Below are 62,419 nucleotides of genomic sequence, written 5' to 3'. Positions count from 1 at the left end.
CTTCAGCCCAAAAATGTTTGGGTAGATTCTTCTCATGCAACATACATCTAGTCATTTCTAGAATGTATTTATTTCTTCTTTCACTAACTGCATTTTTTTGTGGAGTGTAAGGAGTTGTTAACTGATGTTCAATGCCAGCTTCTTCACAAAATGTGTTGAAATTTTTTGATGTATACTCCTTGCCATTGTCAGACCTTAATATTTGAATTTGATTGCCACTTTGATTTTTCACATATTTTTTGAACTTCAAAAATACTCCAGCTACTTCTGATTTAAATTTTAAGAAAAAAATCCAACACATTCGAGTGAAATCATCAATGAACACAATATAATATCTACTACCTGCTAATGAGGGAGTTCTTTGAGGTCCACAAACATCTGTGTGAACTAACTGTTGCTTATGAGTGGCTCTCCATGCTTATTTTGGAAAGGACTTCCTATTTTGCTTTCCAAATTGACAAGCCTTACAGGATAGTATATGATCATCAAACTCCAGAAGCCCAATTGTCATTCCTTTTGACTTCATCTGTAATAGTCCTTGATAATGTTAATGCCCGAGTCTCTTGTGCCATATCATTGAGAGACTTTCTTTGATTAGAAAGGTTGATTGCTCCTCCTGCATTGGATTGAGTAAAATACTCCTCCCTGTCATCTTGATTTCAAACATCTTTTGGCCTGTAGCATCATCTATCACACAAGCATTCTTCATGAATATCACTTTGAATCCCTTCTCTATCAATTGACCCACACTGAGCAAGTTATGATCAATGTTTGGTACATAGAGAACATCAGTGATCAATTTGGTTCCTGAACAGCTTGCATTGGCTACTGTGCCCTTTCCTTTGACTTCAATATAATCACCGTTCCCAACTCTGACCTTCTTGGACTCGGTACTCTTTAATTCCTTAAACAACTCCCTGTCATGTGTCATATGATTAGTGCAGCCCCTATCAATAAGCTAGCTTTCACTTGTTTCACGACCCGTGAAGCAAGTTGCAACGAAAAGATGATCTTCTTCTTCTTGATCTTCCATTTTTGCTTCATCTTCTTGCTGCTGATTTTCATTCTTACAAATGACAGCTTCATGTCCCAAATGATTACACTTGCTGCACTTTGCATCTGGTCTTCTCCAACATCTAAAAGGAAGATGACCTTTTTTGCCACAATGCTGACATGGAGGAAAATCTTTCTTTACTCCAACTTTTCTTATGTTCTCAGATGTAGAACTTTGTCCATTTGTGGTTTGAGACTTCTTGTTCTTGAATTTCCAATTCTTTTTATCTTCTTGATGCTTAACTTGTAAGGCTCCTTCAACGACTCCTTCTTCCCTCATTGCACGCCTTTGCTCTTGTGCTTGCAAGGCACTTAAGAGTTTTGACAAAGTAATATTTGTCAGATCCTTTGTGTTTTCTAAGGTGGTGATGGTAGCCCCAAATCTTTCAGGCACTGTTACAAGGACTTTTTGAATAATCCTTGAATCTTCCAATGAAGAACCCAATAATTTGACTTGATTCGTTATGTTGAGTAGCTTGTCAAAGTATTCCTTTATATTTTCTGTCTCCTTCATCTTTTGCAATTCAAAGCCACGAATTAAATTCAGCACCTGCATCCCTCGAATTCATTCGTCTCCCTCATACTCAGCTTTGAGATAATCTCAGATCTCCTTTGCTATTTTTAATGACATAATTCGAGTGAAGATTGTGGAGGAAACTGCAGAAAATAGACAGGCTTTTGCCTTGGATTTCTTCATCTTACTCTTCTTTTGTTCTTTAATCTGTGCCACAGTGTGATTTTCATGAAGAGGAGGAATATCGTAGTCTTCTTCCACTGCTTCCCAGAGATCCAGGGCTTCTAGATAATTCTCCATGCGTACTGCCCAAATTTGATAGTTCTCACCGTCGAACAAGGGTTAACAATCGAGGAAAAACTGGTGTCATACTCCATAACAGTCGCACGCACACACAGGCCCCTTAAGAAATGAGCTCTGATACCAATTGAAGGTTTCTTGAACAAGAGAAAGAGGAGGAAGGAATATGAAGAAGTTTGAATGTTCTCATTCAAAAAAAACAGCAACACATTTTTTAAATTGCCGCCCAATACAAAACAGAGAAAAAAGAAAGTGCTTAATGCTCCCTAATCAACTTCCATAAAAATAGCTAAAAGAAATCAAAACTTTAAAACAAGATTTAAAGAAAATAAAACTAATTCCTTAATCCTAGGCTGTCCTAATAAAATATTCCAACAGTAATTAAATATTCTTTGCTTGATGGTCTGAACCCATTAGAATGTTTCTTCCATGCTTTATCTGGTCATGCAAATCTATTGAGTGAAGATGCTCAACTCCAGGAACTTTGAGCAGGAAACTTATGTTTTACATGCGGGACTTGTATGTTGCCTATGATGGAAGGGTGAGGAAAGTTTTATGGAGAGGAAATTGTTCAGTTTTGTTATAGTTTTCCTGAAAATAGCAAGTTTTGTAAAATCACATCTGAAAGAGAAGCTTCGAGAAGCGTTCCGGTGGTCAACCTGTTGGCTCAATGGCTTCTTGTTCCTTATCAAAAATAGCATACTGAGCCCTGGAATGCCCAGTGAATCCATTTTGTCCATCCCCATTATTGAATTTTAAGGCTTTACTAGAAAGGAGTACTGGTACAATATCTGGCGTCCATAAAACATCACTTTTTTATCAAATAAATTAAGAAGGATAAGATATGGCTTTGAGCACGCAGCCTTGGTAGTGAAGAGTCCAGCTTGGGCATGTTCTTTTTGCTGATATCGTTAGAACCATAACAATTTTTTATGCGAGGAAGGACACACAATGCTAGGTTTGAGCCCCTGGGTCATCTATTTTTATGTAGACAAAGAAAGCACGAGTAGTAGAAGATTAGAAGCACATAGTGTCAAGGATCAACTTGTTAGAAGTTACCAAAAGAAAGAAGCACTTATTGACTCACTCCCTAAGCTATTTATAGAAAGCAGTAAGCTTTCTTAATGCCTTCTTAGTAGTTATTCTTATTTTATTGTTCTGTGTTACATGTTGTTTATGCAGTTTGGTTATCATCCTACACTTCGTTTGAAAAGAGGGCAGCCCGTATTTGTTCAATGGCATACAACAAAACAATGTGAAACACATAAAACTTATGAATGTGTGAATTGTGTCCCTTTTTGTTCAATGACATACCACACAACACTGTGAAACACAAAACGTGTGAATGTGTAAATTGTGCCCTTTTTCTATTTAATGGTATGCCACCTAAAATTTTGCATTTTTGAACGATTACAATCAGTTGGACAACCTTTCGTAGTTTTTCATAATATATATGAAAAACTGTATTTTTATTTTGAAAAATATGAGACCGAACTGATCTCATATATGCAATAATTTACATGATCGAGCACAACATCACAAGTGACATACCTATCCCGAGAAATAGACACATTACTTGATTGTAAGACTTGATTAAGTAAATTAAGGAATTTATGACGTTCATTTTAGTCTGCGAAACATTTATGTTAACCGACAAGTTTTCCTGTCTAATATAAAAGATTTGACAGGGTTTACATTAAGTTGGGTTTCAAAGTTTCCTATAAGGGCAAGCTAAGGGCAAGCTCCTATAACTCCTATAATTAATTACATCTTAGACAATCGAAATCGCCTAAGAAAATTCTCGATTTAGATCAGAAGGTATTGTCTTTAAGAACTTCAAAGTTTAAAGTTTTTAAGGTCGAACTAAGGAGTATCAAATTGGAAAGATCAAATCATAATAGTTATTTATGAATCCAAAGGGATAAAATTAGAGGATGTCACGGATCCTGAGGCAATCCTTGAAGACTTCCCAAGTTATCATATAGTCTGGCTTTAATTTCAAGGAAATATTATGAGAGGTTTCATCCTGCCAATTTTATTATTTAGGGCTTACACTTGCATGACAAGGTCATATAAACAGACTGAAAGATAAGAGGGTTTATGTCATAAAGAATGATAAACTCAAAGTCTAAACTCGTTAGGGCTTATGTTACACAACATGAACATGCAAAGGTCTAAAGATAAATTTAGGATTATTGTTGTACTAGACATGCTACCTCGAAGTTCTATGGCATGTTATTTAATTATAAGGAAAGCATTGTTGTTGTAGATCTGTTTGCTCTCTCGAAGTTGTTCATCTGTACATTCTTATCATGCTTCCCACAGAGTTAGCTCCAAGCTCCTCGTCAAAGTGATAGCTCCAGGCAAGAACTTATAGGTTTGTAGTTTAAGTGACAAGTTTTGTTGTTGTGGTTGTTGTTTAAGTGCCGTTATGGGGGATTTTAATTTAATTAGAGTGACACCGGTTAGGATCTTATGGTTCCCTCATTCTGACACCACTACTTTGTCTTGAATTTACATAGTCTAAACTAGTTGTTAAGCTTATTTAAACCATAGCACTCCCGTTAGCAACCGTAGGTTACCTCATCCGAGAAATCCTTGTAAACCCAAAAGGAGTGTATTATGTTCATTCATTGTTTTGAAAGTGCAGATTTAATTTTGAAAATATGTTTTTGTTTATTTTAGTTTTGATTTATTTTTGCAAGTAAAATAAATAAATGCAAGTAGAAAATGTCGTATGGTAAACAACTAAGATTGCAATGCATAAAATGTAAATTCGTGTCTAGGCCTTTGTTACCGCTGCATGGTTAGCATCATAAAGAATAATATATTTGCAATAAATTTAAATAGATTACAGGAAAGTAAACAGGAGCATCCGGTAAGGAAAAAGTTGGAGAGTGAGCCATAGAAAAGCATGAGCAAGTAAAGAAAACCAATAATCACAGATGGAAGATCAGAATGAAGTGTAAGACATTGGTAAAGGTGGGGGCTCAGAGCTGCACTGTGTTCTTCTTACCTTGAATAAGAGCTAGCAACCCAATAATCTATGGAGGGCATTCCTAACCTCGATCCAAGTGATTAACCATGGACCTTTATAAGGTTTCATTTTTAATTTAATATTCATGCATGTAGCGTTTATTTTAATAGGCAAAAGAAATTTTATTTTTGTAAATACTTTTGCAAAGTAGTATAGTCCACAGAATAATTACTTTGATCAAGCTAGGACTACAGGAAATCTAAGAGTATCGAGGCAACAATCTCATCAAGAGTGTAAATATTATCATCGGTCCTTATCCTCTCCCTTTATTGAATGTCCTTAAAGTAAGAGATACTATTTTAAATCCCATTTTGTATCCCTCGTTGTAGCACACAATAGCATTACTGTCATTGCCCTAGCCGCCTAGACCTCAGACATACACAAGCTCAAATCTATCCCACCCATATTGATCATGTTCCATCCATCGGTGGAGGTTTTGTAGTAACCTCTAACTTTCAATCAGATAATCAGTAATTCCATGAGGTAGATTAAGTAGTTATGGGTCTTGGTATTGGAATTCTCCTATAGGAAGAGTAATACAATCGTTAGTCAATTTCTTCAAAAATTCTTCAATATCACTTGCTTTTTTGGGTTCAACTTGTTCAATTCAAGAGATTGGATTTTTCTTACCCTGGCCACCAATTTAGTTTTTTGAATGAAATCATTAATGTAAACTTGGGGAAGGTCTGATGAATTTAAAGCATCAAATGTAACTACTTGATCATGTTTTCACAAAATTACATTCTCTTCCCGAACATCAATAATAACCCTTCCAGTGGCTAAGAATGGTCTCCCAAAAATCACATGCGTTCATTATCAACTATTAAATTCAAGATAATAAATCAGTTGGAAAGATGAATTTATCCATCGTAATACATAGACATTCAACTATGCCTAGAGGTTGAGTCATAGATTGATCTGCTTATTGAAGTGTCAAATTTACAGGCCTAATTTCCCCTCTTCCAACTTGTTTGAAAATGTTTAAAGGTATGATACTTGCTACTAAGTCACAAAGTTCTTGTGGCATAAGGAATTGTGAAACTACTAGGGTCCTTGCTAGGCTTTTGTAGTCTTTGAGGGAACGGAGGGGGAAGTCTCTCAGTTGGGTCAATTGGAATGACAGAGAAAACTTTTCCTATGACAACCTTCACAAGTGTACTATCATTCAGACTGCTAGCTTCCTTTTCTAACTTAATTCCTAAGTTTTACTACCTTGCAGTACTCCAAATTTTGGTATTTTGAAATTACCTCAGTATTACTAAGCATTGCATCTGAGGGTATATTATTCATTGAGTTCACATGCTGTCCTAATCGAGTTTCAAAATTTTTGGTGTTCCCCATTTGAATGACTATCTCCTTAAAGGTGATTTCTTTTAGGCAGGTTGGGAGCTTGAAATCTTTGTGGGTATGGCTGCCCTTGAGGGTGATTGCCTTGGGATGGTCAGTTACCCACAAGGTTCTTTTGAGTGTTTCACCATTGTTGGTTGTTATTATTATAAGAGATATTTAGGTGCTTCCTCTGACATGGGTTGTAGGTTTTGGAATAAGGGTTATGGCCATGGTTTCATATGACATTGACAAATTCTAAAAATAGAAATGTTATGATCTACCACTGGTCTTGGAATCAATCTATTGTTAGGTGGAAGTCCTTGCATGAGATTCATCCCCAGATTATTAAACTTCCTCAAGATAAAAGCCACTTAGGTTTTAAGGATAGCTAACACATCTGATTCATGCACACTTTCTATCTTCTAAGGGGTAACTTCTTAAACACGTTATTAAAAATTATTTGTTTCCATTTCTTTTTTCAGTTGGTAGACTTTATCAAATAGTATAGACATTAATGATTCTTCTGCAATAGCATGAACTATGGATCTCAAAGAACCTATCAATTTATTGTAAAATGTTGGAATTATAAATCAATCATGTAGGGCATGATGCGAACACCTCCTATGTAAATCCTTGAACCTCTCTAAAGCCTAATATTTTTTTCTCAATTCTAGAGTTTTGGATGGAGGAAAGTATTTGGCTAGGAATTTTTCTGCTAAGTTATCTGAATCGTTATTGATCTTGGGACAAGGAAGTTAAGTCATACCTTAGCCTTATCTGTCAAGGAAAAGGAAAAAAACATCATTATAACGACATCGTTGTGGACACCATTGTTTCATAAGGTAACACAATTCAAAAAATTTGGCTAAGTGATGGTTGGTGTCCTTAAGGGAAAGTCCCCCAAACTGGTTGTTCTGAGCCATCCGGATTATGACAGATCACAATCAAAGATGTTGGCTTCAATATGTGGATATTTTCTTGTGTAGATATCTTCAACAAAAGGATTATTATATTCTTTAAGTGGTCTCATGGTAGAGGTGTTATGGTCAGCCTTCTCTGTGGATTATTAGCACAAATGGTCATGACATGCCTAACAATTACCTACATATTTTATGCTTAATTTTAATAATTTTTAATGATGTTACAATTTAAAGGAAGATATTTTGCATATTTTTGGTTTCAGGTACAAGAAATGAAATTTTGGAGAAAATGAAGCTAAAATGGTGCAATTTGGAGTAAAAATGAGCAAGAAAGAAAATTCTGACTTGACACATCTCGATATGTCTTTCTATGCTTAATATACTTTACATTTCTCATATGTTTTTGAATGAAATTATACTTTAAAGAAAGATTATTTTCATGTTTATTTTGTAGGTATATCTGTTAAGAGCAAAACGTAACTGAAATGGGGTGAAACAAAGTCAAACAAAGTAAAATAGTGGAGTTGTTGCAGAGTGGCGCATGATGCACCAAAATCCAGAGAACTGGCGCATGATGTTCTTGAGACGACTCTTTGCGAATTAAGGGAGTTCAGGACCAATTTTGGGCATATTTTCAAAGGGACACTTGTTCTAAACACCCCTTGGAGTGATTCAATGCATCTAGACAATTTGGATGGTTCTTTTATGAAGGGATATGTCTCTTGTATCAATAGACATGTCTTTTGAATTCAAAAGAGTTGACTTTTGGATAGAATTTTGGAGGGAATTTTGAATTCTTTTTGGATAGAGGCAGCCTTTTATAAAAGAGAGGGAAGTCTAGGGCTTGAAGAGGAGTTTTGGGGCGTGAGGTGTGAGTGTGTGTGTGTGTGTGTGCGTGTGTGTGTGAGGCGTGAGAGAGAGAGGCAAGGGCTTGTAGATTTTCTTCAAGGATTGTAAGAGGAGAGGTAAGGTGGGATATTTCTCCTTCATTACACTTCTAAGAGAGAATTGAATGTGCTTGAAAAGAGAGAAAGGATTGAAGAAAACTTCTAGTATTTGCTTGGGAAGGATTGTGAGATAACTTGTGTTTTTTATTTCTTTAGTTTTGTAAACTTGTTTTAATTAATGAAATTCATGTTTTTTTTTGTATCCTTCTCATGAATTATGAGTAATCTTCTTTATTCTTCTCCCTACTTTGAGATATGATTTTGTGAAGAATTGATTTTATTTTATACTGTTTTAAATGTCAAAATTTTGTGATGATTTGAACTCCAATCTTCATTTACTTTTCAATCTTGCCAATTGAAATTTTAAAACGTGTTGAGAAACATAAGATCTGAAAGGGCTATGATTTCAACAATATGGTGAGAGTCACATTTGATTTCAAAATAAATAGGGAAATATATTTTGTTGGAGGCAGAATTGGAGATTTTAAGATGACAAATTAAAATCCTCAATTTGGTCCAGTTGATTGGATACTGATGTGAGGTTGTCAGCCCTCAGGTGAGGGAGAATTGGGAGCTCTCAAGTTCCAGCCGGTATCCTCCCATTCTAACCACGGAATTAGGGACCAAACTCTGAATTAGTCTATGTTCTTTATGCACTCGGAAGAGGGTAAAGAATAAGATTGCTCCTATTTGACACAAAAAAATTTTATATATTTTTAAATAATTTTAATTTCTTCACAATCTATATACTCATTGTAAAGGGGAAAAGGGGAAGGATTCTTTCTTAACGGATTCTTTCTTAACTTTGAACTCTTCATCACAAAACTTTGTTTAGTCTTAGTAAATTTAACTTTGAAGTTTAGAAATTAGTTTAGTAAACTTTATTCATTTAGTTACATTTCTATTAGCATTCATTAAACCCATTTTAGCTTATATTTCTTACTTTAATTTTTATAGTTTGACTATTGTGATTTATGTTATTATCATAAGAATTTTCATCTTCCAAACTAAGACTTGATAGTAGTAGACTAGAATTAGCTTAAAGGATTTCTTACTGCGCTTCTCTATAGGATCATCGTGGGATCAATAATTGGGGCTTTTAAAGAAAGCCCTATATTACTTGAAGCAATGCGTGCACTTGTGTAAAACCACTAGTGTGTGAACTATTTTATATATTTTATAACATTTTGATTTTAATCGTTAAATATAAATTGGGTCAAGTTTTTGGCCATATTTTAGAAAGCTAAATTAGTGCATAATTTTGGGACGGGTCAAGTTTTTGACACTGTTACTAGGGATTTAAATTGACATAAAAAATGTAGAAAAATAGCACACACTAGGGGCGCATCAAGTTTTTGGCGTCGTTGTCATTGAAGCTTCGATGAGAACTTTAGGAGAATTTTAGTTAAACTTGTAAGAATTAGATTTGAAATTTATAGTATTATTATATAGTGGGTTTAATTATTGTGTGTTTATTTTAAAGAAAATCCAAAATACTAAAAAAAATTTGATATCTATCATATTAGTTAAGTCTTTAGATTTGTATGTGTAGTTCAGGAGCTGCAAACCTTGAATTTTACAAGTCAGATTTGGAGAGAACTTTTGGGAGAGATTTGAAAACACTCCATGAATTTAATATAAAAATGACGGATCAACGATATAATGAATATTCAGATTTTGATTATAATGCTAGTAACTTTGAAAGAGTAAACCTAAGAGAGTGGCAAATTTTCTAGAAGATATGCTTACCATTTTAATTTCTCAGGTTGTAGATATTGAGAGGAAGTTGGATCAATACATAGAAAGATATCCTCAAGGAACCAGAATTATTGAGGAAAATTCATTTGGACAATGGATTAAAACTAGCCATGAGATACATAGTTTTTATTCTGATTATTACAATCCATGTTAGGAAAATCATTTGAATTTTAACAGGAATAATAATTTTGGAGGAGAAGACCAATTTTGGTCAAATAATCAATTTAATCGGACATGTAGTTGGAATAATCATGGCTATTATAATGATGAACTTTCTTTTCCTTATAATTTTGACATCAACCCCCAGAATGATGAGAAGGATTTATTAGAAGATGTTGTTATTCAAATGGAGAGTGAACTGGAGTGTCAATGGATCACAATAAGGAATATAGAAAACCAACTGGGCCGGATTATTAACTCAATTAATAATCCTCCTCAATTTAACTCCAACCCATGGGATGAGGAGAAGGAAATATTGTTAGAAGAGGTTGTGATTCAAATGAAGATTGAGATAGAAAATCAAGAGGCCACAATAAGGAATATAAAAAACCAACTGGGGCAGATTATTAATACAATTAACAGTTTCCCCCTAGAGATTTTACCTAGTGACTCTGAGATAAACCCTAAGGAGATGAATGATGAGCAATTTAAAATTATCAAAGTAATATTTAGAAGATAATTTGAGGATATGCTTCAAAAGAACTTTGAGTTGAGAAATGAGGATAAGGAGATTGAAAGACCAATGGACAATATTCCTAAGGAATTAAAAAAAAAACCTATTTTCTCAACTAAGATAAATATAGAAAGACCGCATCTACTCGAGAAATGAGGATAAGGAGATTGAAAGACCAATGGACAATATTCCTAAGGAATTAAAAAAAAAACCTATTTTCTCAACTAAGATAAATATAGAAAGACCGCATCTACTCTTTACTCAGTACCAAGGGGAAGAATTGAAAGACAACCCTGAACAAAAGAGTAACCAAGAAGAATTTAATCAAGAATTTGAATTATCTAGAGAGAATCTAATCCAAAAATTGGGAGTTCATGAAGTATCATTTAAAGATCCATTTCTTATAAATTTCAAGGATGATTTAAGGATGATATTAATTTGATATTAATTTGAAAATTGAGAAAATAACTAGAAGAATATTGGATCTAGAAAGAAATATGAGGAATAAGGATATGAATCAATTTGAAAAGGAAGAGTTGAAAGAAAAATTTGAAATTGAAGACTTTGTAGGAATCCCTGAATCTGGAAATGATTAGGTGATTGATCAAGGATTACTTAAATAAAATTTTGATCCAGGTGGAATCATTTGTCAAGCTGGCAATGTTAAACAAAATGCTTTATGGGAGGCAAACCATAATTATCAGTTTGGTTTGAGTTAGTGTGCTTGAGATTTATGATTGCTAGTGTTGTATTGGTTGTATTGTGTTTGCTTTAGCGTTTGCTTTAGCGTGGATTGATCAGTTTAATTGATGATTGGTAGATGTTTGGATTGTTAGTGGTTTGATTTACTTTTTGTGTATCATAAGGGAGGTGATTTCTTAACTTCTTATTATGGTTAGATTTTTATATTCTCTTGTAGTTGTTGGATTGACGAGTCCACTACGACTTGGGTCTCACTTGAACTTAAATTTTACAAGAGACATCATTAATTTTAATAGCGACAATTCTATCTCTATTTTGTTACTTCTTTTTCTGACTTTGTTTTCATTTTATAGGAGTAGCTAACATATTTGATAAGTAACATGTGGATGAATTTACACTATCCTTATAACTGTTAGAGGTGCTTAGTTAAGGAATTTGGTGATGCTTGGGGTTGGTGCTCGAGAGCCAATATTTCAGGGATAATCTTATTTTTGGTATTAGAATCTATAAATTTTTTTATAAGTACCTAATATATCTATGCAGTGATTTCGTTAGAAATTGGAAGTAAGTGAGATGCAATGAGTTAAAGGAAGAATTAACCTCATTTACCATGTATGTTTGTGTTTGTGTTAATAATAACATAAAGATTTGGAGAACATATATATATATATATATATTCCTATTTTGATACTTGTTCTGCTTGTTAGACCTTTCTTTCCATTTTATCGAGCATGTTTTAGTTTAGACTTACTTTCTATTACATATTGTTCTGTTCTTTGATGAATATTTGTAAATATTTGTGATAGATAGAATTTCTAAACTGCTTTTCTTTTGCTTATATTTTCTCTATTGAATGTTATACATGTTTAAAATCAATTTTGGGGGTAGGAAGAAAATTAAATTTTAAAGTTAGTATACTTCCTTTTAGTTCAATATTATTGCAAGCATGTTTTAGGCTAGATTTACTTTCTCCTGCTATTAATGGCAAACATTCTATCATGATTATACACGTATATGAATTTAATAAGATGTTGTAGTAGTTAGTAGATTCAACTTTTACTTTTTCTTCCTGCTACATTTTATGGAATCAAGTGTAAAATATTTAAAAATTCATGTTTGGGGGGAAGAAAATTTTCTTTTTAAAAAAGAAGCAAACTAAATTTTATTGTCCTCAATTAACTATATTTTTAAAATTAGTTTAACATGACCCTTATTAGAGTTTAACTTTAAATGACTATATTTATGTTTGTAAATATTATGGTAAATTTAGGTAAAAGTTTGTAATAACGAAGGTCAATTCTAAAGTTAAAGATATTTGGTATGAAAGGTTATTACTATGTTTTTGTTTTTAAAGTAAAGAAAATTGTATTTTGAAGTATTAAGAATTTTAGAGTTTCATGTAAGAAGAAAAGAATGAAGCTTTATCAAAAATCGTAAACTAATATGAATTTATAAAGTGAAGAAAGGTAAGGAGTTTTGACTTTAAGAAGGGGATAATAAAGTTCAAAATTATTAAAGGCTATCCAGATATAGTAATCCTCACTTGAAAAATAAAAAGAAAAGAAATGATTAAAAAAATCCTAAGAGAAAAAAAAAGAAGAAAATAAAAAAAGAAGGAAAAAAGAATGTGAGGAGCAGCTTGAGAAGATGCCTAATAAAAAATTGGCTTCACTTGAATCAACTTGAGGAAAAGGCTTTAATACATTTTCTAAACTTGTATTGGAGTATTAATAGCATTACTAGTAAGGTTTTCTTGAAGTTCTTTTTCATATGAATGTTCTATGTATCCTTGATATGACAAATTGCAATTCTTCTTGAAATGAGTAGAGATTCAGAAATCTTAAATTTGATTACTAAGTACTCTTAGACTTAGAGTATGAATCTAAGTTATTAATGATTTTTCTTAAATTTTACTATTTTATTTATTAGAATTTATAAGTTAATCTCTATCATAATTCATATTTTTTTGTAGTAAAAGGGTTACTTGAAGACAAGTAACATTTAAGTTTAGGGGATTTTGACACGCTTAAAAATTACATACTTTTTTATATATATTTTATGCTCAATTTTAATGATTTTTAATGAAATTACACTTTAAAGGAAGGTATTTGCATACTTTTGGTTTCAAGTATAATAAATGGAGTTTTGGAGAAAATAAAGCAAAAATGGTGCAAATAAAGCAAAAATGGTGCAATTTGAAAAATGGTGCAATTTGGAGTAAAAACGTGCAAGAAAGAAAATTCTGACTTGGCACATTTCAATATGTCTTTCTATGCTTAATCTACTTTACATTTTTCACATTATTTTGAATGAAATTATACTTTAAAGAAATATTTTTTCATGCTTAATTTGTAGGTATATCTGTTAGGAGAAAAACACAATTGAAACGGGGCGAAACGGAGCTGAAACCGAGCCAAAAGGAACAAAATAGTGGAGGTGCTGAAAAGTGGCACATGATGCGCCAAAATCAAGTGAACTAGCGCATGACACACCAGAAATGTCGCATGATGCGCAGGAGACAACTTTTTGCGGATTAATGCGGTTCAGAATGAATTTTGGGTGAATTTTCAAAGGAACACTTGTTCTAAACACTCCTTAGAGTAATTCAATGCATCTAGACAATTTGGAAGACTCTTTTATGAAGGGACATATCTCTTGGATCAATGGACATGTCTTTTGAATTCAAAAGAGTTGACTTTTGGATAGAATTTTGGAAGGAATTTTGAATTCTTTTTGGAGGAAGGCTGCCGTTTAAATTTCTGGAGATGTTTTGAGGTCTAATCTTGCAGGCTGAATTGATTGTAATAAAAAAAAGAAGAAAAGAAAAAAAAAGGAAGGATCTTTTAATATTTGGGAAAATTCAGGATTGATTTGGAAGTTTCTAATTTGTTCCTTATGGGGATGTTTCATGACTAGCTCCGGAAGTGTGCTCCACCTTTTTTACTCATTCGAGAAAGTCCCGTCAGTTGGATGTTTTAGGATAACCCTCTTACCGCTTTGGCTTTTCTTTTCTAAATTTTTTTTGGAGGTGTGTCAGTCTTCTTTCTTTTTCATTTCTTATTTTTTGGTTTGCTTTTCTTGCTTCTTGGTTTAGGATTTTGGTGTTTATGTCTGATACATAAGTGCATATATATAGTCTTTTGCTATTTATGAATCATCAAGCAATGTCGCAAGTAGGTCAATTTTGTTTTCGGGCTTAGGGCAGGCGGTGATGACAAAGGAACACCAGTCGTAGAGCAGAATGATATTTCATCCTACGACATCAGGACCCAATCCAAGGACCTGGTGAACCGTAGGATGATAGTATTATTCACTGACACAAGACTAGCAGAGGACCCATACCTTCATAGGTTGTTGGCGGTCCTACGTCCGACGACGTGATCGACTCGTGGACAATCATAATTTTAAAAAATGATAAGAACAGATACAATATTTACAAAAAAAATATTTTTACTACAAAAAAATGATACTACTTTTGTTTGTATGCCTTAAATCCATGCGCATGCTAAAACATAAATTTTAAATGTATTGTAACTTGGTTGTTCACTTGTAGATTACCAGTACCGGGCTAAGGAGCACCCTCCTAAGTTAGGTTTACTAGGAGACCCTTCTAGTTGAGTGGCGGGCTTTATACATTCGGGTGATCGATAGTAGCATTCGACGTCCCTCGAGTACATATATATAGTATCTGAGCCTAGCCCCGACCCGAGTGCTTGCTGTTTTCTCTCTTCGGGTTTTTCGTGTGATTTTATTTGAACTTTGGTAAAGCACTCGTGGTCTTTTTCCGGGACCTTCCTGTGTTTTTGATGACTTGCTTTGGGTTGTCATTCACTGTTTTGCTCGAGTTTTCCTTCGTGGGTCATTTGCCGCTTTTTCTCCAGTTTTTCAAGTGGTGTTTCTTTTGTTGCTCATATTTACTTATACAATGTATGCTAGCTCATTTCTTAAATTCTATCACTATACTTATATCTGCTACATCAACCACACTTAAAGGAGCAGCGGACCTCCTAGGTATATAGGTTTGTTTTACATTACAACACACTTTACTGTTCTTCTCCACTGAACATTCTACTGTATACTGCATGCTTTACTGTTCTTAACTGCGCTGTCACTGTTTTCCTTTGTTATTCCTGTTACTATTTCTTTTACACACTATAACTTAGAGTAAGAGGCCAGTATTTGGTTTTATAAGAGGTACCGACAACAGATCATTGACTCAACAATTGCATGTACACTTAAAATTAACATCGAGCTCGAAGGTGTTACGACGGGGACCTCGAAGCTAGCATTATGGGCAACACGACCATCTTCAACAGCAGAACATGTCAACACCAGCTAAACAATCCTTTCTTTAGAATTAAATAACAATCCATAGGATTTCGAGGTTGTTCGCCTAGTGCGATATAAATCCTTAACTTCTCTTTAGGCATTTGTACAGGTCTGCAGTATAATCTAAGTCTTAACTCGTCTTAGGATTTCGATGTTGTCGTTCGTTACGACCTAAACTCTCACATCTTCCAGGGCATTTGTGTGATCGTTTCACACAAATGTGAGCCCTAAATTAATGAAATTGGTACACACATTTAAATATTTCTCCTCTAAACTGAAGCCAAACCATAGGGTAGTTTGGGAAGTCACCGAGGTTCTCCTTCGGATCTATGACATCCCCTAGTCTCTCTCTTCCTTTGGATTCCATAATATTTTCTAAATTTGAGTTATTCTTCTTTCACACCTCTTTGTCCGATCTCGTTGAAAAGTCATATTCCTTTGACCTTCTTGAAGACAATATCCCCTGACTTTTATATAGAGTTTCCTTAGGTTCCTTCGGTTATCTAAGATGTAATTAAATATAAGGGCTTGTATTTATAGGAGACTTTTCCGAACCCAGCTTAATATAATCCCTATTTAATTTTTTATAATAAATAGGAGAAATTGTCGGTTTATAAACTTGTCAGCTTTGTCAGCTTATAAATAAAATGATTTTCACAGACCAAACGGATGTCATATATTTCTTAGTTTATTTGATCGAGTCTCACCTTGAAGTCTTGTGTTTATCTTTTGGGATAGATATATGGCTTGAGGTATAGTGTTATTTCATTTAAACTATAAAAGATATAAGATCACTTTGATTTCATATTTTTCTAAATATATATATGTAAATTAAATACCTTTCCGAAGCGGGCGACGAGATTTTGATTCCGGCGACCAACAGCTTCCAACGGACAACTCTTTAACTAAAATAATGTCGAAAGCGCCACAAAAAGTTTCTTAAACTCAAAAAAGGTCGGAATAATGACGATCGACACATTGATGAACCACCGAAGAGCTAACTCCTTAAGTGTTGTTAAGAAAAGTTGACATTTCATCATATCATTAATCTGCAAAACTCAGACAGGTGACTCAAAAGAGGCCACATGATCGGTGAGATCATTATTCCTCTTGTATGGATCCAAATGAGAGACCCTTAACTTGACCAGGGGTATTATCTCCAAGATTTGTCGGGTGAATGCATTGTCCGAGGGAGGCTAAATAAGTGCTTCGACACGCTCTACCCCATGCCTAACCATCAACGTAGACTATTGTTGTCCACATGTTCGGGATCTCCTTGCTTTTTGGTCACTCGATTCACACGACCGTTGGGCGCTAACGAATTCTCTAGGGGAATCCCTTGATGGAGAGCCCCCTGAGATCTGACCTCTAGAAGGGATGGTTGATCATTCTTTCGAATGAATGCTTCTCAAAGGGCCTCAAATTGGCTCATCATTTTCTCTCACAACTTTTGTAAATGCTGTTGAATCTCTCGATTCATTGATTCTCTTCTGAAGCGTCTCTTTGCTATAATTCTCCTTCATAATGTGCCCCGCTTCTTGTTTGTGGCATCTCACCACATCACCTTTTAGAATGTTGAATCCTAACATGTCTTTTCATAAACACGCCCCGAGAGTTAGAGTTGAGAGAGACAGAGAGAGAATGATTTGTGCTTCATTTATGTCATGACAACCTACTTATAGGGGTCTCAAAATCCAGTTGCATAAAAAGGAGAGAACAATTATCATAACCGCTTGATTAACTGAATGGATGTCTCTTTCGAATGAAAATTATTTTATAATACAGAAAAGATATAGTGTGTTGATCATCGGGTGTTTCAAGTTTGGCCGGCTATGTCGACCAACCATATACATCATATCACTTCTATCGAGGTATCCAACTAATTGATTAAAGTCGTCGGTCGCTCGATTGATGGTCGATCATTAGATGATCAGTCAGTTGACCGCACTCGATTAATTTTGCTGTGTGGTCAACCAACTACTTAACAAGTCTATTCGTTCTTTGGCACGGACTTTAGTCTCCATAAACTCCATCATAGTTGCTCGATCTTTTGAGATTCGTGTTGGCATTTTTGCTGTATACACTAGGGGTGAAACTGAGCTCAGTGGGCTCTTGAGCTAGCTCGGGCTTGGCTTGATGAGTGGTTCGTAAATAGAGTGTAATCTGCTAACAAGCTATGTTCAACCCAACCCTCTCTCAACTCATTAGCTCCTGAAAAGTCTAGTTTAAAAAATAAATAACCAACAAATATACAGTATACTCAAAATATATAAAAATTTATAATTTTTTAAAATTATTAAAGATTTTAAAAAATAATAATTAACATTTTATATTAAATTATTTATTATTAATTATCTTTTAAATGATCATTTTATTTTTCACTTTATTAAAACACTACTTTTATTTTTTTTTTACTTATTCATAATAAATAAATCTGTTTTTGAGCTGATTAACCCAATTAATTACTCTAGTTGATTACACTTAACCGGCAACTCTCTTCGGAATTAGTAACGCCTTCCGGGCTTTCTATTTGTAAATAATTTGTAGATATCCCGAGTCATGATTTTAGGTACCCGTAGAATTAATTTTTTTCCATACGATTTATAACAAATACGCGTTGCGAAAGGTGGTTTCTTTTTTCGTAAGTTCCCCACTTTCCCCGATCCTAGTCCACGCGAGACTCCCTCTCAACTCTCTCCCTGCATTAATTTTTGGGAAATCGGTGGAATTTTCCAATCAAGAACCAAGCTGACGTCTTCTCGTTCTCCCGAATCCTCCTTTTTTAACCAGCGCAGGATATGGACCGCTGTTTTGCAGATCTTGTTCGCTTCATTGGTTAGCTGTTGATCATTCATTATCACCGGCGCCTGAGGTTGGAGCTTAGCTTATGGCGTCCCAGGCTTCCCTCGAGAAGATGCAGCTCCGGCAGAGCTACCGGAATCTATGGCATACAGATCTTATGAGCACCATCCGGGCTGATTTTCCATGTAAGGCTTGTATTCTTAATAATCCCTTTTCTTTTTCGCTTTTTTCATCCGCTTTTTACTGTCGAATTTTTTATCGTCATGGTGATTAAGAATACTATCTTTCGCTTTCTTTTGCAGTTTGCTGTCTGGCTCTATGGTGGTAAGTTCCTAATCCGCAGAGAATTTCTTTTTTTATTGTCGATTTTATTTCTATAGTTTGTTTGAGAACATTTTCTTCGTCATAGTGATCTGAAAATAGCATTTTGTGTGATGAGGTCCCATTTTGACGTAACCGAGGGGTCGATGCCTGCGATAATTTAGGATTGATCGGGGTGCTGCCTTGCTGGATTAAGGCATCATCGCTGGCGGTTAATTGAGCGGATACTTAGCAAGGAAGAATAGTTCATGTGGAGAGTTGATGCCCTAGACTTACGGCTATTACATTATCCTTTGTAATTAAACATTGTGCATAGATGAACTGATAAACGTAGTTACAGGCATTGATGAATAGGATCTGATGATAATAGCCTCAAACCTAATCAGAGTTTAGATCTGCCAGAAGGCAAGCAGATGGTTGGATTGGAGAGAGAGAGAGACATTGGTTGAATTTCTGGTTTGCTACTTTTTTCCTAGTTGAAACCCTATTCTACCCATCACTAGGCTGCCATGAATCTACTATTTTTCTCTCATCATTTTGAAAATTGGGATCCAAATTCTGTGAGTCTCGCTCGCTTTAATAGAAAATTATGAGCACAGATTGAATGCCTCTACCATTGAATTAATCTTATAACAATCTTTTTTATATTACAATCAATGTGCTCTTGTTTCATTGGCCCCTCTTGAATATTCTCTATATAAGGGCTCTTATAGAAGATTTTTGGTTCGATCTTTTGTGAGCTGACACTCACCACTTATAACTTTTTCTTTACTATAATGAATTCTCTTCATCTAGCTGATATCTTTTTCATCTTGGGGTTTTCACATAAAATTTGTGTGCTAATTTCTTTTATTGCTCATCACTTTAAATTTATAGCATGTGGTATCAAAGCAACATTTTTTTTAGACAATGATAATAATAAAGACATTTTGCTCTTTAATTTCAACACCATATTCTTACTTTGGCAGGTTAAGGTGTTAACAATTTTGGCAAAGGTTAATTTAGATGATGCGATGTTAGGATTTAACAAGATGCCATCATATTGAATGCCAGGAGAGAAGCAGCGTCTATATATTAGATACATATTTATTTGTCAAATTAGATTTTATAAAATATTTTAAGGAGAAGATATTGATATGTTATGGGTGAAATTTGAATAGTTGTGCACGTTGAAAAATCTCATCAACAAGTTATATTTGATCAGATACGTCAACTCGACCCGAACTTGACTTAAAAAAAAATTCGAGTTTGGTTTGACTTGAAGAATTCTCAGGTTGAATGAGTTAGGAATTCTAACCCGTTTAATTTTTTGGGTTGAGTACGGGTTGACCCATCAACTTGAAATTACCATGAAACTGACCCACTAACCTGAAATTAACTTGAAATTGGTTTTCAAACCTAAAATCGACCCATGCTTGACTCGAAATTGACTCAAACTTGACCCAATTTTTTTTTTTGGGTTAAACAGCTTATACCGGTTAGGTTTTGGTCAGTGGGTTTCGGTTGTTCGCATTTAGCTTATTTAATTTTCAGCTCGAGTTAAGGTCAAATAGTTTTGGTCAAGTTAATTTTGGGTCAGCCCCGTTCCCAACTTGCGAACCAAATGTAACACCCCTACCAACAAGATAGTTGAAAGCACATCTCTTGTAGATCTTTTAACTACTTTTTTTTAAAAAAAATTGATTTAAAGAAAATGAAGGTTAAGTATGACGAAGAAGATATAATGTTAATTTTTTTATATTCGTTGCCCTCATCATATGCAACATTTAAATATATCATATTATATGATCGAGTGACATTTACTTTAGATTATGTTTTCTCTTTTCTTTCAAGAGAAGATGAAATAGCTTATGGATGAATATATTATTCAAGGAGAAGGTCTATTGTCTTGAGAGTTTTGGTGTTGATATGTAGGGTAGACTACAAGAATAAGAAATAAGATCTGTAATTATTACAAGATGAAATAGTACATCAAATCTAAGTGTTATAAACTACAAAATAAGAATAAAAAAGCGACTATTAATTAGAAGGGAAAACAATAAGGTCTTTTTGCTAAAACTTGTGTTAGCAAAGAAGTTAGTAGTGGCAGTGAACTATAAATTGTCTCTAATAGTGAATTATATATTTATTGAATTTTTTATTTGGCATATAAGTTTCATAAATTTATAGTGGGTTTCAACATATGAAACAGTATTTAAGAGTATTGTGCTAATGGGGAATAATTCTTTAATAAGATAGCCAATATTGGATTTATCAGGATCAAGTTGTTTTATAGAGTCATCAAGATATTAGAAGACGTAGGTCATGTCAACGGTTTGAAAATGAATTAAATTTGTGTAATTATTCTTAATGCTAGAATGAATATATTCTAGTGAATTTAGAGTTTTGAAGGCCAGCAATTGCTCTCTTGTCATGAAGGAAGAGAAAAATAATGTTGGACTATGTCTTATAAGACTCTATAGTGGTAGGTGATGTAGCATATGTTATTTCTTTTATGTTAGATGATGAAGTAGCTATACTTTGATACATATGTATTAGGCACATGAGTGAGAATGAGATCATTGAACTAAGAAGAAATTTTTTTTTTAGATTAGAGCATTACTAAATTGAAACTTTGTAAAGCATTTCATGTTTGAAAAATAGAAAACAATTGAGTTCAACACATATATTGACAGTACTAGGGGATGCTAGAGTACATATTTTCTGATCTTTCGTGATCATCCACAGTATCGTCTATGGGAGGTGCCAGATATATGTGATGGATTATTAATGATTTATTGAAGAAAATGGAATACTATGATTAAAAAGTAGTATGGGAAGAAGATTAAATGGCATTCCATTAATAACGACCTTTAGATTTCTATTAGAGAATTTAATGATTTTGGTAAATTATAAAGATTTCTAAGAGCCTTCACAGTTCAGTATACTCTACAACAAAATAGAACGAACGATAGACTGAGTGATTAGAACGACAATAGACAATGTGCATTGCATACTTTTCAATGTTTTGCTATCTAAGGCTTTTTTCATTGAAGGTGCTTTTATAACTATCTACTTGTTGAATCACTTTCTTCCATTGTTATCGGTAAGAAGACTCCATGAGAAGTTTGATCATGGATTACTCTAGTTTAAGAATACTTTTCTATTGCTTATACTCATATTAATAATAATATTAAATTGGAACTTAGATTTATGAAGTTTGCTTTTTTTTATTTAAATACTAAGATTACATGTTATGGTGGAAAAAAAAACCATGTGTGGAAATGTTGTTTTTGATGAATCTGTCATGTTACATACCTTTTATTAGATCTAGTAATATTTGTTAGGAGGGGTCTAGAAGACAAGTGAACTTTTGATTGAGACATGTTCATATAAAACCAGTTAAGTTTTGATAGCATTGTGATGCTATTTCCCTATGATAATGACAACAACTATTATAATACTATATTGCCAAACATAGAACATGAAAATAATTTAAGCTTCCATAGAGGTATAACAAGGTTAATTTAGTTGCTTATGCTCTAATAGTGGCTGAAAATATTAATTATAGTGAAGGACCATTTAATTATACAAATACAACAACAAAAAAAACAACAACAACAAAGCCTTAATATCACTACGTGGGGTCGGTAAATAATTATACAAATAATTGATATAATTGATTCTAATAAATGATTAATTGCTATGCAGAAGAAGATAAAATTTCTATAAAAGGATAGTAGTTGGAATTTAGTTGAGTTTATATAAACAAAGAAAGTTGTTCGCGATAAATGAGTGTTTAAAAAAAAGATACACTATGAGTTGAAGATGCCATAGGCCAGACTATACTACTTATAAAGGGATGAAGTCAAATTTTAGGTGTGGACTTTACAAATATATTTTCTCTAGTTGTTAAGCATAATTTAATTTGAGTTTTACTTGATTTAATGGCTATTCTTGAGCTTAAGCTTGAACAATAAAAATTAACGATTGTTTTTTGTATGAAGTGTTTAAGGAAGATATTTATATGTCGCAATTTAAGGGTTTATTGTTTTAGGAAAAGTAGTATATGTTTGCTTGTTAAAGAAGTCTTTTTATGATTCAAAAGTCTCTTAGGCAGTGCTATAAGAAGTTTGACTCCTTTATGATCACTTATCAGTTAACATCATTAGTTATGATAGTTGTGTCTATTTCAAGTGGAATAATGATTAATCTTTTGTTTATTTGTTCTTATATGTTGATGATATGTTGATAGCTATCTAGAATAAATAAAAAAATTAATAAGTTGATTCTTAATATAGTAGTTAGTTTGAGATGAAAGATTTTAGAACTATAAAGAAGATCCTCAACAGGGAGATTCATAGCGATAGAAAGATAGGTAAATTATTTCCGAGTAAAAAAAATATTTATATATTGAGAAAATTCTTCAGAACTTTACTATGCAAAATTTCAAGCCTATTAGTACGCAATTAGTCTAATGTGTCAAACTTTTATTAGCATTTTCTTCACGATTAGATGTGAGATTGAGTTTGATCTGGAGTTTTATATTCCATTGCAGTGGGATCTCTTATGCATGCTATAGCATATTTTTGTCAAGACTTATTAAAGATAAGTCAGTACAGTTAGTGGGTACTTGAGCAATCCAAGTAGGGTGAATTGAAAGCAAGTCATTGGATCCTTAGATTTTTTATTAGATTAAAAGATGTTTGTTTAAAATTTAGGACTATAGATAGAATCATTAATTAAGTTGATTTAGACTTTATTGGAAACCATTGTAGGAGGAGATGACTTACAAGATGTCTTTACCATTGGTGGTTGTACGATTATCTGGATGAACACTTTACAGACTATTGTGCATTTCTTACAACTAAAATTGAGTATATGATAATTATTGAAGCTTGTAAAGAAGTTCTTTGGTTGAAATATTTATTTGAAAAGCTTAGTGCAGCTTAAAAATTACCACGGTAGATGTCTTATTGAGTGTTATTTGTCTTACTAAAGATTAGATGTTTCAGAAAAGAGTTATATGTAATAATTTTTGTTATCACTTCATTCGTGAAATTGTAGTGATATCTTGTTTGTAAAATTAGCTCCTTACTGATATGTTGACTAAGACACTCCCCATTATAAAGTTTGAGCAATTCTTAGATTTGGTTGATATTCACTGTCGATCTTCAGAATTTTTTATGAAAGAGATTATGATTGCTTTTGTAGAAGATTTAAGATATATTTTGTTTTTATTTGGAATTTATGTCAAGGTCGACATTATTAAAATTTGTTACCCCAGGGTTCTTGCTCATTTTAGTATTTAGAAATTATTAGCACGTGGATTGGAAACCTTTAATATTAGTTTGATCCTATGAGCACACTTCAAATTGCAATTTGTGTGCTCTTGTTTTATTAGCTCTGTCCTGAGTAATATTTTATAAGGGGATTATATTAGTCCACAAATCTCTCTTCTCCTTGTATGATAAACAACCTACTTTCTTTGATTTGGTTTTATTTGAGCTATTACTCTACTTATAATTTCTTTTCATTGATATGGCGAATTCTAATCATTTGTCTGTGATTTTTATCGTTTTGGATTTTCCACAAAATTTTTGTATTATTTATTTTATTTCTTTTATTACTCGTCGTTTCTATTTTAAAACAAATCAATTGGATTAGTAGTCCATCATCAGATAGCATGCATGAATTTTTCTAGGACTAGAATATTTTGTTTGGAATTAGAATATTTTGTTTGGAATCGTTTGAAACGTTGATTTCTGTTATACAACAACAACAAGAAGCCTTTATGTCACTAAATGGGGTGGCTACATGAATCCTTTTTTTGTATGTCATATTTTTATTTAATTCTAATAAATTAAAATCATTTTTAATACAACTTGCCCACATCTTTTTGGATCTACTTCTACCTTTCTTAATATAAGTCAAATCTAAAACATCTTTTCTCCTAATTGGGCCATCAGATGGTCGACATTTAAAGTGACTGAACCATCTAAAGTGACTCTCTAATCTTGTCTATCACTAGAGCTACTCTTATCGTTTCTTGGATATATTCGTTTCGTATTTTCTAACTATAAAGCCACTCATACACCTGAGCATTTTCATTTGAACAACACTTAATTTTATGCTTCTTTTTTATAAGCCAACATTCTGCGACATAAAATATTGCAGGTTTCACTACTATTTTATAAAATTTTCCTTCAAATTTAAGTGGTACTTTCTATCACCCACTTGGCCCTATGCGTTCCTCCACTTCAACCATCCTCTTTGATTTTATTAATAACATCCCCATTTATATCACCATCACTTTTAACAATAAACCCGAGAAATCTAAAATGTTCACTTCTTTTAATGACTCGATCACCCATTATTACAACCCCGTCACTAGATCTATTATTACTAAGATTACATTTCATGTATTCAGTTTTAGATCTACTCAAAAGAAAGCCTTTGGACTCTAAGTCATGTTTTTTCTTATCTCTCTCGTCTTATCCACAAGAAGGATATATGGTCAATTCTCCTTTTGCTCAAAAACAAGTGACAGATCTAATATACATATCTTTAATGAATTCAATGTAAGCAAAATATCAATACCTTTTGTCTAGAACTCTCCAAATTACTTTTCTTAAAACCCTGCCATTAGCTTTTTCTAAATCAACAAAAATCATATGTAAATCCTCCTTACTTTCTCTATACTTCATTATCAAACCTCTCATTAAATGTATAACTTCTATATAAACTTGCCCAACATGTATCCAAAATGATTTTGAGAAATTTTTCTTCATCATGTCGTAACTATGCTCAATTACTCTCATAAATTTAATGTATGACACATTAACTTACTTTTTTCATAATTTACACACTTTTGTGCATTCCCTTTATTCTTAAAAATAGGAATCAATAAACTCTTTCTCCACTCATCAGACATCATTTTAGTTTTTAAGAAAATATTAAAAAGTTTAATTAGCCAAAAAATTTTCAAATGTCCTAGATATTTTTATTAAAATAGCGTCGTCTTACTTCTTTTGCACACTTTATTTTTTTTAAAGCCTTTTCAAATTTCTTTTTAATAATGCGATCGTGGAAATAAAATTTTTGTTATTATTTACGATATTAAGATCATTAAAGTTGATCGTATTTTGATAATCTTTATTGAAAAATTCATCAAAATTATCTTACCCACCTATTTTGAGTATCCTCATCTAAGATTTTTTTTATTTTTATTCTTAATACACCCAAACTAAATCTTTATTTTTCTTATCTTTTTGCTTGATTATCTTATGCATATATCTTTCACCTTTTTAGTATCTAATCTATCATAAACGTCATTAAAAATAGAATTCTTAGCATCATAATTTTGCTCTCTTAAACTCTCTATGAACCACTTTATATTTTTCTCAATTATGTGAGCTTTTACTTTTAAGTCAATTTTATAACAAAATTCTTTATTTTTTATCTTTTCTTGCGCATATGATTTTTATTGATTTAGAAAAAGCTTACGATAAGGTTCCAAGAGATATCTTTTGGAGATTTCTTGAGAAGAAAGGTGCTGATATGGCTTATATTCAAGTCATTAAAGGTATGTATACTAGAGCTGTTACTTTTGTTCGAACAGAAGGAGGATTGACCAAATATTTTCCTATTTCTGTTGGATAATATCAGGGATCGGCTTTAAGCCCATTTCTTTTTGCTTTAGTTGTATATGCTCTTACTGGACATTTACAGGAGGATGTACCTTGGTGTATGCTTTTGTCGATGATATCCTGGATATCCTTCTCGTGGATAAGACAAGAGAGAAAGCTCAGGAAAAACTTGAATTATGGAGGTCTACATTAGAGTCTCAAGGCCTTCGTTTGAGATCATTTTATGCAACCATAGGAGTCGGCATGGCATGTAATTTTAGTAGTAGTAGCTCCTAGTAGTAGCTCCAGTGACAAAATTGTAACTATGGGTGATCAAATTATTAATAGGTGTGAATGCTTTAGATATCTCGCTTTAGATATCTCGTGAATGCTTTAGATATCTCGGTTTATTGTTCAAAGTGATGGTGATATAGATGGGGATGTTATTAGTAGAATTCAAGCTGGTTGGGGAGGAATGCTTCTTGCTTCTGGCCTATTGTGTGATAGAAAAATACCGCTTATACTGAAAGGAAAATTTTATAAGATGGTACTAAGAACTGCAATGTTTTATGGCGTTGAATGTTGACCTTTAAAAGAGAAGTAAAAGAGAAGCATAAAAAGCATAAAACTAAGTTAAGTGCTGCCGAGATGAGAATGATTAGGTGGATGAGTGGCTTTTCAATTAGAGACAAAATGCAAAATAAATATATCCGTGACAAGGTTGGTGTAGCTCTAGTGACGGACAAATTAGAGAGAGTCATGGTTTGGTCACATTAAACTTCGACCATCTGATGATTTGATTTGTAGAGTAGATGTTTTTAGATTCAAATTATGTTAAGAAAGGCAGAGGTAGACCTAGAAAGGCTTTGGTATATTGTATAAAAAATAATCTTAATTTATTGGATATAAATGAAAATATGACACTCAATAGGACGCGATGGAGAAAAAAGACTCGTGTAGCTGACTCCCACTTAGTGGGATAAAGGTTTATTTTTGTTGTTGTATCTTTTCTTGCACATTATTATTGAATAATCAACTAGTTTTATTCGTAAGAATTTTTTAATTCTCCAAACACATCTTTTGTAGTTTGTTAATAGTACTCATTATTCTATCAAACATATTAACTGCTTCATGGTTATCCCAATTCTTATGATTTTGAAGTTTACTCATAAAAATAAATTTATTTGTCTTTTAAGTATTCTCATCTAGTTCTATCATAATATTTCATTGTATCTTCATTTTTCAAACCTTATCTTAAATATCAAAACCAATAATTGATGTTTGGTACTTCAAATTTCACTTGAAATGATCTTATAATTCTTAGAATCTTAACGATCTAGTTTTCATATAAAAAAATCAATTTATATTTTATTAGATTTATTTTTATTAAGTAATAATATGCTCAAATATTTTCTTAAATTATGGATTAACAATAACAAAATCATAAGTTAAAACAGAATCTAATATGACTTTACATTCTTCATTAGTCACTTCAAAATCATAGACATCATGAATATTTCTAAAAACATCTACCATTCTACCAACATGTTCATTTAAATCTCTTCTAATAAAAATTTTCTTCAAGAGATATTCTTTATATTAATTCTTTTAAGTTGTTCGAAAATTTTCTTTTGAACATATATTCAAACCTACTTGATGAACATAAATACTTATAATATTAAAAATTTTAATATCAACAACAAATTTAATGAGCAATCAAAATTTTATATTAAACCAATATTAAGCACCGTAGAGCCAATAAAAATGATATTTAAGATGAAATAAGATAATGGAAATTAAGGCGTCAATCAAAGTTAAAAAATGGAAAAAAATTCTAAGCCAAATTCTAAGCCTTGTTGGATCAAGAGATAACCTCTTTTATAGTTTGCTAATTGCATTTGCATCACACATAAGTTATTAAACATCTAATAAGCAGAAAAGTAAAAGCTACGATATTATACGTTATTAAATCAAAAACTTCATTAAATGCCCCAGTTATTAATATTTATATACATAATTATCCATCTGGCCACTTATAATTGGTTTAATTTAAATTAAAAATAAAATCTCAGCACATTTAATGAAAAATTGTAGTGATTCGCTATAGGTGTATAGGAGTCTTGTTACTAGAACATGTGCCATAGAAACCAAGCTGAAAGTTTAAAAAGCAACAACTTTTCATGAAAGCGATTAGATATGCTCCACCAATTCAACAAACTTAATGAGTCGTATGAATTATGGGTGTAATTGTGAGATGGTAAAAATCACTTCTATTGAAACAACTCTATTAGAAGAGTTCTAGCTACAAGTTGGAAGTTAGAAAAATCCATAAAAAGTTGTAGCTTAATAAGCCTTTACATCCATAAAGTATGGAATCAACAATTTCAATTAGCTAATCTCACATTTTCTATTAATCTAATCAAATTAAAATAAAATAGGAAAACCTAGGAACCCAATCATTTAAACTAACTTAAATGAGAATCCACCCAAATCAGGAACCACGATTAAAGAGAACACATCCTCATAGGCCATAATTAAATCTAAAATTAGCTAATATTATACAATAAATAAAATTAATTTCAAATGATGACACTAATAAAATTTGCAATGATAAATTGTTTTCTTGCTGCTTTCGACAAATTTGGATTTGAGATTTTTGATAATGGTAGATTTCTTTTAGTTGAATTATTTCTTAGACAACCACGAAAAAGGAGAAATGATAATTTTGAAGTCTCAACAAAGAACCCTGGCCTTAGACTATATGATCAATTCCAATGTTTTTGTTATAGTCCCAAACTAAATTCTTTATTTGCGAAAGGAACTAAATTTGCTATAATAATAAAAATCTAACATGGGCCAATAAATATACCAATAGAATTCCCAATAGAGAAAAGTGTCAAAATAATTCTTTGATTTTTTATAGGTGTACAATTTAGTCTTAGTCTAAAAAGTGCCAATTCAGTCCCCTAGTCCTTTTAATATAGACTGAAATAATCTCCAAAGATAACTATTTCAGCCGAATCCAAAAGACATTAGATATGACTCCTAGCATAGTGAGCATGTATTGGGGTGGTTTTGAGTAGACACTGGATTTTTTTGAAGTGTGTTTCATATATCATGGATCACTGTTTTCAAGAAAAAAATTTCTAGAACGTCAAGAAAATTGAAAGTGAAAGATAAATGCAGTCTTTTTTTTTTTTTGCAAATTAATGTTAGAAAGTAGTACTCCTACCAAAAACCTATTTGTCGATTGCAAGAAAGAGATTTAGCAATATATATATATATATATACACACACACACACACACACATAAGATTGTGGAATTATGATAGGAGTAAATGTTGATAGACTACTTGCTTCAGCTGTCACTGAGTGGAAGTTGAAAATAGAAATTGAACTTATAAAATTTCTTAATACCTAGAAGAAGATTGTGGTGACATTCAGGTGGAGACCAAATTATAGTTAGGGAAAGGAAGTTGGGTTTTTTAATGGTAAAAGAAATTTATCTAAAATAAAAAAAGGAATCATCTCATCTATGAGAAGTAGATTAAAACTCAGAAGTTCGGTGAAATAGAAAAGTGTGAGGCATTTTTATGAAGAAAGCCAATCTTAAACTTTAAGGAAGAATAGAAAAAATGAAGTCAAGCTTCCTTGTAGCTTCAAGTAGCACTCCTGTAATAAGTTAAAAAATATAAACAATGACTATAAATTCTATACATACCAAATTCAATTAGCTTTTGCAATATTTCTTGCTCTTAAAACTTGCTTCAACCTTTTACTTGATAATTTTGATTCCTTGGATCTCACTAATGCCATATGCCAAGATTTCTCTTGAGGGTAGAAGATACGTTGAGCTTTGTCATTTTACTAGAAAATTGATATAATAGTTGTTTATAAAGATTGCAAGAAAAAAATTTATCGATATTTGTCCATTAATTCAATTATAAAAAGAATTTAGATTTGTGTTGGGAGTCAATGCTGGAAGAATGTTTCAAGCATGATTGAATGGAACATGCAAGCAAAATCACGCATTTAGGAAATTGCAATATTAAGATCAGTTTGGAAATCTTTCCTACATTAGTTCAGTTAAAAGAAACTGCATAATTGGGATAGGAGTAAATGCTAACAGTCTATATCACGTGTGATTGAATTGCAGATGGAACAAAAAATGATTTCAAAAACTAGTTCATATCTTATGTTTGGGAACAAATTTTAGTGACGAAACTGTCATAAAATATTAAAATTCAAGCCATTTAAATTTAAAGAATCACACTAGAATTTTACCCTTCTCTAATTATAGAAAGTAAATGGTAAAATAAAAAGAAAGGCAGTCCTCACTTTAGCTTTTTATATACACGAAAAAGTAACTGGAGTTACTTTCTATAATTAGATAAGGAACATTAAAAGAATAAAAATTATATGCATGTTAATTAAATTTGTCTCACAAGTTAATTAGCTTTTGCCACCTATCTTGCTCTCAATCAATTGGTTGGAACTCTGAACATAAAGGAATTCTAGGCAAATTTGTTTTGCCACATATCAATAAATATTGCCTCTTGGTAGTAAAGAAAAAGGTCTATGTTTAGCTGTCACGTGAAAAGTAATAATACTGTTGGATAAATTTTGTATAATAGGGACATTAAATGGTACTTTTGAAAGGCCAAATGCTCATCTCATGAAAATTCATTACACCGAAATTGGGGTATGTACAAGTTTTTTACTTTGTGCTGGGTTAGATTTTACTTTTTTTTATTTTTTGGAGTTTCCTTACAACATCATACATTTTGTTATTTGTTCGTATGGAAAACTGTTTGGTTTTATATTCTATATACTTACATAGGTATGTAAAGTAGATTTTCTCATTTGTGGGGGTATACCAGTTCAGGTGATAAGGCCTTGGAAGTTGTTGCTCTCATCTACATAAGAATATAAACTCCCACCTTGCGAACTTTCGGGTGGGGAAGAAAGTAATAGTATTAAAAAAATAAATCTGCTTATTTATTCACTCGATACATGTCAACCCTCAAAGATGAACAGTTGTAATCCTCTTCCCTTTTTCTTTTAATATTTCTTCAGTTCATTGTTTATTTTGTATTTTTGTGATTAGTTTCCTCTATAATTGCATAATGTACCAATCTCATCTTTCTTTTCTTATTTCGGTTTGTTCCAGCGGACCATGTGTGTCCTACATGCTTAGAAAACGGGCTCTTTATAATGATATGTCAAGGTAATTTATTTTCTTCTATTTGATTCGCATCAAGCACATTTTTTTTGCATTTTAGTTTGTATTCTTATAAGTTTTGTATACTGATTTTTTCCTTTTTAGATATGTCTGCTGCGCTGGTTATCTGCCATGTAGTGGCAAGTGTGGAGAGAGCAAATGCCCCGAGTTTTGTCTTTGCACTGAAGTAAAATATACCTTTTATTTTTATTTTTATTCAGATGTTGCTATTAATTTATTGTTAGGAATTTTTACAGTGGAAGCATAGACATTGATCTTAAAAATATGACTATTACTTTTGTTAGCGTATGCCATTTATTAGGGAAATAAATATGAAAATGATTTATATTGGAGAATGTGTGATTTTTGAAAATATATTACAACTGTTTTTGTAATTATTTTCTCTGTTATTTATTTTCTATTGCCTTCATCTTATACACTTATAAATAGGCATGCGTTTACTGAATAATATCAAGCTCTCTCGTAGCAATATATCCCCATCATACACATCCTCAACTAGAAATTGATAAGAAATGCATAATTGATCTCAATTTAGTAGTCTCTTGACTATACGAAATGGATCCAGATTTAGTGTCTCAGGCACCTGGATCAATTTTATATAATTGAGAGACTAAATTGGTGAAAGATGATATTATGGGACTATATTATCTTCGTACAAATAGTCAGAGGACTATTTTGATCTTTTAGCCTCTTTAAAACATAAAAAAAAAAAACAAGTTATGCAAAGAAATACCATGATAATTGTAATCCAAAAAAGTAAGATATTATCATATTCATCAACAGTGGGAAAAATTAAAGAAGAATTTAATCACCTTTATGGCAACAATATGAAACCATTCTCCTTCTATATGTGCTTGACCAAAATCTCTAATCAAGGAAGTTTGCATGTTTCAAACTCCCCTCTCTCCTCTCTTTTTCAAGGCACCAAATGCAAGGAGGGAAGTTCTTAATTCTTTATCTCAATCAAGGATCCAATTACAAGATTGTTTCCAAGCTATTTTTAGGGAGAATCATGCAATATAGGTAGAGCTTTGTGGCTCTGTTGCTTAAATTGATGAGTTTCTTTCCAAATATATTCTGTAGCTTTCATTATTATTCCTATGAAGAATACGAATACCATGCATACTCCTTTAGATCTTCATGTTCTCTCTTACAGTCTTAACTCATGGCTGACTCCATAATTCTATACTTAGCTACCGTTGTCTTATGTTCTTCACATCACAGAAGTCTTATATCCACAATATTTGACCCCTGATCATTCTGCCGTTGATGCTATTTTAGTGGTGATTAAGGGTAGTTCTGTGGTGGTTGAGGTTATAAAATTCTCTTTACCTCGCGCCTTTATTGCAGTTGTTCAAACTGGATAGCACCGGAAAATTAGTGTTCTCTCACGACCTGGAACATTATAATTGTTCTTCCTATTTTTATGTTTAATCCAAAAAAATTATTCTCAATTTTTATGTTATTTTATATTAAATTATATGAAAGTGAGACATTGAACTCTTTTTCAGTTTACTTATAATTTTTCTCGAGACAATGGAGGAGCATTCACTTCCATATCTAATATTATACAGGCATAAGGCTGGGAACATGCTACTTTAGGTGATCTCTTTTGCAAGTATGCACTTTCCTTAGGATTTGTTTGGGATCACTTTTGTTTTTTATTTTTTTTTCTTTTATTTTAAAAATATGGTTATTTAGTGTATCTTTTACATTTGTTTATTTATTTATTTTAAAACAAATTAGCTTGTTCTTAAAAATACTCAATACATCTAATTTTTTTTTTTTATATAAAAACAACAAAATATGTTATATCATATCAAACAAGTTTTGTTTAATCAAAATAAAAATGAAAAATAAAAATAAAAAATAAAAAAAAAATCAAAATTGATCCCAAAGAGTGCCTTAGGAATGGAGAGCGGTTTGTAAGTGGAGTGAATGGGTGGAGGTATACTCATCACTTATGCTTATCTGATGGAACAATTTTCGGAGATCATATTGCTGCAAGGGGTCCAAGCACTTCATTGAAAACTGAAACACTTCATAGAAAACTGATGGAGCATGTTTTTCTTATAGCATACATTTATTTTTTATCTTTCTATGTAGCATGCACTTTCCAATATATACAACAGATACTTTCATGCTGTTTATCATTCTCATATGTCTTGTCTCCAGATTGGCAAGTAAGTTGAGGCATACGAAGTTAACTTCTAGCCCCGCTTTATCAACCCTTATCAACCCCATGAATGATAATTTTTTTTTTTTTTTCACTTTTCACAATTCAGTTGTGCAGATTCTTATGGACTGCATATCTAAAAACTTGAAATTATATGGTTTTAATTTTTGTACCAATAGATTAGGCCAGGAGGATTATTTAGACATTCAGTTACTTGTTCTGTAGAATGAACGAATCCCCTATATTTTATTGGAAGAATGGAAAGACCTAAAATATTGATAAACTAAACGCCAATTGAAAGCTCTGTTTGCATTTCATCCTTTACGAAGTATTTGGTGACAATATGTTTTAAATGATCAATTATTACATATGAACCTTTTTTGATAGTACAAGGATTTGTGTAGTCCTGCTTAAAAGCTTGTCCAGTTTTCTGCATGTCTATCTCCAGTCATGCATATATTTGTGCATTTCAGATTTTATTTTTAAAAAGTATTTGATAAGTCTGATCTCATCATTAATACATCTATAAATTTTACCTTTTACTTGACCAACATTTTTTCTGGCAGGTGTTCTTATGCTTTGGCAACTCTGTTGCCTCTACCCGTTTCTTGCTTCAAGATGAATTTAATATACAGACTACGCAATGTGATAATTGCATCATTGTATGTTTTCTTACCGTACCCTTTCCCTGCCTTCCTTTCCATAGCTCCAAGCTCTCAAGGCAAAACATACTTTTTTAATCCTTTTTTAGTGATACTTTTTTTTGTGCTATTTAATGTGCAGGGGTTTATGTTCTGCCTTCAGCAAGTGGCTTGCATTTTTTCTCTCGTAGCAATGATTGTTGGAAGTGAAGAACTACAAGAAGCTTCTCAGATATTGAACTGTCTCTCTGACTTCGTTTACTGCACGTAAGACTACCCTGTTATTAGTTATTCAGTTATTCTTTATGAATGCCTCAACTTAATACTATTTCATTCCTTTTGCAGTGTTTGTGCTTGCATGCAGGTAATATAAACATTACTACGTTCAATTTTCTTCAGTCTTTTTATTTGGTCTCATTAAAATATGTTGATGTTTGGTTGCTGCAATGTGCAGACACAGCACAAGGTTGAAATGGATAAGAGAGATGGAAAGTTTGGACCACAACCAATGATGGTCATTCCCCCAGCTCAACAGATGTCTAGATTTGATCAACCTGTTCCACCTTCAGCTGGCTATCCACCCCCACCAGCTTATGGCTATCCCCCTCCACCTCAGGCTACTTATGCAGGCTACCCGCCAGCTGCTTATCCTCCACCTGGTTATTCTGGTTATCCAAAGTAAATAATGAGATTATCTGTTATACTTTTGTTCATGCCTTTGATGTCTGTTGAGTTTTATTTGCTATAAAGATGTGTTCTCCATTTACCCTTGATGGAATATGTTTCTTATTATATATGTTTTACCATAGCAGATAATCTATTTGATATTGCAACATCAAAGCTGTGCATAACATTTTGTGATTTTGGTTTTTAATACAATGGACAATGTTTATTTTGTATTTCTGATTGCTTCTGAAGATTTTATATAATCCTGTCTTACATGATTGAGAGGCAATGGCTTGAGAAAATGAGTCTGGATGTTTTTTTAATGGTTTAAATTAGAGCGCAGACCTTGAATTATGGTCATGGCGTTTAGTTCTTAGCATTATTTCGTAATTTGGGTGGGCAACTCTAAAATTTGCTGTTACAAGGCTTCTATGCGCAATTCCAACAAATTTGAACCTTTAGCGTTCTTATGAATGGTTCAACTATAATAATGCTGCATTTAATTTGATCTTCACATCAATCTAATGTCTTAGATTACAATCGACGAAGTGATTTTCAATTTGAAGATTATAGTAGCGGCAGATCAAAAAAATTAAGAGATTAGGCACACTTCTCTTTGGAGGAGAAAAATTCCTCCATCACTTTATATGATTTTCAAATTCAAAGTTACATTGCTGGTTATATTCTATAACATTAGATTTATATAGGGATTGAGCGTCATTAAATTTTTGCTATCATTAATTTCATGGAATAACTTGTACATTTGTTTGAGTATGTGAAAACTTCAAAGATGATTTGTTAGCTTAAAGTAAGTCTTTCTAAAAATTTAATTTTACCTAGTTATTTTACCAATCAAAATGTTTAGTAAAGTTCCAACCCATTGTAAAATTCTGACCAATGTTTTAAGACTCCATTTCAATCCAATCTTAAAAGTTTTGGTATAAAAAAATTTTTATTTTTGGATTAATTTTTTGTTGTTGCTTTAGTTTATGATATAAAAGATTATCAATGAGAATAGGAGTTTTGGCAAGCTTTGTTGGTAATCAATGGGGATGCCATTGAGCTTATTCCAATCCCAGTCTTCTAATTGAATTGGAGAAAGTATTCCAATTGTGAAAACCTTGCACTATCTGCTTAGAAAAGTGTGACACAGGGCAATATTGTTAATAAGCTTCATTAATGCCAAGTTTTCTTCCTGATAGGAGCAAATAAGAAGAAGGTGATCCAGATGAACAATTAGAAAATCATATGTTGGGCTTAAACTCTGAATCTCAATTAACAAGAACCGAAAAGTAATGTCATGCCCTATTTATTTGATTAGAAGGACTAATCAACAAGATGCCGTGCTTGTAACTCTCAAACTCGATTAGAGAAATTAATCAGAAAGATGGTGATTGAGTTTAAACTCACCTTGATTAGAAGAATTAATCACAAAAATGTGATGGGCTTAAATTTCAGACCTTGATTAGAAAAATCAATCGCAAAGGAGGATGATGAACTTAAAGTATTCAGAAAGGAGGGTGGTGTGCTTAAACTCCCAATCTCAATTAGATAAAACTAATAAAAAAAGGTGATGTGCTTGAACATCAAATCTTGATTAGAGAAACCAATCGAAAAGATGTGCTTAATGTCACGAACAAAAAGTTTCACATTGGCTAGGTGTAGAGCCGAAGAGCAGTATTTAAGTCCTGGGCTACCCACCTCTCTTAAGAGCTCTTTTAGGAGGTGACAAGTTGTATCAGAGCAGATTACTGGCTGTCAGGTGTGTGGACTTTTCATGGTCCAGTGGGACCCTTGGAGGAACTGATCTGTGACAAGGGTGTCACGTGATTGGGTGGAGGAGAATGTCACGGACAAAAATTCTCACATCGGCTAGGTGTAGAGCCGAAAGTAGTATTTAAGTCCCGAGCTGTCCACCACCCCGAAGAGCTGTTTTGCGAGGTGACATTAAGCTCTCAATCTTGATTGATACTAATTAGAAATGAGGTTGATGAGCTTAAACTCTTGATCTCGACTAGAGAAAACTAACTAGAATAGAATATGATGTGCTTAAACTCAAGATCTCAATTAGAGAAACTAATCAGAAAAAGGGGACGGGGTTAAACTGTCAGTCTCGATTAGAGAAACTAAACATAATTGAAGGTGATGAGCTTAAACTCCCGATTTCGATTAGAGGTACCAATCATAAAAGAAGGTGATGGGTTTAAACTCTTGATCTCGGTTAGAGAAACAAATTAACAAAGAATGTGATTGGCTTAAATTTCTGATCTCGATTAGAGCAACTAACCAGAAAAGAAACTGATTAGCTTAAACTCCCGATCTATATTAGATCAACTAATTGGGAAAAAGTGATGTACCAAAGCACGACATGCCTCTTGCTCATGTCGATCAATCAATGGATGTGATGTCTTTAGAAGAAGACAGGTCACATCATAACTATGCGAGTACTGAAACAAAACACATACATGAAGGTGGTAGCATCCTCAAAAGAGAAATGTTGCCAAGCTAATGAATGGGTGATAAACCAAATATTAGTTGGCATGATAAACTCAAAAACAAAACCTACTGTTGAAGCGATTGAAATCTGATGGGCATGTAGCTCAAGTCTTTTGATCAATTTAAAGTCCTTAGAAAATACACATTATGGCATAGATTGGTGGGCATCAAGGGCCAACACTTGCTACGCCAGAAGGTCGAATCCCTAGAAAAAAATGCTACTAAGAGAATATATGAGTATTTAAACCAAACAACAGTTAAAATGAGAGATTTAAAGATAAGTCATTTTGCCTAACAACGATCAAAACTTGATGGGCATCTAGCTCATGTCTATCAATCAATATAACATCTTTAAAAAAGGCATGTTGTGACGTAACTAGGCAAGCATCAAGGACCCTCACTCGCTATTTAAGAAGTTAACATCCATAAAAAATTAAAATTCTACTAAAACCGGATGGGTACTTAAACAAAACATTGGTTAGAATGATAGACTTGACTACAAGTCCTATTGTCAAAAGTGGGAGCAATTTTATGGGTTCCAATTCTCGAAACTCAATGAGAAATGATATTAGGATTTTTTAATTTGGACCCGTCCCAAACAGAGCAAATCACGGAAGAAAATGAGTTGATGATCTTCTCCTTACATTCCCAAATACGGAGATACCAGTCATGCTCAGAAGGATAATTTTGCAGTTTTGGTAACTCAAATCTAACCGATATTATTTAAACCAAGGAAGGATGAAACAGACTTCCAACCCATACCTATAGAAAAATGTAAGTGCATAACTTTCTGGGGGATATAACTTACATTAGGGCGAAAGAAGAATGCAAATATTTCACTGTCAAAGGCTCACGTACCAGTAGGATTCACGTTCGCCACCATGAGCAATCAACTGGGGGTAAATTTGATTTATGGTGATCCAGGCCTAACCAAGTAGCTAAAATGGAGGAAAGGAAGTTTTGAGCACTTCCCCCCTTAGTGCATCCACACCCTGGAAAAATTAAAGTTAGGTTTTGGTAACTTAATCCTGACTCAACTGGCTCAACCGAGGATGCTGGTAACTTTTTTTGAGTAGTTTCATTGTCAAACACCCTTTTACAAGGAAACTTATGATTATAAAAATTACAAGTCCTGGTTGTTCGACATTAATTAATGGCTAAGATAACTCATAGTTAGGAGTATAAGTCTTCCTCCAAAAAGATTTGAAAGAACATATCTGTGCAATAGAGGGAATGTTTGCCATAACGTAAGATCATCTTATTTCCTCTTGCATCCCCTAAACTAAGGCACGACTTGTGCTGAGGAATGATGTAATTCTTTTTTCTCTTAAAAGAGAAAAGAACCTTTGAGTTTTGGTTGTCCGAACCCAACTGAATAGGCTTAACTAGGAATGTTGATAATTTGTATGAATCTTCCTCATATCTCAACAAACATTCACCTTAATGATGTCACATTCATGAAGATGGACAAACTGTTAAGAAGATAATGATTACACTTTACATGAAATATATATGCATAAAAAAGAAAAACACAAAATAACTTTAGAAATACTCTTCCTTTTTATTTTATGAAATCAATATACAAGTACATAGGATGGCACCATGACCCTATAAAATCCAAATAAATAAAAGATAATGCACATGCATGAAATTCATCAATGATACTTCAAATACCTACCATTGATCGAGGGGTAATGGATGGCTATCATTTGCATTGGCCAACATGTAGGCTCCTCCTTCATAGTCTTTCCTAATCACTTTCCTTCTCATTTCAGTTTAAACTTTTAATGTCTACGTCAGTTAGATATGATGGGAGCCACATGAATAGTAAAATCTCTTTAAAAATAAAATCCATAGGTCTCTCCAGATTATCATGCACTTTAATCGTTTGAGCTCAGTATAACTCCATGATCTATTGGGCTCATAACCTAAGCTCATCCAAACCATCAAGCTCCTCGAGACTAAGGCTAGCATTCACCCACATAGAGCTTGTGTTGTATAGCCACACATAATGAAGGTAGTTCAACTTTTAAAGGGAGGATTACTTTATACCCCAAGGTTAATGCATAGAGTGTGACACTTATGGGGTACAATAATTCATACGATATGCCCATGCCCATAATGCCTCTGGGAGTTGATCCAGCTACTCCTTATTAGAACGTAGAAGCTTCTTGATCAAGTTTAGGCTTTGACTAGACCATTTGACTTTAGATAATATAAGCAGAGAATCACCTATCGACAATGCAGTGATGGGAACAATGATTTATCTGGGTGTTTTTAAACACCAAGCCATTTTCCAAAGTAACCTTATGGAGTACCTTGAAGCGGTATTGCTTATGGAAGCAAAGGACATCCTCAATTTTCATCTCTCTTAAGGCATAGCTTCTACCCACTTAGAAAAATAGTTAGTAGCTGTTAGGATAAAGTTGTGTCCATTTAGAGGAAGGAGGATATATAGATTTATGATATCAATACCCCATGTCGCAAAAGGCGAAGATGCACTATCAATGTAGCGAATTTGGGAGCTGGTGCAACATTGCTCTATTAATCTGGAACTAGTGGCACTTTCTAGAGTACTCGAGACAATCTTGACTCATAGAAAGCTAATAATACCCAATCCTCTTAATCTTTAACCTCATTTTTGTGTCAAACTTATGTGATCTCTAAATGCCCTCATGCACCTCATTCACGATCTTATGGGCCTCTGCATTGTCAAGACAACGAAGCCACATTTGATCAAATGAACACTAATATAATGTGTCATTCATGACAGTGAATGACAAGTCTCTCCTTTGGAGTTGTGCCGCTAGTGAGCTATCGTCCAAGAATCTACCCTTGATTAAGTAGTCAATAAAAGCTTGCCACCAATCATAAATTTGGTTTGGAGAGGTGATAAAAACCATGTCATGTGTGCCCAAAGGCAACAACCAGTTCATGTGTGCCCAAAGGAAACAACATGGGAATGTCTATGAGCGTCGGTGACAGGACCCTTTGGTTTTTTATCAACACAGTTACATGATCTCCATTGGTGCTAAAACATTCTCTTGGCTAAATGAGCCAATACGACTGCCTTCCCATTCATTGATCATAGAATCCTTATAAGGGTTAGATAAAAAATATGGGCCAGTAAAGATATGATCCCATTTTGATAAATCAAAAGATTGAATTTTTACACTTTATAGGGACCTGTTAGATGGCTTATCACGAGCTGAGAATCATTATATATTTTGATTTTTTTCACATTCATTTGAACAAAAAAATCTCCAATCCTATGTTTAACACTTCATACTCCACCTCAGTATTAATTTGAGGCTCCATCAAGCTATATGAATAGCAAAGGATGCCTCACATAGAAGATAGAAATGAAACACTAAGGCCTCCTTTGGCATGAGTGATTGTCCCCAATGGGTCCTCCTTCAAGGAGGATGCACCATCAAAATATAATTCCCACTCCAAGAGTCTAGGTCTACTATATGCTCATCGTAAAAAATGTCATCAAGATGTGAATCAGGCGGCATAAGATGAGCAGCTAGAAAATTTGCTAAAGCTTGGCCCTTGATGGCTAATTGTGGCATATATTTGATATTGAATTGCAGGAGTATCATTGCTCATTTGACCGATCATCTTGCCAGTGTGGGACAAGTCATCAAGTATTGCAAGTGTTTACTCTTGAGATTAGAATAATATGATGAGACAACATAATTGCTTAATCTTCTAAACTTTGAATATGAATATCAAGCAATACTTTTCAATCGATGGATATCTCAATTGATCGAGGATAGTACGCTGAGTAAGATAGTAAAAGACATTATATTTTCCCTCATTATTGGCTTGGGTTAGTAGTACTCCTCCCTTATTACCAAGGAAGCATCTTATGGGCAGCTAAACTTAGACAGTAACAATCAGAAGATAAATATCACACATGTAAATTACAAGAAATACTCTAATAACAACCCTTTCCATACGGGAGTAAAAAAGTAATTTCATCATTGTACCCTCTCCTCTATAAATAGGAGAATCATTTTATGAATTAGGCATGACTGATTATTATTCATTCCTCCCTCCCTCCCCTCCCTCGCATTATTTACATTCTATTCCGTGGGTGTAATTTACGGACAATCAGAATTCATAACTTTTCGACCCATCACACACCACTACCAATGCTACCCACTGCTGGTATTGCTACACATTAGTGCTGACGTTGCACACTGTAATTATGCTATATATTGTCATTATGGCTGCCCACACATATTCAATCACCGGCCGATACAAGTTGCGACCACTCTTGATTACCATCCATCACCCTTTATTATGTTTCAATTAGTTTGAAATATATCATAAAAATAAAAATAAAAACATAGTTTAATGCACTTTATTTGCATTCAATCAAACAATTCAAGTATTTCTAAATGCAAGCGTTCAAGTTATATATTTAAAATACATATATGTTAAACCATCTAACTAAATAGACCCAAAGTAAAAACAAAAAAAATACTCGTTCGAAATAGTAGCAGCTAAATTTTTTCAAAAGGCAATCTATCTATTGTTTGTATGATATGAAAAAATGATTTGTGGCCATTTTTTTTTTTTGCCCCAAATCATTTCTTCATAAAATTATCATTCTTTCTAGCTCAAAATGACCATTCCTTCTTCCGAATAACCCTTAAATTAAAATAGATGATCATACTTCTTATTTTAATTAATCATAATGGATAATTAGTTCCCTTAAAACTAAAAATATCTTAATACGAATTTATTAGAGGAAATGCATTACTTGCCATAATGCCAAATAATCAAGCTCTTACTGAATTAACTGAACACCAAATTGATTTGATCTCTTGGCTTGTCAAATTTTTAGTTGATCAACTTACACAGGCATGCCTTTGAACACAGCTAGGCTCTTATACTAACAGCTGTTAAAAATTTGAAACATTTAATCTTGTTCATACAAAACTCAACATTTGATTAACCTTATCCTAATCAAAATTAAACTCAAAACATATCCACATATCTTTCAGCTCCCTAACAAAACTATCCTAAATTATTTTGGATTGAAAATAAAATTTGAATCAAATTAATTATATATAAGATGGACTTTGAGGTCCTGGAAGATAAAAAATCATTTGATCAAATTTATTCTTAAAAGATGAACACAATCAGACAAATTAAAGAAATCAATCATTAGACATATCCACAACATTACATCTACTTTAACTGAATTACCAAGAACTAACTGTATTCACTATAGCATTTAATACAACACTATGGTAAAAAATTCATGGTTAGAAAAGCAAAAAAAAAAAAGTGTTTGTGTGTGTGTGTATGTATATGTGGGGGTGGCAATGAGCGCTTATACTACATATCCAGCAATGTTAGTTTCCAATCATCATCTATTTAATTCTATTTCTCTATCATGTTTGAAGCACATCCACAACTACGGTGTTGATAACAAGATAAGTTGATTATTTTCATGGCTTGCTTCTCGGTTACCTACAAGAAAAACAACTCCTCAACTATTTGACATTCACATGAACTAAATTCGAATAACCGAGGAGTTATGGTTTGATATATAGAGTGCATCTCGAGAAATACCTTTTGCGTTTAGACTTTGAGCAGCTTGTTGCGGATTGGGAGTTATTGTGCCAATTTCGCTTTCTTTGATTGATGAACCAATTATTGATCTGTTTCAGTTGAAGACCAGTCTCCTCCACTAATTTTGCTTTGTCATCTTCCTGCATGTCAAATCATCTTTGTTAACAGCAGATAAGTTTTGGCATCAATCTTATAAAAATAATAATGCTAAAAATAATGGTGATGTCGATGAAAAATCATGATTTCACTGAAGGTCTACATTTAAATCGATTTTATAGAGGCTAATTATTTAGAATTAGCATTTATTTCAGATTATTTATAAATTCTTCTTTTTCATATCTTACTCCTCTTCCTTATATTAATAAATAAGTAACTCTAAGCCTTTGATATAAGTTTTTTCTACAAAATAAATAAATAAATAAATAAAAACAAATAAAAAATTACATATTAGTAAGTTATTTGAACATAGTATTTCACTTGTGTATTTTACTCGAGGGAAATTGTTATAAAATCAAAGTGATGGGCAACAAAAGAAATAACATAGATTTTACATGGAAAACTCAAAATAAAAAAAATCATAGACAGAAGAAAGATTCACAATACCAAAAAAAAATTGATACAGATGGAGAGTGTTGGGTCACATAAGATTAAACTAAAGAAAAAGAGTTATTACTCATACAAAGAAAATAGGATTTTAGACTTTTACAAGATCTCTTATGATGAAAATGCTTAAGAGGAGGCCAAAATAAATAAGCACAATGATTGTTATCCAAAGGCTATAATACGAGACCCAACGGTAGAGGCCTTCAATCTGTATGGTCATAATTTTTCACAAAGGCAAGTGGGACCCATAGAACTTGGGTTATAATTTAATAATCTTTACCTTGACACAAATACTTAAAAAAATGTATAATAAATCTTTAATGTGACAGAAGACAATCCACCTATTTTATAAGAAACTTTAGGGATTGCCAATAAATATCAACCAAGTCTAAGAATGCCAAACTTGACAATTAGAAGTGTTTGTCATTATATTAGTAGGATTATCATGGTTACTATTCTTGCTTACAACAATATTATAATGAGCAATAACTTCATGAATGAAATGGAAACAAACATCAATGTGCATAGTTCTCTTATGAAACATCTAATTTTTAGTGGGCTAATAGACAATCTGACTATCATTCATCACTGTGATAATTTCAAGTTAACAATAAGCTATCCAAGTAAATATTTTAACCAGAGAGCTTCTTTAAAAGATTCAATAATTGTCATATACTAAACTTCAGGTGTAGACAATGCTATTATAGACTATAATATAACCTTCCAACTAATCACACAACCTCCAATGATAAACAAATCTTTTAAGTGATCTTTTTCTATCAATATCTTCAACAAAATCTGAATTAAAATGGTTGATGACTCAATCTGTTATCCCTTCAAATTGTAAGAAAAAAATATATTTCTTTTTCTTTTAAGAACTTGAGGATCTACTAAAGTAACTTTCCAATCCTACTTACTTAATTTAGTTGCTAACTATATTATTGCATATGAAAAGTTTATAAGAGAATATAGTTTAGCATACATGAGAGATTTTTCTGCACTGGACTGTAAAACTCAAGACATATACTTAATCTCATCAACTAATTATGAACACAAAGCTGATACAAGTCAGATATGTCTAGCTCATGGAGTAGTAATTGGCTTGGCATTCTACATATTGAACATATCAATTATCTCAATTTATCTTTTTCTACTTCTAAATAATTGACCTACATATCTATCTCTACAAATCTTTATGTTGAGCATGTTTTTATAGTTTTCAAATCTTTCATCTTAAATTCACTACTTATTTGAGCCTTCAACTTATTTTTTTCTTCCTTAATCATAGTAATCAATATCTCTTCAACATATAAGAGTAAGTAGACAAAGAACCTATCGCCAATCCTCCTGTAGTAGAAATAATTATTGTAACTTCTTTTAAACTCATTAGTGATGATAAATAAATCAAATTTCTTACCACTGGTGATAAGATTATATCAAACTATAAAAGGACTTCTTTAACAAACATATAGTCTTCTTTTCTGTAACTATGAAGCTTATGGGTAGCTCCATGTAAATAATCTCTTCAAGCTCTCCATGTAAAATTTCAGTTTTTACATTTAATTGATCAAACTTAAGGTTATGATTATCCACAATATCGAGTAAAGATTGCATTGAGTTATGTTTAACCACTGGAGAGAAAACATCCATAAAGTCTGCACTTTTAATTTGGTTGAACCTTTTCACAACTAGCCAAGCATTATATCTAGCATCCTCAACTTGATGTATGCCTTCTTTCTTCTTAAAGAACAAATTGCATCAGACAACTTCACTAATTCCCAAATACTTATTAATGTAAGGATTCCATCTACTCATGCATTGCAATCATCCTTGTCTAGATTAGTTGCATTAATGGCCTCGATATGGCTACATGAATCTTTTTCACATTTGATACCTTAGGCCATATTTACGCTATAAGCAACCAATTAGTCTCACCATACCCTCGTGGCTAACTTAATGTCTCCTTTTTATATTTTAGCAATAAAGAATTAACTTAGTTATTATTATGATGATGCTAAAGTAGCATCAGTACAACTATTCGAATTTAACTGAGAAGTCGTGTCAGGAGTTGTATCTATCTCAATATCAAGCTTTGCATATCTACTAGACCTCTCCTTTTGATCAACATCACTAAATTTTATAGTGGTTTTACAAGTAAGATTATAGACTCACCAAACACAATATATCTATCAACGATCACATTTTTTAGAATTATAACTTGTAGCCCTTAACTCTAATTTTAAACAAAGAAGTACACGCTTTATAGATCTAAATTCTAATTTACTACTATCAACATGAGCATCCGCAAAGTAGCCAATAATTCATAAATTAGAAAAATACTAAGTTTACTAATCAAATCACTTATGAAGTTTTCTTGCCGATAACAATTGAAAGAGAACCAATTCACAAGTAACAAGCCATGGAAGCAATTTCAGCATAAAATGATTTAGGTAGCCCAACATTGGAAAGTATGCAATGCATTTCCTCCATAATAATCCTATTATACACAACCACACAGTTCTACTGTGGATTATTTTAGAATGTAAAGTCCATCAAAATTTCTTCAAATTTATAAAAGACAAATTTTCCTGAATAAAACTCTAAGTCATTATCTAAGAGAAAAACTTTAATCTACTTCATAGTCTAGTTCTCAGTTATAATTTTCCAGCCTTTAAATGTAATAAATACTACCACATTTTTTTTCAAAAAGAAAACCAATTTTTTTCTCAACAAAATCATCAATTAATGATAATATTTATCTAGTATCTCTCTCAAACAATACTATGGATAATTTATATGTAGCCCAACATCCCATTTGTATTATAAATTCTCTTGTGCTAAACTTAACTCTCTCATGCTTTTCAAATATATAGTGCCTACAAAACTTCGTTAATGTTTTTGAACATCAAGGATTCCTCTTCTACTCAATTCTGTCATCCTATTTTTATTTTTTTGCCCAAGGCACATCTGCTAAAGTCTAGTTATTTCATCATCTAGTATGAAAAAAATGATACCTATTATATGACGAACCTTGCAAGGCATATAGTCTAAAAGCCTCTTCTATCGATTCATCATAACAAAAGAACTTTTGTTGACTCAGAAAAATCAACCTTTATCATAGTACTAGTACAATTTAGCATCTAGAGTACTAATAAAAATTAAATTCACTTTTAGATCAGAGACAACTTACATCTCCATATGTGTTGATAAATCCATCAAATATCATAATTTTGATAGTTTCAGTACCATCTTACAACGAGTAGCATTATTCCTCCTTAATTATATAAATTTAGATATTGTCTTATAAGTTATAAATGAATTCCTTTTGGTAAACATGTGAAACATGGAAGATGAATCAAGAACTCAATCATCACATAGTTTACTATCAGGGAGAACTATGAGTTCGCCACCACTAACAACTACAAAATATTGGCTTCACCAGAATGATTAATTTATTTCCACTTCTAATTAATAGTCAGTTTCTTATTTTTATTTTATAGTTTATAACATTTAAATTTGATGTGTCATTTTTTTTAATAATAATTGAATATCTTATTTTTATTCTTAAATTTTGATATGCTCTTTATATCAACATTTAGACTACAACTTAAGCCCCCCCTCAAATAATTTGTTCTCCCTGAGCAATAGGTTAATCCACATGTTGGTTTATATTCTCTTTAAAAAAGAGAGCAATAAAAATTTTATCCAGAGTAAGTATCTCTTGACCATAAAAATAATCTCTCTAAATATTGCATATGATAAAGACAATCAATATAACAAAGTTAATGTTAAGTCTTCTTCACCATATTTAAACTTGATGACCTCTAATCATAGTCAAGTGATCTACAAGAGGCGTGTCTTCAACAATCTCGTAGGAGTGCAAACACCGCTTCAAATTTAAATTACTAATAAGACTTTTATGGATAATTATTCTCATTTTAGCCATAACGTATTTGATGTCTAAAGATACGTCTAAAGCATTTTGATCCTTATATTGCATCTCCAACATAATTTCTTGTCAAATCATAGTAGCACATCATTTAAATCCAACTATGCCAAAATAACTTACATCTTAACCTATAAAAGAGAAAATCGCATGCTATGATCCAAGAGTAGAATATCATACATCATTGTGGCAATCATGGAAATCAATAAATATCTCTCCAATACCAATTATTGTAGAATCAAAGATAAGAGAGGAAAAAGATGAAATCACACACATTTTACGCGACAAAACAAAAATGGGAAAACTAGTAAGCAAAATAAGATAATTTAGATCCAAAGAAAAAGAAATAAGTGGAGAGTGCTGATACGCATAAGACCAAAGCAGAATAGCGAGTTACTGAGTTGTTACTTATACAAAGAAAAGTGATATTTGCAAACTTTTATGAGATTGCTTGCAAAAAAATATTCAAAAGTGAGCCAATAAAATAATAGCACATGAATTGAAACCTACGAGCTTTAATAAGATTATCATTATAAGATTAATCTAACGATTGATGCATTCAATTCACATGCTCATAACTTCTTATTAAGTCGAGCGGGATCCACATATTTTGGGTCACAAAATTAACAAAAAGTATTATTTTTATTATGCTGAAGAGGAAGTCTTAAGAGAGTTGAACTTTTGTATTCCAATCTAAAATGATTTCATATTGATTTTCAAATAAACAATTGGTATGCTACTAATGTCAATGTAAATGTACCAAGGGATTGTAGCATTACTCTTTAAAAATGTTACTTCTTCATAGCTTATGTTTGAGTAAATATTAAGTATTCATTAACATATAGATCTATCAAAAAAGCTCGTTGTTCAAAAACAGCTCATGTTCGGCTTGTTAAATAGCTCGTACTCGGCTCGTTCGTTAAGTAAACGTGTCGAACACAAACAAATTTTTAGGCTTGAATTATTAACGAGCCAAACAGAAACAACCCTTTATTTTCTAGTGTTCAACTCATTTTAGCTTAAATTAAATAAATTATATATTTTATTCATATCATAATATATTATATATATTTATATCTAATTTTAAATCATAACAACTCGTATGGTTATTTGGTTCTGCACCTATTGCGTAAATTTGGTGCAGATTTGAATCCAACACCCTAAATCTATTTTTTCAATTAATTTTAACGAGCCAATTTTGAGCCGAACAAGAGCCGAACACAAACAAGAATATTTAAATTGAGTTGAACACGAACACATTGTTCACGAGCCCATTTCAAATACGAGCCGATTTTAAACACGAGCAATTTCGAACGAGCCAAACACGAGCAAAGCCTGAGCTCACTCAAGCTTGACTCGCTTACAACCCTATTAACATGTTGATCCACTGCTTTCAAAGAAAATGACTAAGCATCTATTCCTTCTTCCCCCTTTTTATATTCTTTTACTAACAAACTTCAATCTTATCCCTTCTCATAATTGATTCAAAATCATTCAATTTGATCTCAAACTCATACTATCCAAGTTAAAATCCTAATTTCATAAAAACATGGACCCATACTTATAGATGCCTGCGTATAAATGCATAAAATTAGTTATAATATAAATACATACATAATTGTGTGGACACATTCACATACATATTTTGATTCAAACTCAAGCTATTTTGATTCAATAGAAGCTCAATTGGGCTCAATTAAAGTAAGATCTTACACATTTTTCAGCTTACTGATGTTCATTAAAGATAAAAGTTGAATCCCATTTTCAATGAATTTTCAAGATTTAATTACAGTTACAATTCCTTTTGGTTTGCATTTTTTATTTCTTCAGCGCTGTTAGTTTTTTCTCCAAGCAACCCTCAATTTTGAAGTGAAAAGTTTATACATATCACACAATTCTTATGTATTTACATATCTAATATCTAAAATTTAATATTTATATTTATGACATTTTGGTGCCATAAACATATGCAAGAAAATGTGTATTTCACTCTTGAAATGTTAACAATAATGCCATTAATGTGATATTAAAGATTTCAGTTTTGTATATGTATTAATATGAAAGTTTAAGTGATAGATATGAAAATATATGAAATTTTATACGGTATATTCTAAATGAAAAGCCAAACTAAATTCTTCGTTACACTTTACACCCAAAATTTACTACTTTTTAATAGAAATTTACTCTATGATCAGGACTGCAAAAAAAGACTAATCTTACTGTAGGGTACGGCCATTTAGAATGCTGCTGCCACCATTGCTTAAGCACAGAAGTGGTGTCGCCTGGAAGTTTTCCTGCTCTTCTCTTCCTCATAATCTCCTCTCTTACATCTTCGATTTTCGACCTAAACCCCTGAAAGCGAACATATAAAAAACAGAAGAGAGCCTGTCATTTCATAAAATTAGACATCACACCCATTAAAGTAAATTGTAATGTAGTTGCGAACGAGTGGCAAAACCTGTTTCAACTCAAGCTTGAGCTCTTACTCTTTCCATTAACGATCGCTCGGATTCGCTTGGTAGAAGCGGGCCGAAACCCATCAGATCATGTCCGTCCATTAAAGGATCAAGAGAGCAATCAAGTTGGAGATCGTCTTCATCATCTGACATGGTTGCTCCGGTTCCTTCATCAAGGGTTACGCCTGCAAATTTTTTGTTACTTGAAGAAATGCCCGAACAAAATTATAAAACTCGCGCTTTGCAAAGTTCTATTTTTTTCTCATGATAATTTAAATACCAAGTTCAGGGACGATTGCAAGTTTCAAAAGTAATCTAATGTAGTCCTAAATAGTAAGAGCCTCTCTGGGTCTGTTTCAAGAAATAGCTTTCAAACTTATGAAGCAAAAAAACTAATTCTTTAAAAAATTATAGTGGCTATTATAATTATTTTAAGTTAAAACGTAGCTTTTTTTAGCAGTCACCACATTTAGCCAGATCTGATTTAAAGTTTTTAGGATAATAAGCTTATTGAGAGGTTAGGATAGAAGAATTAGAGAAAAAAATTCTATTAATAAGGTTGTGGAAAGATTACCGCTATGTTTTTCCTAAAGACTTCAAAAATAAATGCTGGACCAACATTTTTATAGATTCCTATAGGTGTTCGAAAAATTGACTATAAATATTCTAATTGTTTAAGCTCTTGAATGGATGTGTTATGTTAAACTTATAAAATACAACTTAAATAAAATATGTAAATATGGTGAATTTGAAATAAATACTTTAATTAAAGAATACAGTGAAATCATTCAAAAAAAAAAAAACTCTTAAAAAACAAAGATTAGGATAATTTCACTATTCCAGGTACTAGAAGGGGTTTTTTTTTTTTGGAAAAATATTATGCAGTCTGCATGCCATCATATGTCTGATTTAAGTATCTATCCTTGGAAGGTTATGGATAAAAAATCTATTCTTACTACTATAATCCTTAAGTTTCCAGACTTCACACTTATATATTCTAAGGGGGTTTGAAAGGGATGTGTTTATGAAAGAAGATAAATTTATCTTATTTGTTGACTTTATAGTTTCAAATATGGAAGAAGAAAAGGAAATCCTAATCATCACAGGTAGACCATGTTCTAGCCGCCAAAAGGGTGATGATTGGTGTATAAAGAAAGGGGAATTGATAATAAGAGTGAATGATTAGGAAGTTACTATTAATATTTTAAGACCTATGTAATTCCATAAAGACTATAGTGGGGGCGGTGCTTTAAATGTGATTTCGATCGCTGGCATAGTGAGAGATCAATTATATGGTACATTAGAGTTTGACCCAATAAAGAAAACATTAATTGCTCGTGATGTAGATAAAAATAAAATTGAATTTTCTCAATTTATAGAAGCAACCCCTTGAGTCTTTAGGAAAGAATTGAGTGACTTGATAACTATACTATATTCAAACGTTTAATTTTAGAGGCACCTATTTTGGAGTTAAAAATGCACCTCAAGTAACTTAGGTATGCTTTCTTCAGAGAATCATTAACATTGCATATTATCATTTCATCTGATTGGATGAATTATAAAAGAAAAATTGATTAAGGTTTCGAGGGTGTGTAGATGAGGTTTTGGTGGGACCATATCAAATATTAAAAAAGGCATCCATTCCTTATTTATGTATAATATTCTATAGAAGATAATCATCAATAAAAAATTTATGTCCAGAGAAGATTAAACTGTCATGAAAAATTAGTAAACAAAGAAATACATAAGTGGTTAGATATTGAGGCCTACTTATCACATTTCAGATTGTGCTTAGGTGGGTTGTATTAGAAAAAAGTGGGATGATTATGATAGAAAATGATTAGGATAAGTTAATATATACTAGGAATGGCACTGGTTAGAGAATATATATGTAGAATATAGAAATTTTAAAAAAATAACAATGAATGAATATTTTTCCTTGCCTTTAATTGACTAAATCTTTGATAGGTTGGCATGACACCCTTATTTTTTCTTCTTATATGATTTAGGTTCACCATGCTTTTGTAGCACCAGAACATCTGGACAAAATCACACTTAAGAATACCTTTTGGGCTTTGCAATTCCCCTACTACCTTTTAAATATATATATGATGTCCAAACTCTTTTTGATCATATTGCAGGAGACATTGTGGTTTTTATGGATCAATTTTTTGTATTTAGGATCTCGCATGAGTCATTTCTTGAGCACTTAGCTTCAATGTTACAAAGATTCAAAGAGACTAACTTAGTACTAAATTATGAAATATATTAATTTATAGTTACATAACATATTATTCATGGACAAAAGATATCTAAGAAGGGGATGGAGATAGACATGATAAAATCTCAAATTTAAAAAAAAAAAATCTACGAGAACCCACTACTATTAAAAGGGTTAGGAACTTCATAAGACACATTTTTTAGACTGTCCTTAAGTATTTTTAAAATAAATAAGTTTTTATGTTATTTTTTTAGAAAATATTATGCTTTTTGAATTCAATCAGGAGTTCCTAGAAGCATTTGAACTTTTGAAATATAAACTAATCACTACACATGTAATTGTTGCACTTAATTAGAATCATTCTTCTGATCATATGTGTGATGCAAGTGATATTTCTATTGAAGCTATTTTAAGGAAAATGATAGGAAAATATTTTTAGATAATATACTATGCTAATAAAAAGTTAAAGGACGCCCGAATTAATTATTCCCTCACTAAAAAAAGAAATGCTAGATATAGTAAATACATTTGATAAGTTTAGATCTTATTTGATTAACACATAAGTCATTAAACAAACCATTTCATTATGAAATGTCTTGTTACTGAGCAGGATGTTAAATCATGACTCATTAGATGAATCTCTTTATTACAATAAATTTATAATAAATCCATGATTAGATGTGTAACAAATACAAAATGGCTAATCACTTAGCTAGAATAGATCAAGAAATTCTATACCTATTAAAAATAGTATAAAAACATTTTTCTCTAATGAGCAGTTATTTGCTCTAGTTAAGAATATTATTCCTTAGTTTGCTAACATAATGAATATCAGTCTGAGCAATATTTTATCTTTCAATATGTCATAAAACTAAAGAAAAAAAGTTATTTATGATGTCATTTTTTCGGACAAATCATATCTATTTATAAAGTATAAGAACAAAATTATTAGAAGAAGTGTATCTTAGACAGAGCAGAAACTATCATTAGGCAATGCCATGACTCAAGTATGATAGGTATTTTAAAAGTTTTAGAACTACATCAAAAATCTTATAATCATAATTACATTGGCCGACAATTTTTAAGGATATTAATCTATAATTTTTAAGGATTTTATTAATATGTTAAAAATTATGATAGATGTTACAACTTAAGGAATTTTTAGGAAGAAGAAAATGCCAATGATTTACATATTGGATGTTGAGATTTTTTATGTGTGGGGTTTAAATTTTTATTTCATCTTTTGAAAACTAATCTATTTTGATAGTAGAGGATTATGTATCAAAGTAGATTGATAGTGACACTTTGCTTAAGAGTAGTTGTCAAGCAGTTATTAGATTTTTAAAGAAAATATGTTTATAAGATTTGTAATGCTTAGGGTTAATCAATGATCTAGGAAGCCACTTTTATAATAAAAGATTTGAGTGGTCATTTACATTTAAATTCAAAATTGAACATATGATTGTTATTATATATGACTTGTACTTATGGCTAAGTTAAAAGTTTTAAAAAGAAGATATAAGGAATTTGATAAAAAAGTTTAACCTAAATGAGATGATTATGCTTTAAATTAGATGATTCATTCTGGTCTTATAGGGCTACTTTTAGAATGTCTCCTTCAAGGGTTATTTGGAAAACTTACTACTTACTGGTAGAAGTAGATAATGACTTATCAAACTATTAAGGAGTTGAATTATAATTTTAAACACTCAATAGAATAATGCTTACAATAGTTAAATGAGTTGGAAGAAGTAAGATTGCAAGACTCTAAAAATACAAAACTATATAAAAAGAAAACTAAAAGTAGCATGATCAAATGTTTGAATTGAGGTCTTAATATTTAGTTTTAGATTAAATTTATTTTCTAGAAAGTTAAAGTTCATGTGATGAAGATCATTTATTATGGTTAAAGTCTATATAGATGGAGTAATAGACATTGATAATAACAAAAAACCCATATTTGCAATGTAAATTAATAGGCTTAAGTCTTATTTAGGAGGGGATATTAAGCATTACAGAAAGGCTTTAAGGCTAGTTTATCCTTAATAAAATTTTATTTTATTAGGTTGTTGATACTAAACTAAGAACTTCATAGGAGACTATCTAAACTTTATCTCATTTTGTTATATTATTGTGTTAGTTGCTTATATTTTAATAAAAGAAAAAAAAAATGTGTATGTTTTGTTGTAGGCATGCAGTCTCACTTCACTGAAGGCCTGGAGCTACGATGCTAGTCATTTAAAGTAGAATCATTGGTTTTGTGGCATCGTAGCACCACTACATTTTTTAAATTTATAATATTATGCTAAGTACTTGTTATCACTTAATTATATGTTAGAATACCAAAAAGCTACGTGGGTAGTGCCATAGTGTTGATCAAGTTAGTCAAACTAGCAAAATCCAACCAAAAAGATGGGAATCTGAGGTTACATAAATTTCATTGATAGATATCTTATCATTTTGGTTAAAAAATAAAATATTATTTATTAAAAATAGATAGTAGTAATGACAATGTAAAGAGGTATTTTTCATATTTTGACCAGACTTAATGCTGCAGTGTTAGACCCTAGTGCTATAGCGTTACCTTGCCTTAGTTGTAGCTCAACATCACCACCGTTTAACATAAGAAAATTAATGCATTTAGCGATTATGCAAGAACATAATCATGAAATTTTTAATCCTAAATTTTCTTATAAATAGAGTTGAATGATTTTGATTTCACTTTCACCTTTCTTTAGCTTATATTCAGGTTCTTATGAGAAATGGTCAATGTAACTTTGCCAACTTTTTTCTCCTTTTATTTCTCCATTTAGTGATATAATTTAAGATTAGAGTTAGGAAGAAGCCTCAAACTCCATTGATTCTAAGAAATTTGTGAGTTTTGAAGTTAAGGGAAGATATATGGAACCCTTAGTCCATATAAAGATAAATCTTAAGAGGGGGTCTAGGAGTTTTGGGGTTGTATTCATAGTGTTATTTAAAGTGGTTAAGAGGGATTAGTTCATGAGTTAGGTGGCACTATAACACTCATAGTTTGAGAGCTCTTTGAGACTTCCAAAGAGCTTTGAAACTATAAGATGTTCGTGTGGGATGAAGATTATCTTTCAATTTTGAGATTATTAACCTAATTTGTAATCTTTCTATCTAAAATTTTGATGAGTATCTAATGTACTATAATGTTCATCTAAAATTTGAGGAGTAACTAGATGTCTTAATTAAGAATAAAACCCATGTTTTATGGATAAATAATTGATCAGTTTTTTACTTCTAGTATGATTAAAGAGTTTAAGGCTTTTCACTACTTTATCTCTACCAAGCTGATGCCTAATAAGAATATTAATGAGGTTTTTTGGGGTAGGATAATATTAATTTTTTTATTTAAAAGGGGAAAAATATAAATATAAAAAAAACATATTCAGGTCAATTTTTAATATGACTAAAGATAGCTCTAAAGTTGGTCTAAGACATTACTCCCATTCTTCTATTTTATCTGTTCAAGCTAGGGCTTTATGAGACTCATTTGAGGAACAAATATATCCAAGTTCCATCTTAAGAATAAATAAAATTTTATCTTTTTTTGGGATCTATATTTAAACTTGGGGAGAGTTTCTCTCATCCCTTCATTTTGCATTCTAGCGCACTTTTTTATAATGTTGTGTGATACACCAAAATAATGCGTTGTTTTAAGTAAATATTTTATGTTTATTTTTGATGATATTGTACTTTAAAGAAGTGATATTGATGATATTGTACTTTAAAGAAGGGTATTTTTATATTTTTGTTGCAGGTATATCAATTTTAGGCATTTGGAGTAAAATTAAAAAAGAGGATAAAATTTTGAGCCAAAACAACTAACTTAGAGATTTTGGCGCCTGAAGCGCCAGAACTGGTGCCTGAGGCACTATTTTACAGAGAGCTGACGTCTGAAGTGCTAAAACCCAGAACAACATGATTTTAAGCAAGTTGGTTCCTGAAGCGCTAGAACTAGCGTCTGAAGCACCAGAGACGACTTTTTGCATATTAAGGCGATTCGGGACAAATTTTGCACAAATTTGAAAGGAACACTTGTTCTAAACACCTCATGGAGTAATTCAATATATCTAGACACTTTGGAAGGTTTTTTTATGAAGGGATGTTTCTGTTGAATCAATAGACATGTCTTTTGAATTCAAAAGAGTCGACTTTTGGATAGAATTTTGAATTCATTTTGAAGGGAGACAATCTCTAATAAAAGAGAGGGAAGGGGAGGCCGAAGAGAGGAAGAAGAAGATAAGAGAGAGAGAGAGAAAGTCAAGGGTTTGGAGATTTTCTTCAAGGATTGTAAGAGGAAAGAGAAGGTGAGAAAATTGTTCTTCATTACACTTCTAAGAGAGAATTGATAGTGTTTGTAAAGAGTGAAAGTGCTTGAAGAAAACTTCTAGAGATTTGCTTGGGAAGGATTGTGAGATAAGTTATGTTCTCTTATTTTTTGTTTTGTAAACTTACTTTTATATATGAAATTCGTGTTTTGTCGCATTATTCTCATGAATTCTGAGTAGTCTTCTTTATTAGTCTTCTTTATCCTTTTCCCCCCTACTTTGAGATATATTTTTGTGAAGAATTGATTTTATTTTATACGGTTTTAAATGTAAAAAAATTGTGATGATTTGAACTCTGATCTTCATTTACTTTTTAATCTGACCAACTGAAATGTTAAAATGTGTTGAGAAACATATATTCTGAAAGAGCTATGATTTCTACAACTTAGTGAAATCACATTTGATTTCATGGGAGAGGATGTCATCAATAAAATTAAGTGCAATTAAATAGGGAAATATACTTTGTTGGATACAAAATTGGTGATTTTAAGGTGACAGATTAAAATCCCCAATTTGGTCCCATTTATTGGAACTAATGCGAGCCCTTGGGCGAGGGAGTAGTGGAAGCTCTGGAGTGGCAGCCAGTATTCTCCTAGCCTAATCATGAAATTAGGGACCAAACTCTAGATTAGTCAATGTTCTTTATGCACTTTGAAGGTAAGTAATAGGATTGCTCCTATTTGACACAAAATAATTTATATATATATTTTTAAATGATTTTAATTTCTTCACAATCCATAAACTTATTGTAAATGGGAAGGATACTTTCTTAAATTTTAACTCTCCATCACAAAAATTTGTTTAGTTTTCGTAAGTTTTGTTTTGAAACTTTAGCAATTGGTTTAGTTAACATATTTCTTTTAACTGCATTTTATTTAGCATTCACGCTAATACTTTAGAATTGAATTTATTACTTCAGTTTTGTAGTTTAAATTGTGATTTACGTTATAAATATAAGAATTCATCTATAAGCATTCCAACTTCCTTGTGGGATCAATATTTAGGACTCCATTAGAGCCCTTTATTACTTGAGCGATGCATATACTTGCATTATTATTAGGGGATTTGGTAGTTTAAAGGTTTTAAAAGATAAAATTATTTTCATTAAAGTCATCTTTGTTAGGGTTTACATTACATATTTATTATTATTACTCTCATGTGTATTTTATAATATTGAAAAGTATTTACAAAAATAGCACACTAAATCTGCCCGTATCATTGTGTTTGCATCAATCTTGGCTTATTCAAAAGTCACTTCCCATTGAAATGCCATAAAACCCAAGACACTGCCATTCATGACATTTAAGCTCAAATCCCCTTGATTTAGGTTTTAGCATCTCAATGATACTTTCTAGCACTTAGTTCCTCTAGTAATTCAGAGTAATATCATAGCACTCTCCAAGAGCACCTGATGTCATGCATTGAAATACACATCTAATAAACCCAAATTTTCATTATTCATTACGTAGCATGCACTATAATCCGGAGCCTCCAACATCATGGTGCTAAGTCAATAAAATTTTTCGATAGGGGCATCATTGGTATGATTTTAAGTGTTATATTAACTGCATTTGGCAATCATTTATGAATAGGGTTAGGGGTCAATGTTCAACCATTCAATCGTTGCTCCTAATTTTTTATTTCCTGCCTTCAAGTTTTTTGATTGAGAAAATATTTAGAAGCCCCATGGTGTCTTGATAACACGCGAGAGGGAAGATGCTAACATTGATAGCCTTAACTTCTTCCGATTCATTAGCTAAATCACTTGAAAGTTACGAAGAATCTCTTTTCTAGTGCAACTTAGTATTAGATCATGGTTTCAATGGCTTGGGTGGCTTCACTCCAATTGTTATGTTTAGTGTGAGTTGAGGGTCTTTTATTGTAGAGCTCAAAGCCACATTAATTCTTGTGGTTTGAAAACTCTTAACAAATACATAATAACACTCAAATAAAGGAAGGTGGGTATCCTTTGATATCTCTACAATACAGTTTATCTGGATAAAATTGATCATTACACCTAATTCCTCAAGGAGGAACCCAATTTTGATGAGATCTAGTATTTTTTTATGTAGCTCATCATTAGAATTTGTTGGAAGGAGCGAGAGAGGAAATTATAAATTTTGTTATCCAAGCTCTAACCCACGAGTTCAAAGCATGACATTATTTTATTTTAGCAAGGTTGTTTTGTAGCTCTTATATGAGTGAGGTAATGTGAGATTGAGTAGCATTGAATCAAGCCATTGAAGGAATACAAAATACATAATCAATGTCAGTCGTATTATACATGGCTAAATACTTGACATGTTATAGGGTAGTACAACCGTCGGTATTAGATACCCAACACTAATCTTCATTTTATTTGTCAAATAAGGTGATACAAAGGAGAAAGAGGTGGAGTAGATTGGCTCCAACTATTCAATTTTTAAGGTTAGTATCTGCTTTCATAAAGGCCCCAAGTGGTTAGCTCCTTTCTACCTAATATATGACGGATATGTGATATTTCTATGACAAATTTCCTCATATTTTTAAATCTTTTTCTATTAATATTTTGCTTGAGAAGGGTATTTTTATAATAGTTGTACATGAGACAATTTGAGTGAAAAAGAATAGAAATCAACATAATAAAGAAGATTTTGAACCAGTGCACCCGTGTCGTAATTTGGTGCATCCGCTTTAGCTTCGACCACCAGCACCATGTTTAGTGCACCCATGACGACCTTAAAGTGCATGCACTTTTAGTAGCACACCCATGTGCTTTTGTCTGCCCAACATGTAACACAACTGTGCCATAGCTGCGGCGTACCCATCTCACCCGCACTGACTTCACGATGCTTCCACACCCAGTCCGTTGAGTTGAGTTTGACATAGATTTTCCTGCCTTTGACGGCCCCTACCTATATATCTACTCATGAGACTAGTCTTAGGTTACCTTTGGTAGATGAAAGCTATAAAAAAGTAGATAGTTTGATTAGAGAGAGCTCTGATCTTAAATTTTCCTCCGTTCTTTGGATTGAAACCTTAAGGGATGATTTTTTCCCCTTGAGTTCTTGTAAGTGCTTGAGAGATTTGTTGTATGAGAGGGAGATGTGCTGCTTTTGTGGAAAAGACAAGACTTTGTTCTAAGTTTCACTTTCATTTACATCTTTTAATGAAGATATGCATGGATTTTGTGTTTGTGGTTTTCTCGACCATGCGTGGATAAACTCTTTTTCGTGTCTCTGTGATGTTAGGGTAGTGGTTTTCATCGTTGTTTTTTGAGATTTTTTTTCTTGAAGCATTTTTTTGTGCTTTCATGGCCTATGTTTTTGGTTCACCTATGAATGTAATTTACTCCTAGTATAGCCAACTAGGATGTTAAAATATTTTGTGAAGTTATGCCCTCCAACCATTGTGTAGTGTAAATGAAGGGTTAACTATATCATTTTAAGAGGATAGACATATTTCAGTGAAACTTTGCAATCTGTTTTTTGGATTAAAACTATTATGAAAAATGATATGGGGATTGAGAAAGCCTCAACTTCATGAATTTTTTGCTTCTTTTGACCTAGAAATAAATATAAGGACTATTATATCCCTGATTGACAACATTCATGTAGAAAAACAAGGAGAATCACGATCACCACAATCCATGAAACATAGAGGCATGAGCCTCATACATCTTGAAAGAACTCTCAAGATTTTTCTCACTTTTCTTGTTTTCTTTGCTTGTGATCTATTCTATTCCTTTAGGATTTTAGGATTTAAAACCTTCTTTGTGATACTGCCAAGTTAGGTTCACCAGATTCGTAAACTAGAGATTTTTTTGCTTAATATTAAGACTTTCCTCATGGTATGGAAACACGGTACTCTTTAACCACATTATTAATTGATGCAGATGCTTTAATATCTTCAGGACAATGAGGTTTCCCATGATTCTAGTGAGGATCATTAGACTAAGTAGTTGATAGAAAATTTGTGGATACTTTGTAAGAAGACTAAGTAGAGCTGGTAGAGATTGAGGATGAGGACCAGATACATAAGAAAAAATATGGTCTACTATGAGAGGGTAACCTCAAGAAATTTAGGGAAAAAGAAGCCCCTTGTGCCTTCTATTGAAGCGGCTCAGGAGTTAGATCTGAAAACCTTACCAAGCCACCTCTAGTATGCATAACTAGAAGAACTATCAACATTGCTTATGATTATTTCAATAAACATGAGTGAGGAGCAAGAAGGGAAGTTAATTAGGGTTCTTAGGTCTCTTAGGAAGGCATTTAGGTGGACCATAGCTGACATTAAGTGTATAAGCCCATCCCTTTGCATGCAAAGGATTTTGATGGAAGAGGAACATGGACCCAAATCTAACCCGAGAGGAGACTGAACCCTGTGATGAAGAAAAAACTTCTTAAATGGCTTGATGGAAGCATTATCTGTGTACCCAAGAAAGGGGGAGTGATGGTTGTAGAAAATGAGAGGAACGAGCTGATACCCACCAGGGCTATCACAAGATGGAGGATTTGTATTGACTATAAGAAGATAAATTTTGTCACTAGGAAGGATCACTTTCCCTTGACATTTTTAGAATAGATGTTGGATATACTAGCAGAACCCCCATTCTATTACTTCCTCAATGGCTATTCAGGATAGCACTAGTTTCCCATATCCTAAAAGGAACAGGAAAAGACCACCTTTACTAGCCCTTATGGGACCTTTGCATTTAGGAGGATGCATGGACTACGCAATGTGCCAACCACTTTTTCAAGACTACATGATGTCAATCTTTTCTGATCTTATTGAGATTGGGATTAAATTATTATGAATGACTTCTAGGTGTTCGGTGATTCTCTTGACTCATGCATAAACACATCTTGCCCAAGTCTTGCACAGGTGTGAAGAGACCAATTTAGTGTTTGATTCGGAGAAGTTTTAGTTTATGGTCACAAAAGGAATATTTTTGGGCCATAAGGTTTTTGAAAAAGGGATGAAGGTAGATGATACACCAAAAATATACGCATTTTTAGACCCTTATACTCATTTTTGGTGATATTGCACTTTAATGGAAGGTATTTTTATGTTTTATTGTAGGTTCTTGATTTTTAAGACTTGAAGTAAAAATGATAGAATTTGGAGTTAAAATGACATTTTTGAAGAAATACTCAGCGTCGACGGCGCAGAATTACATAACATATGGTGGATTTAACTCAGCGCCGACGACGCCGTTTGACAGAGAGCAACAAATTAAATTATGGACCATTGGCGCCGACGGCGCCAATGTCAGTTCATACATGTTTCTAGAAGATTCAACAAATTTGGATGCTTTTTGAAGGGTTTTTGGATACACCTATTGGAGAGCCAACTCTAGGCTCTATTTGGGGCCAAAATTGATCAGAAAAGGGGCTCCTCCTCATTCCTCCTTGCTCATTTTCACCACACCTCGACTCCATACAATTTTTCCATCTTCATTCCACCACCATTAAAGAGTCTATTAGTGATTTTTCTTTAAGAGTTTAAAGTTTTTGTTGTGAGATTAAGTGTGAATTATTCTCTGAGAGAGTGGTTGAGAAGGAGAAAAGTGAGAGATTTCTTCTTCATACATTTCCTAAGAGAGGCTACAAGGGATTTGCTTTGAGAAAAAGTTTCAGAGAAGTATTGTTTGTTTATTAGTGTTGTATGAACTTTTTTTATATATGAAATTTGTGTTTTGTTGTATCTTTCTCATGAAGTCTGAGTAGTTTCTTTTATCTTTCCCCCTAC

General features: G+C 32.3%; 3 protein-coding genes across 3 annotated transcripts in view; 1 reads left to right on the top strand and 2 right to left on the bottom strand.

The window, feature by feature from the left end:
* Positions 1-958: 958 nt before the first annotated feature.
* LOC110030738 lies at positions 959-1,867 on the bottom strand. Its single transcript, XM_020733627.1, has 2 exons — positions 1,712-1,867; positions 959-1,603 (listed from the first exon to the last, which is right to left on the bottom strand). The coding sequence occupies exons 1-2, from the start codon at positions 1,865-1,867 to the stop codon at positions 959-961; spliced, it is 801 nt and encodes a 266-aa protein (XP_020589286.1).
* Positions 1,868-18,169: 16,302 nt separating this feature from the next.
* Positions 18,170-35,250, top strand: LOC110030740. Its single transcript, XM_020733630.1, has 8 exons — positions 18,170-18,549; positions 18,667-18,688; positions 31,463-31,519; positions 31,619-31,700; positions 34,277-34,372; positions 34,494-34,618; positions 34,697-34,715; positions 34,806-35,250. Exons 1-8 carry the CDS (start codon positions 18,450-18,452, stop codon positions 35,031-35,033), a joined length of 729 nt encoding a protein of 242 aa, XP_020589289.1. The 5' UTR covers positions 18,170-18,449; the 3' UTR covers positions 35,034-35,250.
* A 7,508-nt stretch (positions 35,251-42,758) lies between these two features.
* Positions 42,759-62,419, bottom strand: part of LOC110030742 (homeobox protein knotted-1-like 3) — a 57,114-nt gene continuing 37,453 nt past the window's right edge. Inside the window, 5 exon segments of the mRNA XM_020733632.1 lie at positions 42,759-43,003; positions 43,106-43,245; positions 49,875-50,006; positions 50,113-50,137; positions 50,139-50,295. Of these exon segments, the coding sequence (XP_020589291.1) occupies positions 43,000-43,003; positions 43,106-43,245; positions 49,875-50,006; positions 50,113-50,137; positions 50,139-50,295 (458 nt within the window). The 3' untranslated portion in view covers positions 42,759-42,999.

This window comes from Phalaenopsis equestris, unplaced genomic scaffold (genome assembly GCF_001263595.1).
Source record: "Phalaenopsis equestris unplaced genomic scaffold, ASM126359v1 Scaffold000757, whole genome shotgun sequence".
In the NCBI taxonomy this organism is placed as follows: domain Eukaryota; kingdom Viridiplantae; phylum Streptophyta; class Magnoliopsida; order Asparagales; family Orchidaceae; genus Phalaenopsis; species Phalaenopsis equestris.
Note: the sequence above shows the minus strand (reverse complement) of the source record. Positions and strands in the feature narration are given on the sequence as shown.

What these genes read in the sequence shown, in the direction of transcription:
- LOC110030738 (XM_020733627.1), bottom strand. Translation starts at nt 1,867, where the DNA reads ATGGAGAATTATCTAGAAGCCCTGGATCTCTGGGAAGCAGTGGAAGAA. An exon ending in AAGCCTGTCTATTTTCTGCA is followed by an intron (nt 1,604 to 1,711) that starts GTTTCCTCCACA and finishes CGAGGGATGCAG; the next exon opens with GTGCTGAATTTAATTCGTGG.
- LOC110030740 (XM_020733630.1), top strand. Translation starts at nt 18,450, where the DNA reads ATGGCGTCCCAGGCTTCCCTCGAGAAGATGCAGCTCCGGCAGAGCTAC. An exon ending in CATCCGGGCTGATTTTCCAT is followed by an intron (nt 18,550 to 18,666) that starts GTAAGGCTTGTA and finishes TTTCTTTTGCAG; the next exon opens with TTTGCTGTCTGGCTCTATGG. An exon ending in CTTTATAATGATATGTCAAG is followed by an intron (nt 31,520 to 31,618) that starts GTAATTTATTTT and finishes TTTCCTTTTTAG; the next exon opens with ATATGTCTGCTGCGCTGGTT.